At 38.6% G+C, this 72,089-nt stretch overlaps 1 protein-coding gene across 1 annotated transcript; it reads left to right on the top strand.

Annotated features, from left to right (window-relative positions):
• Positions 1-20,991: 20,991 nt before the first annotated feature.
• Positions 20,992-67,899, top strand: RESF1 (retroelement silencing factor 1). Its single transcript, XM_053719023.1, has 4 exons — positions 20,992-21,091; positions 61,478-66,806; positions 66,885-66,962; positions 67,235-67,899. Exons 2-4 carry the CDS (start codon positions 61,517-61,519, stop codon positions 67,387-67,389), a joined length of 5,523 nt encoding a protein of 1,840 aa, XP_053574998.1. The 5' UTR covers positions 20,992-21,091; positions 61,478-61,516; the 3' UTR covers positions 67,390-67,899.
• Positions 67,900-72,089: the final 4,190 nt, after the last annotated feature.

Genomic DNA, 72,089 nt, shown 5'->3' with positions numbered 1-72,089 from the left:
AGCACAAATAATAGCAGGGACAGTGGGCATCCCTGTCTTGTCCCATTGCGTATCTCAAAGGCATCCGACAGCAGACCGTTGACCCTAAATTGAGCTGTTGGGTTAGAGTATAGGGCTAGAATTTGAGAAATAAATTTAGGAGGAAAGCCAAATTTGATTAATGTAGAGTGCAGGAAAGTCCAATCTAGTCTGTCGAATGCCTTCTCCGCATCTGTTGAGAGAAAGACAGCTGGGGTTTTAGTAACTTTAATGTGGTCCACTAGGGTAATAACCTTACCTACATTATCCCGAGCCTCTCTATTTTTTAAAAATCCTACCTGATCTTCATCCAGCAATGTAGGTAGCAAAGCGTTTATCCTAGAAGCTAAAATGTTTGCATATAATTTAATATCTGTATTGAGCAGAGAAATAGGTCTATAGTTAGCTGGTGTCGTGGATGGTTTGCTAGGCTTTGGAATAACCTAAATATGTGCTTGCAACATAGTGTCTGGGAACCTACCCGTATCAGAGATGGAGTTAAATAACAATGCTAAATGTGAACTGAGCTGAGACTTAAAAGTTTTATAGTAAAGGGCAGTGAAACCGTCTGGTCCTGGTGCTTTATTCGGTTTCATATCCGAAATTTCCTCTACACTTATGGGCAATTCTAATGTCTGCGCTTCCTCGGGTGATATTTTGGGAAGGTCTATATCCTTTAAGTGTGTATCAGAGGGCCTGTCCGGGTGAATGTTGTAAAGGTTGTGATAATACTTCTGGAATATCTTGGCAATAGCTATCGTGTCTTCTACCTCAGAACCTGATCCTGCGTGAGGGAATAAATATACAATTTATTCTGTTGTTTCTTGAGGGCCCTGGCTAGGTATTTACCTGTTTTATTGCTTTCTCCATAAAACCTCTGCTGCAAGAACAGGAGTTTTCTTTGGGATTCAAATTGTAAGTGGTCATTTAATAGGTCCCGTTTCTTAGTGAGAGATTGTCGTATAGTATCATCCCTAGGGTTGATTTTAGCTAAGTAGTCCAATTCTGAAACCTCCCCTGCCAAAGATAAATATATTTTCCTATTCTCCCTTTGTTTGGTAGCTTTAGTCTTAATGAATTCCCCTCTCATGTACGCCTTATGCGCTTCCCATATTATATCTAGTTTAGTTTCTGGGATGCTATTTATAGAGAAATAGGTATCTGTTTGGTGTATTTTTCCACTGCTTGTGGATCTAAGAGTAGAGAATCGTCTAACCTCCAACAGAACAGACGGGTCGGCATTGAAGGCCATTGTAAAAAACATTCCACTAAAGAGTGGTCAGACCACGTGGTATGTTTTATATCACATTGTTTAATCTATGAAAGAGCTATGTGGTCCGTTAAAATATAATCTAAGCGAGAGTAACTCTTGTGTGGATGTGAGAAGAAAGTGTAATCTTTCTTAAAAGGATGTATATAACGCCAGGTATCATGTAAAGTAAGTGCTTTGATAGATTGCCATATGGATTTGGAGACTTTGTGTGGAATATAATTAGACAAACTGGAGCTATCTATTGTAGGAACTAATGGTACATTAAAGGACCAGTCAACACAGTAGATTTGCATAATCAACAAATGCAAGATAACAAGACAATGCAATAGCACTTAGTCTGAACTTCAAATGAGTAGTAGATTTTTTTCTGACAATTTTAAAAGTTATGTCTTTTTCCACTCCCCCTATACCATGTGACAGCCATCAGCCAATTACAAATGCATACACGTACCATGTGACAGACATCAGCCATTCACAAATGCATACACACTTATTCTTGCACATGCTCAGTAGGAACTGGTGACTCAAAAAGTTTAAATATAAAAAGACTGTGCACATTTAGTTAATGGAAGTAAATTGGAAAGTTGTTTAAAATGGCATGCTCTATCTGAATATTGAAAGTTTAATTTTTATTGAGTGTCCCTTTAAGATCTCCCCCAACAATCAAAAGGTCCCTTAGATATATCTAGGATTTTCCAGGTAACCTGTTTAAAGAAAATGTCTTGATGTTGATTTGGGGCATATAGGTTAACTAGTGTTACTGGTTTGCCATATAGCAAACCTACTATACATAAAAACCTACCCTCTCTATCTTTATCAGTTTTCAAAACCCTGAATGGAACAGATCTATGGATTAGGATACTCACTCCATTAATCTTTTTATGTTGGTTAACATTGTGAAAGTGTTGAGTATATTGTGTTGTCAAATATTTTGGTGTGCTATTTAATTTAAAATGGGTTTCCTGTAATAAAAGGATCTTACCACCTCTCTTACATAGATCCTGAAGGGCCATTGCTCTTTTATTTGGAACATTAAACCCTTTAACATTTTGGGTAATTATGTGTAGATGCTGAGCTTTACATTGTGTGATCATCAGGAAATTATTTTCGACTCCTTGCTCTTGGTCGACTGAACTAACCTGGCTGTATCGTTGCCATATGCAATCCCTGGGCTTAACAACAATATTAGAAGAACAAGTAGGGGGAAATTGCCCACTGGGGCCAAGCCCGCATAAAAATGAAAGTATTATTAAGCAAAACACAGCTGAACATTCAAACATACATTCGCCCAATATAACTCTATTTGCACCCATACCAACACATTCAAACACACACTATCCAGTTATAATCGAAGAACCCAGAAGATTGATCTTATGCATAATATATAAATTCCCAAGTGATCCCATGAAAAGTTGTTTTACCAACACCCCTTCAGCCATAAAGACCGGGGTTAAGCTGCAACGGGTGGCCCTGTATCATGCTAAGTAACAACTATGTAATTTTCTATCACCAAATGCCCCATTTCTGAATATAGCCAAACAAAACCCAGACTTCTCAGAGACAGTAGAAACCTGACAATAATATACTTATGCATGCTTTAGGTATTCTCTTGTCCTGTGGTTCCAGCATTATTTTGCTTAGCGGCAAGCTTGTCACTTCTCCGACTTGACACTTTCTGCCATTCCATCCTCTGAGGGAGTGGAATCTCTTTACTGGAACGGTTGTCTGAAGGCGCCTTTAAATTTTCAGTCAATTTAGGGGGATCCAATCTAAGTTCTTTACAAGCTGAAGGAACATCCTCTGGTGATTGGCAAAAGATTCTTCTACCCTTCCATTGAATCTGCAGATTAAATGGATGTCCCCATCTATATGGTATGTTTTGTTGACGTAGCTTAGTTGTAAAAGGTCTAAGGTCTCTTCTTATTTGCAGGGTCCTGGATGACAAATCTTCAAATAACTGGAAATTCATGCCTTTAAATTTTATTGGGTGTTTTTGTCTCGCCTTTTTCATTAGCATTTCTTTAATGGGATAGCTGGTTACCTTGACAATTACATCCCTAGGGGGTTGGCCTTCCAAAGGCTTGGATCTCAAAGCTCTATGGGTTCTATCGAGAGCAAAAGTGGAATCATCTCCTTCTTCTGTCAGATAGGCAAACAAACTTTGAACATAAGTCTCCAAATCTTGTGAGGACACTTCCTCTGGAATACCCCTTATCCTTATATTGTGACGCTTGATCCTATTCTCCGTCGTCAACTTTGTTTTCTAGTTGCAGAATTGTCAATTCTTGTTGGGATATTCTGCCGGAAAGGCTATTTAATGTCGTTTGCTGCTGAATGGGGGAGGTTTTTAATTACTTCTAATAGTTCTTCTTGCGAGATCAATTTGTTGAGAGACCTTTGTTGATCTAGGGGAACCAATGGGAGGGCTATATTTGAGAGGTATTTCTTTATCAGGTTGGTTTTTTTAGTATGGGTTGTTTGTGAGTTGTTGTGGGGTGTATTTGTATTAAGTTCTTTACCTTGGTTGTTTTTTAATGTCAAGATGTAACCCTTATGTAGTCTTCTCTTTAATTTTCTAGCTAAGAGAGGGCCGCTTTTGTTGCCACCTTCATAGTGCTTTTGCCTCAGTTTGGGGGCATTCTTTTTACATTCTTTGCCTATTAAGTGATTAATTTGTGTCTTGTAGTCTGCGACTTGTTGTGCTAATTGAATGTTGTCTGGTTGCAATTTAAGCTGGTCTTCTAGTTTAGGGAGATTCACTAAGGTTTCATTAAGTAAGCTGTTTGCCTGTTTTATCTTGTGTGCCTTAATACTAATTAGATCTCCTTCTATGACAGATTTATGGGCCTCCCACAGTGTTCTAGAATAATTTACGGAAGATTCGTTGAAGGTAAAATATTCACCCAACGTTTTTTCCAGGCATTGAAAGTATAAGGGATCAGCTAATAAGGCATCGTCCATTCTCCATGTATAGTGAGGAAAGGGTCTATGCGGCCATCTAAAATAACATTGTACCATACGCCTAGATTTAGAGTTTGGCGTTAGCCGTCAAAAGCAGCATTAAGGGCTCCTAACGCTGCTTTTGGCCGCCCGCTGGTATTTAGAGTCAGCCAGGAAAGGGTCTAATGCTCACTTCCAAGCCGCGACTTTTCCATACCACAGATCCCCTTACGCCAATTGCATATCCTATCTTTTCAATGGGACCTTCCGAACGCCGGTATTTAGAGTCTTGGCTGAAGTGAGCGGTAGAGCCTCTACCGACGAGACTTCATCCGCAGAAAAAAGTCAGTAGTTAAGAGCTTTCTGGGCTAACGCCGGTTTATAAAGCTCTTAACTACTGTACTCTAAAGTACACTAACACCCATAAACTACCTATGGACCCCTAAACCGAGGCCCCCCCACATCGCCGCCACTCTAATAATTTTTTTTAACCCCTAATCTGCCGACCGCACATCGCCGCCACCTACATTATCCCTATGAACCCCTAATATGCTGCCCCTAACATCGCCGACACCTACATATTTATTAACCCCTATTCTGCCCCCCCCCCCCCCCCAACGTCGCCGCTACCTACACTTATTAACCCCTAATCTGCCGACCGGAGCTCGCCGCTACTCTAATAAATGTATTAACCCCTAAAGCTAAGTCTAACCCTAACCCTAACACCCCCTAAGTTAAATATAATTTTAATCTAACAAAATAAATTAAATTTTATTAACTAAAGTATTCCTATTTAAAACTAAATACTTACCTGTAAAATAAACCCTAATATAGCTACAATATAATGAATAAATTACATTGTAGCTATTTTAGGATTTATATTTATTTTACAGGCAACTTTGTATTTATTTTAACTAGGTACAATAGCTATTAAATAGTTATTTACTATAAAATAGCTACCTAGTTAAAATAATTACCAAATTACCTGTAAAATAAATCCTAACCTAAGTTACAATTAAACCTAACACTGCACTATCAATAAATAAATTAAATAAATTAACTACAAGTACCTACAATTAAATAAACTAAACTAAGTTACAAAAAAACCAAACACTAAATTACAAAAAATAAAAAAAGATTACAATAATTTTAAGCTAATTACACCTACTCTAAGCCCCCTAATAAAATAACAAAGCCCCCCAAAATAAAAAAAATTCCCTACCCTAATCTAAATTAAAAAAGTTAACAGCTCTATTACCTTACCAGCCCTTAAAAGGGCTTTTTGCGGGGCATGCCCCAAAGAAATCAGCTCTTTTGCCTGTAAAAAAAAAAAACACAATACCACCCCCCAACATTTCAACCCACCACCCACATACCCCTACTCTAACCCAAACCCCTCTTAAATAAACCTAACACTAACCCCCTGAAGATCTCCCTACCTTGAGTCGTCTTCACCCAACCGGGACGAAGTCTTCCTCCGATGGACCAGAAGAGGACATCCAGACCGGCAGAAGTCTTCATCCTATCCGGGCAGAAGAGGACATCCGGACCGGCAGACATCTTCATCCAAGCGGCATCTTCTATCTTCATCCATCCGACGAGGAGCAGCTCCATCTTCAAGACCTCCGGCGCGGAACATCCTTCCTGCACGACGACTAGACGACGAATGAAGGTTCCTTTAAGTGATGTCATCCAAGATGGCGTCCCTCGAATTCCAATTGGCTGATAGGATTCTATCAGCCAATCGGAATTAAGGTAGGAAAAATCTGATTGGCTGATTGAATCAGCCAATCAGATTGAGCTCACATTCTATTGGCTGATCGGAACAGCCAATAAAATGCAAGCTCAATCTGATTGGATCAGCCAATCGGATTGAACTTGAATCTGATTGGCTGATTCAATCAGCCAATCAGATTTTTCCTACCTTAGCTAGAACGCATCCTGGTAAATACAGATTTGCGTGAGCTGAGAGGGGAAACACCACTTGATGTCTATCATAAATTACTTAAGCTACAGAAAAGAGAGGTAGATCACCATCTACATACTGTATATTTGTCAAACTATCACCGTAACAAGAATATACCACATGGGTTTCGTATAAAAAATATACCCACAATTGGCAGGTCAAACCCGGACTTCTGTAAAAAATGGTGTTCTATACTTAATAAATGCTCATATGATTTGATTTTGTTAGTAATTGAAGAGTCTAACAGACTATTACAGCTAATCAGGGTAGAGATAAATGACACCAAACAGATGAGCTATCAGGTTTTACTTGATGATACAGGAGAAGACTGGGTTAAGAAACTGCAGGGTCAGGTGAATAAGTACAGGAATGATCTACTAACATTTAAAAACAGCAAATTAACCACTGTAGAAACTGACTACAGGGAGAGAAGGGTCTATAGATGGCTCTATGGTAAAGAAGACAATAGACCTCACTATACACGTAGGAGACGATTTAACAACAAAAATATTGCAGATACTGTGGATAGCAGTGGGGGTGAGACATCAGAAGGGGACATTGAGGCAGTAAATACTGAAGGCAATACTGGACACCCTTTAGGCGGGGTGAGTACCAGGTCTTCAAAAAAAAAAAAACCTCCCAGGAAAGCAAAGCGACCGAGACCACACACAAGGAGGGGAGGATACAAAGAAAAAAATCAACAAAAAAGAGGTAGATATTATCTACAACCTGAGTGATAGACCTCTTAGTTTGGATGAAAAAAAATTTGCTGAATAGGGGTTTGTCCTTTGTACCTACACCAACATTGGATAAATTTCAGATGTGTGTAGATACCTACAAACTACAGAGACAACTAAAAATTAAAGATTTTTTTAAAAATAAGGAACAACCCATATTCAGCAATTTTAAAATCAAGAGTAAGTTTGACCCGGTTAACAACAATCCCTCTATTCGCAGCTTTTCACGCATGATTAGTGACACGTGTGAGCAAGCCAAAGTGGAAAAAATATTTCCTAATCTCTCTAAAGGTGAGAGAATGGCTCTTAAAAATCTAAAGGATGATCACACAATCATCATACATGCAGCTGACAAGGGGGGATCAATTGTTGTACAGAATTACTCTGACTATAGAGAGGAGGCTTACAGACAATTGACTGACAGTAGGGTATATTGCAAACTAAGGGGTAATCCGATGAATAGCTTCAAGAAAGAATAGGATTATATACTGAAATGTGGGATTGAATCAGGTATGATCGATGAAAATGAGCTTGAGTTTATGACTACACCATTTCCAGTAACTCCGGTGTTATATCTGTTGCCTAAAGTGCACAAAACACTAACAAAACCTCCTGGCAGACCAATTGTGTCTGCCCGGGACTCTTTGCGCTCTAATGTTGCTATTTTCATAGATCATCACCTGCAACCAGTTGTGAAGGTATCATATTCCTTCATATTAGACTCTCCCTCACTTATCAGGAAGCTACTAGGCTGGAAAACCTTAAGTCCTGGTGACCTATTGGTCACAATGGATGTTGACAGCCTGTACACCGCCATCCCGCATGGTGGCGAGGTACAGGCTGTTAGATCAATATTGAGCAGTTTGTTGGCATATGCGGGACCACCCATTGAATTCCTATTAGAACTTCTCACCTTTTGTTTAGAAAATAATTTTTTCAAATTTGAGAAGGATTATTTCTTACAAGTGTCAGGAACTGCAATGGGTTCTAATATGGCTCCCGCATATGCCAATCTATATATGGCTTGGTATGAGACCATGATTATGCAAATTCTTACGATAGATTGTATTAAGCTATACGTAAGATATATTGATGATGTGCTTCTAATATGGCGAGGAACAGAGGAATCTTTGAAAAAATGGGTTGATACTCTTAACAATATTGAGTCCACTATTCGTTTCAAGTATTCTTGTGATAGTAACAGTATACCCTTCTTGGACTTAAATATCACAATTTATACTGATGATGAGGGTTGTAAATTCTCTACCTCGCTATATTCAAAACCAACTGACAAAAACTCCTTACTGCTGTCTACAAGTTACCACCCGGAACATCAAAAAAGAGGAGTTGTCTCCTCTCAGCTCACGCGAGTGGCACGCAACAATACACTGTTGGAGACGAGGAGTATCCAAGAGGAAGAAATGGTTAGTAAACTGGAACAACGAGGTTATGGAAAAAAACTGATAAAAAAGGTACATACTAAATTGGCACAACAAGACCAAATGTCACTGCTTCTGCCACAGGATGTGAAGAAGGGTGTGGAAGGTGTAGGTGACAACATTAATTTTGTAACAATGTTCAACCCCATATCCAAGATCCTTGCAGAGTCGGTGAAAAAGAACTGGGAAATTGTGAGCTCATACAAGACGTTACCCTTTACACGTATGAAGGCCCCGCGGATGGTATATAAAAGAGCACCCAACTTGAAAGATATTTTGGTCCACAATGACCCTACAAGATGTTATGAAAAAGGGACGTGGCTGGATGCTAAAAGGAAACTGGGATGCTACAGATGTGGGGACTGCACTACGTGCAACAGTATGCTGACTGGGATGTATTTCCACCACCCTCATACTGGGAGAAAGTATAAGATCCTACATAGGCTGTCTTGCCTTAGTACTCACGTGATCTACATATTGATGTGTCCATGTTCCCTGATGTATGTGGGGAAAACATCTACCACCTTTCGTGAGAGGATGGCCAATCATCGCCATGCAATTAGGCTAGCGATTGAGAAACGAGAGTTGGATCAACCAGTGGCTCTGCACTTCCTCCAGACAGGACATACAGCTGCAAGTCTAAGGACAATACTTATAGATCATGTGCCCCCTCTACGGAGAGGGGGAGACAGAAATACCAAACTCCTCCAGGTGGAAACCTCTTGGATTTACCGGCAGGATACAGTGGTCCCGAAAGGATTGAATGTACAATTGGACTTTAACGTTTTCCTTTGAGGTGATGTCTAGAATTGTTTGATCTAGGTAATCTCTGGTTCAAAGGATTAAGTCATCTATTTGTATATACTAGATGGGATAAGGATATTCCAAATCGATGAAACTCCAGGATACAGTTTATTGATGCGGCCCTATAAATGTTTCTAATCTACTCCAATAGGTATGAATGTTACTATGATAGCTTCCCCATTAAACAATAACTCCATTTTTACATTACTATCTATAGAATAATTGTTATGCTAATATAGAACTTTGGGGGAAGGTAGAGTATAAATATGATGTATAAGTATATACCCCCTTAGATGAGCGTGACTAATATATAATAGATTTAGTATGAGGTCAATTGTGTAAACAGGATATATTAAGGGTCTTGCATAGTGTTATTTAACACTTTTTATTAATAAATATATTTGTGATTTTAGGGCACATGTTTTATCAGTTAGTCCGGTGCTATCGGACTTGCTAACTCCCGACATGCGCGTTGCCTAAGAGTGCTGCGGATGACGTGTGTGTATACGTCATCACGCAGGCGGAGTTATAGTAATTAGCCATGTGGCTGAGAATGAGCTGTGACGAGCGCATGCGGGAGCGGCCTCCGTGGCACCGGAAGTGACGATAGTACATACGGGGATTTATAGGTAAGCGGTTGGGGAATAGTTTTAGGAGCTTTTCTTGGGACAAAGAATTTTGGCAAACACCCATTGAAAAAGACACCAATTGGTGTCGAAACATTTGGGAATGCTGTGATACATTTTGTGAGAATTAAAAATTAATACAAAAAGACCGGAGAGTGAAGCGTCTGTTTCTTCCTTACTTGGGGTTGATCGTAATACTACATACCTTCCACGCAGCTACCTGGCAGATATCTTAAGGAACAGTGAGTGCACTATAACTGATACTGCTTATTTTTATATATATATATATATATATATATATTTATATTAACTAGAGATGTGCAGGCCAGAAAATGTTGTTTCGGGTAAAATTTTCTTTTCGGATATTTTAGGAAATTTGTTTCCCCGAATAATCGTTGGCTGCACTAATTGATTTTCATTTTGTTCAAAATGAAATGAAAATTGAATTTTCGTTAAACGAATGTAAATGCTTTCAGCTGTCACTACAAAAACTTCCTTTAACGCTCTCTGGAGAGAGCGCTAACCCGGTCCTCTTTTTGCCAGAGACCCGGACGCACTAACATCTGCCTTAACGCTCTCAGTTCCCAGCACCTGTAATAAAGTTAGTGCAGGTCCTGGGAGCCGAGTGCATTAAGCATCCTGATCGCAGGGCCATGAATCTAGCAAGAAGAGGGTCAGGTTGGAACCCTCTCCAGTGTATTAAAGTAAGTATTTAACCCTTAAAAAAATGTAAAGGAAACAAATTAATACCGATGAATTTTGTCAGCATTTTTCGTTTCCTTGAATTTCTGTTGGTGCATTCATTTGAATTTTCGTTTTAGTTTCTGAAAATGAAAAGCCCATTTCCGTGACAAATGTGCATTCATCTGAAATCGAATGCACATCTCGAATAGTTACCACTAAACCGTGTAATCACAAATAAAAATAATACAGAGTGAATAAACAATGTGATAAAGTAACACTGTGCGAACAGGAGAAGTGGACCGAGCGCTACACCCAGGGCCTTAAGCTTACTAACTATATAGCCTCCTAGTAGGCTAACAATACAAAAGTTAAAATGGGGAGAGAGTAAGCGCTAAAAAGCTTAAAAGGCTAGTAAAAGGTATATTTTAATACATATAAAAATTTACAAATGGCAATCAGACGCATGGATCCATGTCTGACTTAACAAAAAAATATATAATAAACAAATCTAAAAATATCCAATGGAGTATAGCATGTGACGCTGACTTAGTGAGCCAGTGATGAGGAGTTAGGACACGTACATTCAATAATATAAACAACCTAAGTGAGTGATTGAGTGCACACAATAGCTTTCAACAAAGAAAAATAGCATTCACAAAAAAGAAAAATAGCATTCACAAAAAATACATCTGATCAACTCTTTGATCCTATGTTTCTCGTTTCTCTGATGTGATGAGAAAGTATCCGTTTTACGTCCGTTCTTACAAGCTTTACAGCTTGCACATGGGTAGAAGCCTTTAATGCTTTTTCCTTGGTGATTGGTCGTGTCGTTATTATTTCCTTTCCTAGGTATACTAGGAGCTATCATCGTTTTCAGGTTCCTAGTTCTCCTATAAATGAATCTCGGATGTGGATTCAGCCTTTCCCCAATCACGTCATCACCTTTGAGTATCGCCCAATGTTTCTTAATAATTTTTTCCAGGATGGATCTGTTCTCACAGTACTCGGATATCATAGGTACGTTGATTGTTTCATCATCCCAGGTTTTTCTTGGTTTGTTTTTATAACTCAGGAGGTTCTCTCTCTTGATCTTACTGACTTCTTCGATTTTATCATCCAACGACTTATTGTCATACCCTCTTTCCAAGAAACGTTGTTTCAGTATGTCAGCCTGTGCAGTCCATTGTTCTATAGTAGAACAATTTTTCTTGACCCTCAAGAATTGGCCCTTGGGTATATTTGACTTCCAGGTGGGATGATGGCAGCTTGTGTTATGGATATAGTTGTTACAGTCAACCTCCTTGAAGAAGGTTGACGTCTCGAGCTTCCCATCTTTCACTTCAATTCTCAGATCCAGAAAGTCCAGTTTTTCTTGGCTGTATTGGTATGTAAACTTAAGATTCTTTTCGTTGTGGTTCATTACATTGATAGTATGTAGCAGATCTTCCAATGTTCCACTCCAAATCAAAAAGATGTCATCTATATATCTTGAACATAGGACCAGGTCCGCGCCAGCTGGACATGAGTCCCAGAAGATGTTTTCCCATAGGCCCATGTAGAGATTGGCGTAGCTTGGCGCGAACCTGGTCCCCATTGCTGTGCCGCACAATTGCCTGTAAAACTGATTATTGTTACAGAAATAGTTGTGATTCAAGATATATTTAATACAGTCCAAAATGAATATCCTCTGTTCTTCTGGTATTTCCTCATCCTTTAGTAGGAATGAGTTTACTGCTTCAATCCCTAGGTCATGTGGGATACTTGTATAAAGTGACGTAACGTCACATGTGGCCATTATATAGTTGTTCTTCCAGGTCATTGAATTTAGCAGTGACAGAATTTGTGTGGAGTCTCTGAGATGTGATGGTAATGATATTACATATTTCTGTAACATCTTATCCACGTATTCAGATAAGTTGCTTGTCAAAGATCAAATGTTTAGAACTGGACATCATTCCTAAAGGCTTGATTATTAGAAAAGAGTGTTCATTTCAGTTAGCTGATCCAGATTTTGCAGAAAAATGGATGAATATCCTATTGGAAACTTCAAGACAACTAATGAGACTCATCGAATTTAAATCATCCCTAATCTTAAAACTAGATGATGAGATTAAAGATGATGAGGTACTACTAACTAATCTGGACAGCACAGAACCAGAATCTAAAGAAATAACCGAAAGAAGAGAAACTCTAATAAAACGAGTCATGAAAACGAGAGAGGACGTAATCCAGAAAAAGATGAAGAAACTAAATAGAGAATTGGATGCCAAAAAAAAAAAAAATCGGTAGATATGGACAACACACGAGAGACCGACCCACCGTATGAGGAAAGGGGGAACTGTCCACAAGACACAACAGAACAAGACAGTGAAGAGAGAACGGAAGATGTAAGAGACAACTGGACAGAGGTGAACTATAGAAAAAAGAAAAAACAGGGATACCATTCCAAAACAGGGAATGAGAGTTATGGAAGACGAAGACCGTACTTCCGGTCCCCTGTCAGGCCAAACAACAGCTACTATTCTCACACAAGAGATTCTCCATACAACAGAAGCTATGTGTATAATGCACACCGGGAGGATCAACAATACCCGAGAGATTATAACAACTACAACTACCCCGAAAGGAGACCACGCTATGACAACAGAAGAAACCAGGACCAAACAAATTGGGAACATGAACCCAGGTTTGGAAATACCAGGCCATACTATGGCCACTTCCGTCCACAAACTCATTATCACAGACGGCAGCACCATTATCGTGATGATAGAAGATCACCGTTTCCACTAGGGGACAACTATGGAAAGAGTCCATTCTTCATGGACCAAAGGAAAAATCATTTGAAGTTTGATGAGAGACCTTATGCCCATACAGGCCATAGAGAACACAATGATTACATGTATAACGGACACAGAAAACAAAGTTGGAAAGACGACCCTCCCTACAACCAAAATATATCCAAAGAATCACAATGGAGGAACAACCAGCAATACTCCAATGAGAAGGTGGGCCAACAAAAACACACCCCACAACAACATAGGAGTGTTACAATACAAGAAAAAGGCCAAGAAACAGGCGAGGTTTTTTTTAGGGGAAAGCCCCCTTCCACCAAGGGAAAAAGAGAAAAACAAATCAACATTAAAGAGAAAGAACCTGGACATGGAAGAACAATCCTCTTCCGTAAACAAAAAAAGACCTCTAGAGGGTCCAGAGGGGGCAGCAGGTCAAGGAAACAGAAGCCTGAACAGATCATAACACGAAGCCCAAAGAGTAGCGACCCCAGAAGTGTTGATACTGTCAAAACGACGAAAGGACTGTTTAACTTAAGCTCCACAGTTCTGACAGAAAAAGAGAAAGAGGTACTCTCATATGGACTGAGCTTTGCTCCATCTAAGAAAATGGACAAGTTTCAAACTTTCATAAGCGCAAAGGAGCTGGTAAGGAAATTAACCCTAAAAAGGCATTTCCTAAAATCTCCCATTGATACTTATCAAACACCTCTAAGTAGCAATATAGATAACAGATTTACGCATACTGATCTGAAGGCGAAGTCTTCATTTTACCCTATAACCAGCAAAGGGAGTCACATCGAGACATTCGAAATGAATATCTGTCAAGACATCAGGAACCTGAATTTATCCAAATGTAATAAAATCAGGCATAATCTGACAAGATCACAATTGGAGACAATTAAAAGCCTAGAAAAGAATCATAAACTGACTATAAAACCAGCCGACAAAGGAGGTGGAATTGTTATTATGGACAAGGTAAAGTATGAGGACGAATGTCTGAGGATTCTAAATGACACCAATACCTACCAAAAGCTCTGCAGCAACCCAGTAGTTAGGTTCAAGAAAGAGCTAGATGCCCTCCTCGGAACAGCTAAAACCGAAGGGATACTCAGTGAAAGGGAATATAATTACATAAGAATACCATACCCAAACACACCCGTATTTTATCAACTACCGAAAGTCCATAAATCCTTAAACGATCCACCAGGAAGGCCCATTATATCTGGGATAGGATCTTTGACAAGCAACTTATCTGAATACGTGGATAAGATGTTACAGAAATACTGTATGTAATATCATTACCATCACATCTCAGAGACTCCACACAAATTCTGTCACTGCTAAATTCAATGACCTGGAAGAACAACTATATAATGGCCACATGTGACGTTACGTCACTTTATACAAGTATCCCACATGACCTAGGGATTGAAGCAGTAAACTCATTCCTACTAAAGGATGAGGAAATACCAGAAGAACAGAGGATATTCATTTTGGACTGTATTAAATATATCTTGAATCACAACTATTTCTGTAACAATAATCAGTTTTACAGGCAATTGTGCGGCACAGCAATGGGGACCAGGTTCGCGCCAAGCTACGCCAATCTCTACATGGGCCTAAGGGAAAACATCTTCTGGGACTCATGTCCAGCTGGCGCGGACCTGGTCCTATATTCAAGATATATAGATGACATCTTTTTGATTTGGAGTTGAACATTGGAAGAGTCTCTACATACTATCAATGTAATGAACCACAACGAAAAGAATCTTAAGTTTACATACCAATACAGCCAAGAAAAACTGGACTTTCTGGATCTGAGAATTGAAGTGAAAGATGGGAAGCTCGAGACGTCAACCTTCTTCAAGGAGGTTGACTGTAACAACTATATCCATAACACAAACTGCCATCATCCCACCTGGAAGTCAAATATACCCAAGGGCCAATTCTTGAGGGTCAAGAAAAATTGTTCTACTATAGAACAATGGACTGCACAGGCTGACATACTGAAACAACGTTTCTTGGAAAGAGGGTATGACAATAAGTCGTTGGATGATAAAATCGAAGAAGTCAGTAAGATCAAGAGAGAGAACCTCCTGAGTTATAAAAACAAACCAAGAAAAACCTTGGATGATGAAACAATCAACGTACCTATGATATCCGAGTACTGTGAGAACAGATCCATCCTGGAAAAAATTATTAAGAAACATTGGGCGATACTCAAAGATGATGACGTGATTGGGGAAAGGCTGAATCCACATCCGAGATTCATTTATAGGAGAACTAGGAACCTGAAAACGATGATAGCTCCTAGTATACCTAGGAAAGGAAATAATAACGACACGACCAATCACCAAGGAAAAAGCATTAAAGGCTTCTACCCATGTCCAAGCTGTAAAGCTTGTAAGAACGGACGTAAAACGGATACTTTCTCATCACATCAGAGAAACGAGAAACATAGGATCAAAGAGTTGATCAGATGTAGCGACAAAAATGTGATCTATCTAGTTTCCTGCTCCTGCGGATTACAATATATAGGGCAGACATCAAGGGCCCTCAAAGATAGGATCAGGGAACACATCCTATGCATAGAGAAAGGCAGAATAGATACCCCACTCTACAAGCATTTTGCAACTACCCACAAGGGGAATCTGAAAGATTTTAGTTATTTTGGGATACAGAAGGTCAAAAAAGACTGGAGAGGAGGAAACCATGAGCAAAAACTACTATTCAATGAGTCAAGATGGATATTTATGATGGACTGTCTGTACCCTAGAGGTTTAAATCAGAAAGAAGACCTTGCACACCTGATCTCCATTAAATGACATCTATTAAATAACAACCACCATCCATCTCCGAGTGCTCAAATATGATATGACCTAAGTTAGAGAGATAGGATCCCAACATGCGACCGCTAAGTTGGTTACCCCACACAGTATCCCAACTAAATATTTACCTCCGCATTCATCACTATTTTCTATGTACCTATAAAGGGAGATCGAATACATGAAAGCTATAAACTAGAGTGGAAGTGAAAATCGAAAATACTAACCCTCTCCGTTTCCTATAAAAACCAAGGGAAATGTAAAAATTTAGAGTGGGCATAATACTTGTTCTGTATTACAAAATGTTAGTCGCTCATTAAAGAACAAAATCATATCAGAGAGAGAAACATAACATCAGGCATAGGACAATTTGGTCACAAAGATACATCAGCACCAATGAGTAAATATACAAGCATAAGTACATTTGTCAAGTAATTAACACCTGGCAACAGATCCATACACGGGAATAATAGACCTAAAGAATTGCGACAATGTCGTATTGAATACACCCAGCTTTGTCAAACTGAACACATTCAGTATGACAACTTTAAAATTGTCATATTGAACTAAAAAAGTATCATAGAAAAGAAAAAACCCTGTATTCATACACTGGTCTATACATAACAATCCAATGTAGGACTACTTAATGTGTGAAATGAAATATCATAATTTGAAGATTTTGTATATTGTATCCTCTACCCCACGTCTGCCCCAAAGTCAAACAGAAGCCATCACTTTGAGTGTATCTATGTCTGATCTTACACCAGCTGATTTATGGTTAATGGTCACCTAAAGTCCTTTATATACACATACAAATGTAATGAAACCCTCCCAATTAGATTTGAGCTTACACCTTCACTGTGAACAGATAGGAAGATCCTTGATCCCTCTTGAGACATTACAGTTTGTCATCCCACCATCGGCGGTGAGATACAGCATTAGGATGCAATAAACGTCTCACAATGTTAAGTTAGATAAACATTGCAGGTCTATACTTTATCAAGGTCATATATGACTCAATGGCTCCTTGAGAATACCCATAGGCTTTATTTTCAAAAGAACTAGAAGGAAGCAGTGAAACGGCTATCCATTACGAAAGTATGAACAAATAAAAGTAAATTGTAAAGCTATTCAATATTAGGATCCAAGAATGTGCCTAGAATTAAGAAAGTGAGTTTTATTAGGATCCAAGAATGTGCTTAGAATTAATATAGCGAGTTTTATTAGAAGCAGTTTTACTATAAGCAGTGACAGATCAGCATCGTAAGAAATTACATACATTATTCAAAGAATTGACTATTCCCAGTAACCGATTCTATTACATATTGGCACATTGACTCTGACATTATATGTTATAGACACATAGAGACAATGAGCCATAGTAAGATCGGGTAATACCGAATATCTGAGAAAGATCTGTAGTCCTAATAAGTGAGGGAACTACATATCCCATAAGTCAATGGGGAATACGATGCTGCACCTTCCGGTCATATGATGCAGACCGGTGGACCAAAGAACTTCCGGTCACATGATAGAGACCGGTGAATCAAATAAACTATGTCTCCCAAAAGCTAAAACGGAAGTTGATGCCGCGATACCAGGCCACTTCCGGTCATAGCAATTTTCAAAATAAGATCGCATTGGAAATTAAGTTTTTGACATCAACAGGGGCAATTCATAAATGAGAACCAGTCCATGTAAATAAATAAGCAATTTGAGCCCAAAGAAAGGGGAAACCCGCCCAGAAACTAACTGAGTTAACACAGAATATAATAATAATAACAACAACAACAACATTGACAAAACGCTACTATTACCTAATAATGAAAATAAAAAACAAATAAATAGGAAAATCTAGATTTATACTAGAATTTGTGGCAATAATAGGAACCAATTAACCTTTAAGATGGGAAAACATAAACATAACATAGGAAATATCCCAGAGATGCAATGGGTGAAACATGAAACATAACATAGGAAATATCCCAGAGATGCAATGGGTGAAACAGGAAACATAACATAGGAAATATCCCAGAGATTCAATGGGTGAAACAGGAAACATAACATAGGAAATATCCCAGAGATGCAATGGGTGAAACAGGAAAGGGAGGTGCCTCTAAAAATGGCGCCAAAACAGCACCAATCATTTCAACACTGACCCTACTTAAAGCTCCCAGATTTTCTGATACAGTATAGTCTTGAGAAAGGCCTAGTCTAGGCCGAAACGCGTTGGCATACTGGTGAACTTGGTTTTAATTACCTATATTATATATCATATACAGTGTTGCACTATTTGTTTCTCTTTTGTTCCCTTTCAGGTATTTTATCGATGTATTTGTTTGTTATGGATCTTACCAAGGATTTTTAACATCTGAATTAAGGATTTGTTTTCACTAGATCTTTAGTGCTTTTTAATATTATCACTGATTTTCTATTTTTGTCTTTTGATATTTTTGTCTTTTGATTTTTGTTTATCATTTGAATTCAAGTTTTCCACGTGGATTTTTTCACAAGTTATTTTTATTTTTATACACCTCACGGATTTACAATTTTTTAATTTAGCAGCTGAACCACAATAATTTGACCCACTCAACGTTTACATTCTACTATTATTGACTTCACGTTATATTTCTACACGTCACTTTGGAGGAAACACTACTGGATTCACTTACATATTACCGGTTGAACATTTGAACATTTTTTATGTACGCCAATTTTTGTGAACACTATTTTTGTGAATGCTATTTTTCTTTTTTGTGAATGCTATTGTGTGCACTCAATCACTCACTTAGGTTGTTTATATTATTGAATGTACATGTCCTTCTAACTCCTCATCACTGGCTCACTAAGTCAGCGTCACATGCTATACTCCATTGGATATTTTTAGATATGTTTATTATATATTTTTTTGTTAAGTCAGACATGGATCCATGCGTCTGATTGCCATTTGTAAATTTTTATATGTATTAAAATGTACCTTTTACTAGCCTTTTAAGCTTTTTAGCGCTTACTCTCTCCCCATTTTAAAGTAACACTGTGCACTCAGTAACAAAAAATATAGTCCTTATTATATCTCCAGAGACTTGCATGAAGAAAACCGCAGAGAAGAGAGATAATCATATAGTAAAGTTCCATACAGATTCAAACAACATATGATAGGAACCTTACTCACGTAGTTTAGAGCTAGAACTGCACTCTTAGCAAATAAGCTGCCCATTCTATCAACTGAAAATTGTTTTACACTTGAAGGGACGTGATGCTCACATTTTTATTTCACGATTCAGACAGAGCATATCATTTTATTTCATGATTGAGACAGAGCATATCATTTTACTCCGATGTACCCAAATGTGCTTCATGCTCTTGGTATCCTGTGCTGAAGAAGCAGCAATACACTACTGGGAGCTAGCTGAATACATCAGTAAGCCAATGGGAAGCGGCATATATGTGCAGCCACTGGAATGAGCTGCTGCTTAAAGGGACATTAAACACTTTGAGATGGTAATATAAAATGATAAACTGTATATAATAAAACAACGCTGCAATATACTTTCATTATTTATTTTGCCCTCTTTGCCTGTAATTCCATTCTGAAATTGTGAGCTTTTCAGTTCCTGTTAGAAATGGAAGTGCAGAACACTGTTAAATCCAGCACAACCATTGGCTGCACACTCTAGTGACCTATTTATAACTGTCTCTAATTGGCCACAGCAGAGAAGGTAACACAAGTTACAACATGGCAGCTCCCAGTGTTTTATAGACACTAAAATTTTACACTTATTTTGTCACTTATTAAACAACTAATGAAACTTTAAAAAATACATCTACATGTTAGTCATGGACTAATCTTTTCTTTGAATGCATCATTCTATCTAGCGTGTATTTAGTGTTTAATGTCCCTTTAATTATCGACTACTCGCTATAGCCTACTTCCTGTAATAGCCATGTTGTCTTGCTAACACGTTCTTATACTAAAGTGTCTTTGTTTCTTTCTCACATCCTGTTATGTATCTGTCTGTAGTTTTTGCCTAGTAGTACAAACCGCGTACTTAGTTTTGTCTTTGCTTTGAAAATATTTGGTAAACACATGAAAGTCAAGGCCTTCCTGTCAAGTATAAGCTAAACAACCCAAAAAGTACACAAGAACATCTTACTCGCTTAGCAAAACAACAGCTATTAGTTAGCAGCCACAAGACAAATATTAGCCAATTAGCTCTTTTGCTTTAGGATGACTTATGTACATAATAAGAGGGTATATAAAGGATGGGGCGTGTGGCTTTCGAGCCTGCAGATTTTGCTGCAAGTCCCTATTGCAATAATGTAATACAGCCTATCTGCTTTTAAACAGAGGATACCAAGAGAAATAAGCAATTAGATAATAGGGGTAAATTGGAAAATTATTTAATATTGCATGCTCTATCTGAATCATGAAGGGAAAATGCTGGGTTCTGTGTGCCCTTAAAAATACACAGAGCACTACATATAACAAAACAATTTCTTTGGTTAAAAATGTATTCCAAAAAAAGGACACAAATATCTCTCGCATACTACACTAGTCCTATGTAAGACCATTACTGCACTCTAGCGGCTTATATCTTCCTGTAATAATTCTTTCCATACATCTAAATAATGTATAGAGAACCCTCATTACCACAACGCTCCTCACAGTAGAACGCCGGAAACGTGCAAAGTAACGAATCAAAGCTCGTGTTATCACCTGGTCACGCCCCTTCTTAACATCAACAATCCCACCTTTCTAAATAAGACACGTCCAGCCCTTATCACGTGTTATCCACCCATCTCTTTTTTCAATTGGACAACCGCATCAAGGCCACGCCTCTCGTGTTCTATTGGTTCCAAATTCTACTGCCCCACCTTCAGTAAGAACGCGCATCGGATTGTTTCAGTTTGTAACAATGTCGGCATTGGATTAAGACGGTGTGGTCTTGGGAACTTGTGGCTTTCTGTCTAATGGTTCGGTTTACGTGTAAGTGTCTCCCGGATACTCTTTTACTTGTCGCTGGCGTCTTGAACGCCTCCCCGGGCTGTATATGGTTTGATGTGCTGCGCTGAGTGGGACTTTATTCCTATACCTTGTTGGTTCTTCTTTTCCGTCCGTTATCCAGGAGCTCCCGCTAGCCGTGCAGGATACACGTGGGTAACTTGTGAATCTCCAGCTTTTATTCAGTTTGTGCTACAGATCTGTTTATATAGTGATTTTATCACTGAGCTCAATGCTTTTTATGTACAGAAGCCAAAATAGCCAGAGTATTGCGTCAAACAGAGATACGTTGTTATTATAAAGTTATCTCATCCTCAGCTGATGCAGAAAACTATCCTTGTCAACATATATATATATATATATATTCTGCAACTTTAACAATTTATATTTACTGTCTTTTTTTCATTTTGTGGTGTATGTGAATCCCTGAAGAGTATAAGATATATATATATGAGAGAGAGAGAGATGGATGGGTGTGTGTATATATATATATATATATATAGAGAGAGAGAGAGATGGATGTGTGTGTATATATATATATATATAGAGAGAGAGATGGATGTGTGTGTGTATATATATATATAGAGAGAGAGAGAGATGGATGTGTGTGTATATATATATATATAGAGAGAGAGATGGATGTGTGTGTGTGTATATATATATATATACAGAGAGAGAGAGAGATGGATGTGTGTATATATATATATATATAGAGAGAGAGAGAGATGGATGTGTGTGTATATATATATATATACAGAGAGAGAGAGAGATGGATGTGTGTATATATATATATATAGAGAGAGAGATGGATGTGTGTGTATATATATATATATATATATATATATATATATATATATATATATATATATATATATATATATATATATACAGAGAGAGAGAGATGGATGTGTGTATATATATATATATATAGAGAGAGAGATGGATGTGTGTGTGTGTATATATACAGAGAGAGAGAGAGAGATGGATGTGTGTATATATATATATAGAGAGAGAGATGGATGTGTGTGTGTATATATATATATATATATATATATATATATATATATACAGAGAGAGAGAGAGATGGATGTGTGTATATATATATATATATATATATAGAGAGAGAGATGGATGTGTGTGTGTATATATATATATATATATATATATATATATATATATATATATATATATATGTGTGTGTGTAACATATAATCTTTGCATATTATACTGTGGAGTCCTAGACACTATCATGTAAGAAACGTTGTTACTTTTCTTGTTATTGTAGATGTTTCCTATGTATATTTTATAAGTCTGCTGCGTGCTCTCCGTCTGCACTTTATAGGAATATCTGGCTATTGGGGCCACCAAGTGGTTATGTTGGGTATTCATTTGGTTTTGTTGTGACCATAAATCGGATCTTTTACCCTCTCACTTCCTTAGTTTCGTGCAGTGGCCTGTGCTTAGATTTGTCACTCATTAGGTTATTAGATGGGGTTTTCCTGTGCATAAACTCATGGTTTAACAAACATCACATTGGATTTAAGACATTTGACCTTTGCATATTTCTGACATTGCCTTTGGGTTTTGTCTGTTAATATTACTTAAAATAAAGTTAGGTAAGGGGAATAACTGTGTTGGTTGTGTATGTACAACATGGTTTGGGTTACTTAAAGCTGTTATCCACTATTTCTTTAGTGTATTGCTTTAAAAAAAAAAAATAAGTAAACGCTTAATCTAACTTTTTAAATAAAGTAGTTTAGGGCAATTGATACATTACAGTTTATATTCTATATATTGGATGCTTTTGCATTTTTTCTTTCTTTCTTGAGATGCTGTAATTCTTCCATCACATTTCACTGACCTGCAACACTGTCCAGAGTGGTTAGATAAGTACAAGCTAATTTGCATGTGGCCCAAAGTGGCCTCGGCAAACATAAGGAACTTGGTTTCTGAAACACTTTTTCAATTTGTGTTAAAAAAAAACGTGCTTGTGTCTCGCTTTCTAGAGAAGCCAAAAGCAAATTCCGTAACCTAGGTAAAATGCTAGGCCATCTGTTTGATTTTCCGCATGATTTACTTTTTAGTCTATTTAGTGAGTGTGGGTCAAGCATAGTTTTGTACGCTTTTTTTTTTTTTTTTTTTATTTAAATACCATTTCTTTAATTTATGTGTTGTGAATTTAAAGGGGCAGTGTACTAGTGTAATAGTTTTTATAATTCATCTGTGTAAGATCTGAGATTACTACTAAATCGGTTTACTTTTGTATATCAAATAGCTGTTTTGTTTGTGGGGGGGTTTTTTGTGGGTTTTTTTTTTTTTTAAACCACATCCGATTTAAAATTAGTTGAGCTTGCAGGGAGATCGTTTTATCACTTTCTGTACACACACACGTAACTTTATATTATCTGTCTGTATGGCTAGGGCACAGATTGGAGAACAGTTCAAACGGTTAGCTCACCAAAAAAATAGTTTTAAAGTGGGAGGCCGGAGCGCGGGGTATCTGAATTTCGTCACTACATTAAAAAGTAATTTTAAAGTATCTTCATTATCGCTTATAAATAACTTGATTTTAAAGATTGGTTTTTTTTTTACCATCATTTTAAGTACAGAACCTTTCAATAGTTATGTAGGGATGCCATAGGCTAAGCAGCTATTTCAGTTACTGATGTAAAGTTGTTATCTAAACCATTTAATACACAAGCAGGTAAAATGTATCATTGTGAATAAATGTGAGAAATTACGGTTGGCTGTCCGTTCAATGTCCCTTTTATAAACTGCTAATTTTTGATTGCTGAGGATGATCCATATAGTTCAAGTAGGTTTTGTTTGATCAATATAACACTCTTCTTCAGTAGCTGATTTTGGTCATCCCCATTTGTTTGTCTTGTGTAAATTGGGTAGTGTAGGGGGAGATAAGGTGGATGACTTCAATTTGCAGTCATTATGTTCACAGCTTCATATCTGCTGTAAACATCTGTTTGATCTGCTACATCCTCACTTTGCTGAGACACCTTATAAACATAGCCCTGAGCACTCGTCTGCAAATGTGTTCGTTTTCTCTGCACTTAGTACTCCTACCACTTTTTTGAAAGGACCAGTACATACAGTAGATTTGCATGATAAAGACAAAGCAATATAGCACATAGTCTGAACCTCAAACCAGTAATTTTTTTTCCCTTTAACTGTATCATGTGACAGCCATCAACCAATCACAAATGCATATATTCTGTTTTTTTATCATGTTCAATAGGAGCTGGTGACTCATAGTTTAAATATAAAGACTGTTGCACATTTTGTAAGTGGAAGTAAATTGGAAAGTTGTTTAAAATGTTTTGCTCTGTTTGTTTGAATCATGAAAGTGTAATTTGACTCGAGTGTCCCTTGACTACACTTAATTGTGAGATCTGTAATAAAAATTATTGGGTATCAATTTATTTCTCTTAACCCCTTAGTGACCACAGCACTTCAAATTTCCTACCATTAGGGACCAGGGCTATTTTTACATTTCTGCAGTGTTTGTGCCTTTGGGTTTTTTTCTGTTAATATTACTTAAAATAAAGTTAGGTAAGGGGAATAACTGTGTTGGTCGTGTATGTACAACATGATTTGGGTTACTTAAAGCTGTTATCCACTATATTTCTTTCATGTAATTAGCAAGAGTCCATGAGCTAGTGACGTATGGGATATACATTCCTACCAGGAGGGGCAAAGTTTCCCAAACCTTAAAATGCCTATAAATACACCCCTCACCACACCCACAATTCAGTTTTACAAACTTTGCCTCCGATGGAGGTGGTGAAGTAAGTTTGTGCTAGATTCTACGTTGATATGCGCTCCGCAGCAAGTTGGAGCCCGGTTTTCCTCTCAGCGTGCAGTGAATGTCAGAGGGATGTGAGGAGAGTATTGCCTATTTTGAATGCAGTGATCTCCTTCTACGGGGTCTATTTCATAGGTTCTCTGTTATCGGTCGTAGAGATTCATCTCTTACCTCCCTTTTCAGATCGACGATATACTCTTATATATACCATTACCTCTGCTGATTCTCGTTTCAGTACTGGTTTGGCTATCTACTATATGTAGATGAGTGTCATGGGGTAAGTAAATCTTATTTTCTGTGACACTCTAAAGCTATGGTTGGGCACTTTGTTTATAAAGTTCTAAATATATGTATTCAAACATTTATTTGCCTTGACTCAGAATGTTCAACTTTCCTTATTTTTCAGACAGTCAGTTTCATATTTGGGATAATGCATTTGAATTAATCATTTTTTTCTTACCTTCAAAAACCTATAGTCAGCTCCTAAGTACACATGAAGGTGCGGCCCTTTTTTCCAGTTCAGCTGGTATGGGGCAGGTTATGTTTTATTCAATGGAGTTTGGATCAATTCCGTTCTCAAACTCTGGTTTCAGAACATTGTTTCAGAAAGGTACAGAATTGGCTTCAGTTAAGGCCTCCTGCTAAGAGATTTTTTTCTTCCCGTGTCCCAGTTAACACAGCAAGGCTCAGCATTTCTGAAATGTGTTTCAGATCTAGAGTTGGCTGGAGTAATTATGCCAGTTCCAGTTCTGGAACAGGGGCTAGGGTTTTATTTTATCTCTTCATTGTACCAAAGAAGGTCAATTCCTTCAGACCAGTTCCGGATCTATCAATATTGAATCGTTATGTATACCAACATTCAAGATGGTTACTGTAGGACTATTCTGCCTTTTGTTTAGCAAGGGCATTTTATGTCTACAATAGTTTTGCAGGATGTGTATCTGCATATTCCGATTCATTCAGATCACTTTTAGTGTTTGAGATTCTCTTTTTAGACAAGCATTACCAGTTGTGTGGCTCTACTGTTTGGCCTAGCCTCAGGTCCAAGAATTTTTTTCAAAGATTCTTGGTGCCCTTCTTTCTGTATTCAGAGAACAGGGTTTTTGTATTTCCTTATTTGGACGATTATCTTGGTATTTGCTCAGTCTTCTCATTCAAAGAATCTCATGCGATTCGACTTGTGTTGTTTCTTCAAGATCATGGTTGGAGGATCAATTTACCAAAAAGTTCATTGATTCCTCAGTCAAGGGTAATCTTTCTGGGTTTCCAGATAGTTTCAGTGTCCATGACTCTGTCTTTAACAGACAAGAGACGTCTAAATTGTTTCCAGTTTGTCGAAACCTTCAGTCACAATCATTCCCTTCGGTAACCTTATGCATGGAAATTCTAGGTCTTATGACTGCTGCATTGGACGCAATCCCCTTTGCTTGTTTTTCACATGCGACCTCTTCAGCTCTGTATGCTGAATCAATGGTGCAAGGATTACACAAAGATATTTCAATTTATATCTTTAAAACCGATTGTTCGACACTCTCTAACGTGGTGGACAGATCACCATCGTTTAATTCAGGGGGCTTCTTTTGTGCTTCCGACCTGGACTGTAATTTCAACAGATACAAGTCTCACAGGTTGGGGAGCTGTGTGGGGATCTCTGTCCAAACAAGGAGTTTGGGAATCTCAGGAGGTGAGATTACCGATAAATATTTTGGAAACTCCGTGCAATTTTCAGAGCTCTTCAGTTTTGGCCTCTTCTGTAGAGAGAATCGTTCATTTGTTTTCAGACAGACAATGTCACAACTGTGGCATACATCATCAAGGAGCGACTCACAGTCCTCTGGCTATGAAAGAAGTATCTCGAATTTTTTTGGTTTGGGCGGATTCCAGCTCCTGTCTAATCTCTGCGGTTCATTTCCCAGGTGTAGACAATTGGGAAGCGGTTTATCTAAGTCGCCAAACGTTGCATCCGGGCGAATGGTTTCTTCACCCAGAGGTATTTCTTCAGGTTGTTCAAATGTGGGAATTTCCAGAAATAGATCTGATGGCGTCTCATCTAATCAAGAAACTTCCCAGATATCTGTCCAGATCCCGGGATCCTTAGGCGGAGGCAGTGGATGCATTATCACTTCCTTGGAAGTATCATCCTGTCTATATCTTTCCGCCTCTAGTTCTTCTTCCAAGAGTAATCTCCAAGATTCTGAAGGAATGCTCGTTTGTTCTGCTGGTAGCTCCGGCATGGCCTTATAGGTTTGGTATGCGGATCTTGTCCGGATGGCCTCTTGACAGCCGTGGACTCTTCCGTTAAGACCAGACCTTCTGTCGCAAGGTCCTTTTTTTCCATCAGGATCTCAAATCCTTAAATTTTAAGGTATGGAGATTGAACGCTTGATTCTTGGTCAAAGAGGTTTCTCTGACTCTGTGATTAATACTATGTTACAGGCTCGTAAATCTGTATCTAGAGAGATATATTATAGAGTCTGGAAGACTTATATTTTTTGGTGTCTTTCTCATCTTTTTTCTTGACATTCTTTTAGAATACCGAGAATTTTACAGTTTCTTCAGGATGGTTTAGATAAGGGTTTGTCTGCAAGTTCCTTGAAAGGACAAATCTCTGCTCTTTCTGTTCTTTTTACAGAAAGATTGCTATTCTTCCTGATATTTATTGTTTTATACAAGCTTTGGTTCGTTTAAAACCTGTCATTAAGTCAATTTCTCCTCCTTGGAGTTTGAATTTGGTTCTGGGAGCTCTTCAAGCTCCTCCCTTTGAACCTATGCATTCATTGGTCATTAAATTACTTTCTTGGAAAGTTTTGTTCCTTTTGGCCATCTCTTCTGCCAGAAGAGTTTCTGATTTATCTGCTCTTTCTTGTGAGTCTCCTTTTCTGATTTTTCATCAGGATGAGGTGGTGTTGCGAACTTCTTTTGAATTTTTACCTAAAGTTGTGAATTCCAACAACATTAGTAGAGAAATTGTGGTTCCTTCATTATGTCCTAATCCTAAGAATTCTAAGGAGAAATCATTGCATTCTTTGGATGTTAGAGCTTTGAAATATTATGTTCAAGCTACTAAGTCTTTCCGAAAGACTTCTAGTCTATTTGTTATCTTTTCCGGTTCTAGAAAGGCCAGAAAGCTTCTGCCATTTATTTGGCATCTTGGTTGAAATCTTTAATTCATCTTGCCTATGTTGAGTCGGGTAAAACTCTGCCTCAGAGGATTACAGCTCATTCTACCAGGTCAGTTTCTACTTCCTGGGCGTTTAGGAATGAAGCTTCGGTTGATCACATTTGCATAGTTGCAACTTGGTCCTCTTTGCATATTTTTACAAAATTCTTCAATTTTGATGTATTTTCTTCTTCTGAAGCAGTTTTTGGTAGAAAAGTATTTCAGGCAGCAGTTTCAGTCTGAATCTTCTGCTTATGTTTTTTATTAAACTTTATTTTGGGTGTGGATTATTTTTCAGCAGGAATTGGCTGTCTTTATTTTATCCCTCCCTCTCTAGTGACTCTTGTGTGGAAAGATCCACATCTTGGGTAGTCATTATCCCATACGTCACTAGCTCATGGACTCTTGCTAATTACATGAAAGAAAACATAATTTATGTAAGAACTTACCTGATAAATTCATTTCTTTCATATTAGCAAGAGTCCATGAGGCCCACCCTTTTTTGTGGTGGTTATGATTTTTTTGTATAAAGCACAATTATTCCAATTCCTTATTTTATATGCTTTCGCACTTTTTTATCACCCCACTTCTTGGCTATTCGTTAAACTGAATTGTGGGTGTGGTGAGGGGTGTATTTATAGGCATTTTAAGGTTTGGGAAACTTTGCCCCTCCTGGTAGGAATGTATATCCCATACGTCACTAGCTCATGGACTCTTGCTAATATGAAAGAAATGAATTTATCAGGTAAGTTCTTACATAAATTATGTTATTTCTTTAGTGTATTGCTTTAAAAAAATAAGTAAACACTTAATCTACCTTTTTAAATAAAGTAGTTTAGGGCAATTGACACATTACAGTTTATATTCTATATATTGGATACTTTTGCTTTGCATTTTTTCTTTCTTTCTTGAGATGCTGTAATTCTTCCATCACATTTCACTTACCCCGCAACACTGTCCAGAGTGGTTAGATAAGTACAAGCTAATTTGCATGTGGCCCAAAGTGGCCTCAGCAAACATAAGGAACCGTTAGGGACCAAGGCTATTTTTACATTTCTGCAGTGTTTGTGTTTAGCTGTAATTTTTCTAGTACTAATTTACTGTACCCACACATATTATATACAGTTTTTCACGCCATTAAATGGACTTTCTAAAAATACCATTATTTTCATCATATCATAATTTACTATCATTTATTTTTATAAAATATGACAAATTCACACTTTTTCTAACTTTGACCCCCAAAATCGGTTACACATCTACAACCATTAAAAAACATCCTTTCTAAATTTTGTCCTGAGTTTAGAAATACCCAATGTTTACATGTTCTTTGCTTTTTTTTTTTTTTGGTGGTGTTGTTGCAAGTTATAGGGCAATAAGTACAAGTAGCACTTTGCTATTTCCAAACCAATTAGCGATAGTTACATTGTAACACTATCTGTCAGGAATCCCTGAATCACCGTATGTATCCATTCATCCACCCAAAGTATTGATCTAGGTCCATTTTGGTATATTTCATGCCACTTACAAACTTTTTCACAAACTTTAGGCTTCTCACTGAAATTATTTACAAACATCTTATGCAATTATGGCACAAATTGTTGTAAATGCTTCTCTGTGATCCCCTTTGTTCAGAAATAGCAGACATATATGGCTTTGGCTTTACTTTTTGGTAATTAGAAGACTGCTAAATGCTGCTGCGCACCACACTTGTATTATGCCCATATTTGACTTATTGATCAGGGGAGATGCTTCTACGATTTGCTTATGCAGCAGTTCTGGCATCAATCCAAAGATTGAGACACTCCATGTAGGTTGGAATGACTGACTTATGGTTGTCCAGACCCTGTAGCTGTTATCAGGGGTGTTCAGGCCTTTTCCCTGACATCCATCGTAGGTTTATCGCCTACGCCTTTGTGTGCATGTTCTTTCTAGTTTCTTATCACTGATACACATCTGCTGTTTACCAGTTGTGCATGACATGGTGCTTTTAAATAGTTATTTCTACAGTTTGTCTTGTTAAAGGCAAAGTGTTACATGAACAATATATGATAGTAGTTTTCCATACACCCATATGCTAGTGTCTTCATGTGGAGTGGGGATGGGTGTGCTTTTCCTGCTTTCTCAGCCCCTTTCCGTGTGTGGCCCAGCCTAACCTCATCAACAGCGCTAAACTAGGAGCTTCTGAGTACTTTAAGTTTTTCTTTATACTGGATTTTTTTGAACAGTACATGTTCATATTTTTTTTTTATAGTAGTGCCTGTTACATGCAGTTATATGAAATTGTGTATACTGTCCTTTTAACCCTGTTGATGACAGACCGATGGGCAGAGGTGGGCATGGCAACCCATTTTTTTTTTTATTTTTTTTTTAGTAGACAACCCAAGTAGGGTTCTTCTACGCCCCCCCCCCCCCCAGCTCTCTAAACCGACCACCTCTCGCTTTTAGCCGCCATCTTCGGTACTGGCAGCTGTCTGCCAGTACCCAGTTTGCTATAATTTTATTTGGTGTAGCTACCCCCCTCTCAGATCACTTTCCCACCCTCTCCCCCACTTTCCACAATAGTAACTCCCCTCTCCCTGCTTCCCCCTCCTCCTTCCCACTCACTGTCGCTCTACACTTTTTTTTTTTTTTTTTTTTTTTTTCTTTTTCTTGTAGTGGTCCCACTTGTGGGGCATGCAGAAATAGTACAATCTCGCTAGAGAAGCCCAGGACTGCAACGTCGTACAGGGTACGATGCTGGTTGTTAAGGGGTTAATTAGGAATCTTAAAGGGACATGAACCTTTTTTTTTTTTTTTTTTTTTTCATGATTCAGATAAAGAATACAATTTTGAACCACTTTCTAATTTACTTCGGTTAGCTTATTTATTTCATTCTCTTGGTATCATTTGTTGAGCAGCAATGCACTAATGGTTTCTAACTGAACACATGGGTGAGCCAATCGCAATAGAGGATATATATTTGTGTGTATGTGCAGCCACCAATCAACAGCTAGAATCTAGGTTCTCTGCTGCTCCTGAGCTTGCCAAGATAAACCTTTCAGCAAAGGATAAGAGAAGGAAGCAAATTAAATAGAAGTAAATTGAAAAGTTGTTTAAAATTGATAATTTTGGGTTTCATGTCCCTTTTTAAGTTTCTTTTTAAGATGCATTATAATCAAAAGGTTATTCATCCTGAAATAGATTTGTTTTTAATTATAGAAACCTAGATATTGACGGCAGATAAGAGCCATAGGCCCAGCAAGTCTGCCCGATATTACCTAACAGTATAAACGTATCTAGTTTGTAGGATAGCCTTATGCGTGTCCCAGGCATTTTTAAAGTCCCCCACAGTGTTTGTCGTTACTACCTCTTGAGGAAGTTTATTCCATAAATCATTCACTCTTTCTGTAAAGTAGTGCTTCCTCAAATTACTCCTGAATCTACTACCCTTCAGCTTGAGATCATGACCTCTTGTTCTTGAATTTTCTATTCTATGTAAAATACCCACAGCCTCAGTTTTACTAAGCCCTTTAACGTACTTGAAAGTTGCCATCATATCACCTCTTTCCCTTGTCTCCTCCTAAGCTATATGTATTTAGTTCATTGAGCCTATCCTGGTAAGTTTCTTTTGTTTTGTTTTTTTTGTGTGTTTTGTTTTGTTTTTTTTGACCATGTACCATTTTGCTAGCCCTCCTTAGCACAGATTCAAGTGTAATATCCTTCTGAAGATATGGCCTCCAGAACTGCGCACAATACTTAAGATGAGGCCTAACTAATGATCTATAAAGTGTCATAAGAACCTTACTATTTCTGCTGCAAATACCTCTACCAATAGCATTCTGCTGGCCTTACTCACTGCATTACTACATTGTTTGCTGTGTTAAACTTTAGATCCCAGTCGTTTGTCCAATCCTCCAATTGTTGTATATCACTTCTCATTTTGTCTGTTTACTCGTACAAAATATTAAGATATATTTTGACAAATAATTTAACTTTTTAGATAGGGTGTTTGTTTTTTGTTAGTGACATTCCAACCAAAATTGGAATTCACATGGTTGCATTTAAGATTTGAATAGAAGCATTTTTTGCAATATACATGTTTTAGCTATAGCCTTTATTTGAAGCATTTTTGTTTTTTTCCAAAGTAAAATTCTGGTGCACGGGCATACTTAAATACAAATGCATCACTTACTCAGGGAGTGTAAGGTGTTTGTTCCATCTGGTAATGACTCTACACTAAACCCAATTTTTATTCTATTATGATTCAGGTACATAATACAATTTTAAATAAAAATTCCAATTTACTTCTATTTTATTTGCTTAATTCTTTAGATATCCTTTGTTGAAGAAATAACAATGCACATTGGTGAGCCAATCACATGAGGCATCTGTGTGCATCCACCAATTAGCAGCTACTGGACCTATCTAGATATGCTTTTCAGCAAAGGATATCACGAGAATGAAGCAAATTAGATAATAGAAGTAAACTAGAAAGTTGTTAATTGCATGCTCTTTCTAAATCATGAAGAAAAAAAAATTGGGTTTAATGTCCCTTCAATTTAATTGCTGATATGATAAAAGCTCCACTGATGTTCTGAGCAGCTGCAGTATTTAAAATGCTGTGGCGCAGAGAATATCTAGCTATGCGTCCCATGCACTTGCAGAGAAAATTGCCGTCACTAAAACTGAGAAATTTTACTAGAAGCATTTTGGTCAATACACGTACAGTATATTGCAAATCTGTTTCTGTTCAAATGTGTAATTCATCTATGCATTTAAATTTAGACTGAAATGTCACTTTAATAGGTGATAAGATACTAAAAATGTTCAATTACAGATATTGCGTAGAAGGAAGATCAAATCTAAAAAGAGAATATAAACAAAACGGTTCAGCAAATGATTGACTCACATTTTAAGTCTTGAACTGAGTGTGATATCTACAGTCACTTTGTTAGATGTACAATAGGAAAAATTGAACGCTGTTTACACAATAATTTGTGCCTACAGAGCCTGACACTGTAAGGAATGGCTCATGTAGCTCTTGCTTTACATATTAGTATTATAGTTGCTAATATGCTGAGTGAACTGGTAAACAGATGCGTCTGGAAGATATGAAACTGAGAGAATATCTTGACTAGTGACGTTGGGGATAGATCCTGAACGCCCCTGATAACTGGCAAAGCCGCTGAGTCTGGCCCACCCTGTAGGCTTGAGTCCAACTTGAAGGGAGTGTCTCAGGAGCCTGTGAATTGGTGCCAGTATTGTTGCATAAGCAATATAAGGGCGCACCTCTGAGCATTCAGGTTAGGAGACTTCTACCTGCTGGTGGACGCATGCATCGACAATGTTCCCAAAACCACCTCTCCTGCCCGATTTTGCTCCTCCAGTCGCCACAGCAGGATGATGAACCACAGTGGAACGGTGATGTATTAAGCTAGCTAGAAGAGTATTAAACTTGGATTGCTACCAGTAGTTGCAAAGCCAACAGAGTTGTTACTATGTTATCAACTTATGGAATAAAACCATTATCAGTATTACAAAGACCTGTGTGTCGATCTCATTACTTTGTTCTGATGATTATTGCCCGAATCCTGAAAGTAATCGCATAACAGGCAGTATGATGGCTAATTGAAGGGACGCAATGCTGGCTACTATACTTGGGTATAAGGGTGCTGTGTTTTTTTATTTTTTATTTTAATAAAATGTTTAAATCTCTAGTTCTCTGGTTATTGCACTAGCGATGGAGGATTCTTTTACTTTAGAGGGCACTCCCTCTATTCCTCATGAGTAATTTCTGTTTATATGGTGACGATTTGGTTCCGTCCTCTCAATTATGTTCCAAATGCATTGATGTGATAATATCAAACATGTTTGATACCACAGAGCCATCCACCTCTGAGGAGTTGTCGTCGTCCAGTGAGGTGCGTACCCTACATTCTTATCTCTACACATGCAGTTTTCCATAGCATTGCTGATCCTCCATCTGGAGGGGGCCTTTTTTCACCAGACGTTACTGCGCAGTTCAGACGGCGGTGTCTGCGGCCTTTAATGCTTTACCTCACTCTGCTAAGCGCAATGAAAGGTTACATATTGCACTCCTTCCCAGTGTACATCATATCATTTATTGGATTTAACTGAGGGTTATCAGAGGATGAAGTTCTTTCTGAGACTTCAGAGTATGAACATTCTGAGTTGGGAGTCTGCTGCCTCTAAACCTCCGGCTGCGGAGGAACCAGACTTTAGTTTAGGAATTTTCACTTTCTTCTAAAGGAAGTATATTGGCGAATTCAGAGGTCCCAGAGGCCAAATTGCCTGATGAACCTTTAATTCCTAAATTGGATATAGTTTGAGGACAGGGTGGTACCTTATCCTTCCCTGCTCCTGTTAAATGGCAAACATTATTAAGAAAGAATGGGATAGGATTGGATTCCTTTTCCACCTCTTCTCCCTTTAAAAAATTGTCCCCAGTCCTGGACTCTCAATGGAGTTGTGAGGTTCTGTCCCTAAATGGGATGGCATTATCTTCACCCTTGCTAAACGTACTACTATCCCGCTTGAGGATAGTTCTTTGAAGAGCTCATGGATAAAAGATGGAAACTCTGTTAAAGATATTTCAAACGGCAGCGGCTGTTACTTAGAAAAGATTTACGGACTTGACGGTTAATTCTTTTATCTGTGCTGCTATTAGGCAGTTTATTCGCTTGAGCTTTAGCTTTTTCTGTTCAGGCCTGTCGGGCTCTGGCTGAAGTCATGGTCTGCGGATATGACTTCTAAGTCTAGACTTCTTCCCTCCCTTTTAAGGGAATGATTTTGTCTGGTCCAGGCCTGGACTCTATCTCCACAGTCACAGGGGGCAAGGGTGCCCTCCTACCGCAATATACCGTCTTGTATAGGGCAATCTAGCCAGCAATATACAGTCTTGTATAGGGCAATCTAGCCAGCAATTGAAAAATTAATTTGTGCTAACACCTGATATTTCTCCTGTTAAGTGTGATCAGTCCACGGGTCATCATTACTTCTGGGATATTAACTCCTCCCCAACAGGAAGTGCAAGAGGATCACCCAGCAGAGCTGCTATATAGCTCCTCCCCTCTACGTCACACCCAGTCATTCTCTTGCACCCAACTAATAGATAGGATGTGTGAGAGGACTGTGGTGATTTTACTTAGTTTTTATAACTTCAATCAAAAGTTTGTTATTTTAAAACAGCACCGGAGTGTGTTGTTCCTTCTAGTGACGTTGGGGATAGATCCTGAACGCCCCTGATAACTGGCAAAGCCGCTGAGTCTGGCCCACCCTGTAGGCTTGAGTCCAACTTGAAGGGAGTGTCTCAGGAGCCTGTGAATTGGTGCCAGTATTGTTGCATAAGCAATATAAGGGCGCACCTCTGAGCATTCAGGTTAGGAGACTTCTACCTGCTGGTGGACGCATGCATCGACAATGTTCCCAAAACCACCTCTCCTGCCCGATTTTGCTCCTCCAGTCGCCACAGCAGGATGATGAACCACAGTGGAACGGTGATGTATTAAGCTAGCTAGAAGAGTATTAAACTTGGATTGCTACCAGTAGTTGCAAAGCCAACAGAGTTGTTACTATGTTATCAACTTATGGAATAAAACCATTATCAGTATTACAAAGACCTGTGTGTCGATCTCATTACTTTGTTCTGATGATTATTGCCCGAATCCTGAAAGTAATCGCATAACAGGCAGTATGATGGCTAATTGAAGGGACGCAATGCTGGCTACTATACTTGGGTATAAGGGTGCTGTGTTTTTTTATTTTTTATTTTAATAAAATGTTTAAATCTCTAGTTCTCTGGTTATTGCACTAGCGATGGAGGATTCTTTTACTTTAGAGGGCACTCCCTCTATTCCTCATGAGTAATTTCTGTTTATATGGTGACGATTTGGTTCCGTCCTCTCAATTATGTTCCAAATGCATTGATGTGATAATATCAAACATGTTTGATACCACAGAGCCATCCACCTCTGAGGAGTTGTCGTCGTCCAGTGAGGTGCGTACCCTACATTCTTATCTCTACACATGCAGTTTTCCATAGCATTGCTGATCCTCCATCTGGAGGGGGCCTTTTTTCACCAGACGTTACTGCGCAGTTCAGACGGCGGTGTCTGCGGCCTTTAATGCTTTACCTCACTCTGCTAAGCGCAATGAAAGGTTACATATTGCACTCCTTCCCAGTGTACATCATATCATTTATTGGATTTAACTGAGGGTTATCAGAGGATGAAGTTCTTTCTGAGACTTCAGAGTATGAACATTCTGAGTTGGGAGTCTGCTGCCTCTAAACCTCCGGCTGCGGAGGAACCAGACTTTAGTTTAGGAATTTTCACTTTCTTCTAAAGGAAGTATATTGGCGAATTCAGAGGTCCCAGAGGCCAAATTGCCTGATGAACCTTTAATTCCTAAATTGGATATAGTTTGAGGACAGGGTGGTACCTTATCCTTCCCTGCTCCTGTTAAATGGCAAACATTATTAAGAAAGAATGGGATAGGATTGGATTCCTTTTCCACCTCTTCTCCCTTTAAAAAATTGTCCCCAGTCCTGGACTCTCAATGGAGTTGTGAGGTTCTGTCCCTAAATGGGATGGCATTATCTTCACCCTTGCTAAACGTACTACTATCCCGCTTGAGGATAGTTCTTTGAAGAGCTCATGGATAAAAGATGGAAACTCTGTTAAAGATATTTCAAACGGCAGCGGCTGTTACTTAGAAAAGATTTACGGACTTGACGGTTAATTCTTTTATCTGTGCTGCTATTAGGCAGTTTATTCGCTTGAGCTTTAGCTTTTTCTGTTCAGGCCTGTCGGGCTCTGGCTGAAGTCATGGTCTGCGGATATGACTTCTAAGTCTAGACTTCTTCCCTCCCTTTTAAGGGAATGATTTTGTCTGGTCCAGGCCTGGACTCTATCTCCACAGTCACAGGGGGCAAGGGTGCCCTCCTACCGCAATATACCGTCTTGTATAGGGCAATCTAGCCAGCAATATACAGTCTTGTATAGGGCAATCTAGCCAGCAATTGAAAAATTAATTTGTGCTAACACCTGATATTTCTCCTGTTAAGTGTGATCAGTCCACGGGTCATCATTACTTCTGGGATATTAACTCCTCCCCAACAGGAAGTGCAAGAGGATCACCCAGCAGAGCTGCTATATAGCTCCTCCCCTCTACGTCACACCCAGTCATTCTCTTGCACCCAACTAATAGATAGGATGTGTGAGAGGACTGTGGTGATTTTACTTAGTTTTTATAACTTCAATCAAAAGTTTGTTATTTTAAAACAGCACCGGAGTGTGTTGTTCCTTCTCAGGGAGAATTTGAAGAAGAATCTACCTGAGTTTCTGTATGATTTTAACCGGAGTAGTTAAGATCATGTTGCTGTTCTCGGCCATCTGAGGGGTGAGGTATACTTCAGATCAGGGGACAGCGGGCAGTTTCACCTGCAAAGAGGTATGTAGCAGCTTATTATTTTCTGAGAATGGAATTGATTAGAAAATTCTGCAGATACCTATATAAAGTAAGTTCAGCCTTAAATGCAGTAGTAGTAACTGGTATCAGGCTGTCATGTATGTATATTTTCACTTCAGTATTCTGGGGAATGGCACTTCACTGGAATGATACTGTATGAATAAAACCTTAGCCTATATTGCAGTGAGAACGGCTAGCAGTAGGTTCCTGTGACAATTTATTTATTGAGGTTAAACGTTTTGCTGGCATGTTAAATCGTTTAATTTTCTGAGGTACTGGGTGAAAAATTGTGTTGGGCACTAATTATCCACTTGGCGGGCATTTTATTTAATTTTTGACAGTTTACTGATCTCCCTCACTGTTGTGTGTGAGGGGGAGGGGCTGAATTTGGCGCTTTTACTACGCATCAGGAATTCAGTGACAAGTCTGTTTTTCTTCCCTGCATGATCCGGTTCGTCTCTACAGAGCTCAAGGGTCTTCAAAAGTAATTTTGAGGGAGGTAATCACTCACAGCAGACCTGTGAGATAGTGCTTGACTGTGATATAAAACGTTATATTCTGTACTTTTTTTTCTGCCATTTAAGGTCTAGTTATCCATTGCTAATGGGGGCAATCCTTTGCTAAAATTATATTTTTACCGGAAATAATTTGATTTTATAGTTTTATTGTTTCTCAACTGTCATAACTTCTGTGCTTCTTAAAGGCACAGTACGTTTTTTTCATACTATTGAAAAGTATTTCCAAGCTGCTGGGTTAATTGCTAGTGTGTTTAACATGTCTGACTCAGAGGAATATCTCTGTGCTATATGTGCTAAAGCCAAAGTGGAGCCCAATAGAAATTTATGTACTAATTGCATTGATGCTACTTTAAATAAAAGTCAGTCTGTACAAATTGAACAGCATTCACCAAACAACGAGGGGAAAGTTATGCCGACTAACTTGCCTCACGTGTCAGTACCTGAATCTCCCGCTCGGGAGGTGCGTGATATGGTAACGCCGAGTACTTCAGGGCGGCCATTACAAATCACATTGCAGGACATGGCTAATGTTATGACTGAAGTTTTGTCTAAATTACCCGAACTTAGAGGGAAGCGTGACCACTCTGGGGTGAGAACAGAGTGCGCTGATAATACTAGGGCCATGTCAGATACTGCGTCACAGTATGCGGAACATGAGGACGGAGAGCTTCAATCTGCAGGTGACGGTTCTGATCCCAATAGAGTGGATTCAGACATTTCTAATTTTAAGTTTAAGCTTGAAAACCTCCGCGTACTGCTAGGGGAGGTATTAGCGGCTCTGAATGATTGTAACACCGTTGCAATCCCAGAGAAATTATGTAGGCTGGATAGATACTATGCGGTACCGGCGAGTACTGACGTATTTCCTATACCTAAGAGGCTTACAGAGATAATTACTAAGGAGTGGGATAGGCCCGGTGTACCCTTTTCCCCCCCTCCTGTATTTAGAAAAATGTTCCCAATAGACGCCACCACACGGGACTTATGGCAGACGATCCCTAAGGTGGAGGGAGCGGTTTCTACTCTGGCTAAGCGTACCACTATCCCGGTGGAGGATAGCTGTGCCTTTTCAGATCCAATGGATAAGAAATTAGAGGGTTACCTTAAGAAAATGTTTGTTCAACAAGGTTTTATACTACAACCCCTTGCATGTATTGCGTCTGTCACGGCCGCGGCCGCTTTTTGGTCCGAGTCCCTGGAAGAGACTCTTGACTCAATTACTATCGAAGAAATTTCAAACAGGCTTAAAACACTTAAGCTAGCTAATTCATTTGTTTCAGATGCCGTAGTACATTTAACTAAACTTACGGCTAAGAATTCCGGTTTCGCCATTCAGGCACGCAGAGCACTGTGGCTAAAATCGTGGTCAGCTGACGTTACTTCTAAATCTAAGTTACTTAACATACCTTTCAAAGGGCAGACCTTATTCGGGCCCGGTTTGAAAGAAATTATCGCTGACATTACAGGAGGTAAAGGCCATGCCCTGCCTCAAGACAGAGCCAAGCCTAGGGCTAGACAGTCTAATTTTCGCTCCTTTCGTAATTTCAAGGCAGGAGCAGCATCAACTTCATCTGCTCCAAAACAGGAAGGAGCTGTTGCTCGTTACAGACAAGGTTGGAGACCTAACCAGTCCTGGAACAAGGGCAAGCAGGCCAGAAAACCTGCTGCTGCCCCTAAGACAGCATGAATTGAGGGAACGGATCTAGTGGGGGGCAGACTTTCTCTCTTCGCCCAGGCTTGGGCAAGAGATGTCCAGGATCCCTGGGCACTAGAGATCATATCTCAGGGATATCTTCTGGACTTCAAATCCTCTCCCCCAAAGGGGAGATTCCATCTGTCAAGGTTGTCAACAAACCAAATAAAGAAGGAGGCGTTTCTACGCTGCGTACAAGATCTGTTACTAATGGGAGTGATCCATCCGGTTCCGCGGTCGGAACACGGACAGGGATTTTACTCAAATCTGTTTGTGGTTCCCAAGAAAGAAGGAACCTTCAGACCAATCTTGGATTTAAAGATCCTAAACAAATTCCTAGAGTTCCATCATTCAAAATGGAAACTATTCGGACAATTCTACCCATGATCCAAAGGGGTCAGTACATGACCACAGTGGATTTAAAGGATGCTTACCTTCACATACCGATTCACAGAGATCATCACCGGTACCTAAGGTTTGCTTTCCTAGACAAGCATTACCAGTTTGTAGCTCTTCCATTCGGATTGGCTACGGCTCCAAGAATCTTCACAAAGGTTCTGGGGGCTCTTCTGGCGGTGCTAAGACCGCGAGGAATTTCTGTAGCTCCTTACCTAGACGACATTCTGATACAAGCTTCAAGCTTTCAAACTGCCAAGTCTCATACAGAGTTAGTACTGGCATTTCTAAGGTTGCATGGGTGGAAGGTAAACGAAAAGAAGAGTTCTCTTTTTCCACTCACAAGAGTTCCCTTCTTGGGGACTCTTATAGACTCTGTAGAAATGAAGATCTACCTGACAGAAGACAGGTTAACAAAGCTTCAAAACGCTTGCCGTGTCCTTCATTCCATTCTACACCCGTCAGTGGCTCAATGCATGGAGGTGATCGGCTTAATGGTAGCGGCAATGGACATAGTACCTTTTGCACGTCTACACCTCAGACCGCTGCAATTGTGCATGCTAAGTCAGTGGAATGGGGATTACTCTGATTTGTCCCCTACTCTGAATCTGGATCAAGAGACCAGAAATTCTCTTCTATGGTGGCTTTCTCGACCACATCTGTCCAGGGGGATGCCATTCAGCAGGCCAGATTGGACGATTGTAACAACAGACGCCAGCCTGCTAGGTTGGGGCGCTGTCTGGAATTCCCTGAAGGCTCAGGGATCTTGGACTCGGGAGGAGAGTCTCCTGCCAATAAACATTCTGGAATTGAGAGCAGTTCTCAATGCCCTTCTGGCTTGGCCCCAGTTAACAACGCGGGGGTTCATCAGGTTCCAGTCGGACAACATCACGACTGTAGCTTACATCAACCATCAAGGAGGGACAAGAAGCTCCCTAGCGATGATGGAAGTATCAAAGATAATTCGCTGGGCAGAGTCTCACTCTTGCCACCTATCAGCAATCCACATTCCGGGAGTGGAGAACTGGGAGGCGGATTTCCTAAGTCGTCAGACTTTTCATCCGGGGGAGTGGGAACTTCATCCGGAAGTCTTTGCCCAAATACTTCGACGTTGGGGCAAACCAGAAATAGATCTCATGCCGTCTCGACAGAACGCCAAGCTTCCTTGTTTACGGGTCCAGATCCAGGGATCCGGGAGCGGCCCTGGTGGATGCTTTGACGGCACCTTGGACCTTCGGGAAGGCTTATGTGTTCCCACCCTTCCCGATGCTTCCTCGATTGATTGCCAGGATCAAACAGGAGAAAGCATCTGTGATTCTAATAGCGCCTGCGTGGCCACGCAGGACCTGGTATGCAGATCTAGTGGACATGTCCTCCTGTCCACCTTGGTCTCTGCCTCTGAGACAGGACCTTCTGGTTCAGGGTCCCTTCAAACATCAAAATCTAATTTCTCTGAAGCTGACTGCCTGGAAATTGAACGCTTGATTTTATCAAAACGTGGATTTTCTGAGTCAGTAATTGATACCTTAGTACAGGCTAGAAAGCCTGTTACCAGAAAGATTTACCATAAAATATGGCGTAAATACCTATATTGGTGCGAATCCAAAGGTTACTCTTGGAGTAAGGTTAGGATTCCTAGGATATTGTCTTTTCTACAAGAAGGTTTAGAAAAGGGTTTGTCCGCCAGTTCCTTAAAAGGACAGATCTCAGCTCTGTCCATTCTGTTACACAAACGTCTGTCAGAAGTTCCAGACGTTCAGGCTTTTTGTCAGGCTTTGGCCAGGATTAAGCCTGTGTTTAAAACTGTTGCTCCGCCATGGAGTTTAAACCTAGTTCTTAACGTTTTACAGGGTGTTCCGTTTGAACCCCTTCATTCCATTGATATAAAGTTGTTATCTTGGAAAGTTCTGTTCTTAATGGCTATTTCCTCGGCTCGTAGAGTCTCTGAGTTATCAGCCTTACATTGTGATTCTCCTTATCTGATTTTTCACTCGGATAAGGTAGTTCTGCGTACTAAACCTGGGTTCTTGCCTAAGGTAGTCTCTAACAGGAATATCAATCAAGAGATTGTTGTTCCATCCTTGTGTCCAAATCCTTCTTCAAAGAAGGAACGTCTTCTGCACAATCTGGATGTAGTTCGTGCCCTAAAATTCTACTTACAGGCAACTAAGGACTTTCGACAAACGTCTTCCCTGTTTGTCGTTTATTCTGGTCAGAGGAGAGGTCAAAAAGCTTCTGCTACCTCTCTCTCTTTTTGGCTTCGTAGCATAATACGTTTAGCCTATGAGACTGCTGGACAGCAGCCTCCTGAAAGAATTACAGCTCATTCCACTAGAGCTGTGGTTTCCACTTGGGCCTTTAAGAATGAGGCCTCTGTTGAACAGATTTGCAAGGCTGCATCTTGGTCTTCGCTTCATACTTTTTCCAAATTTTACAAATTTGACACTTTTGCTTCTTCGGAGGCTATTTTTGGGAGAAAGGTTCTTCAGGCAGTGGTTCCTTCTGTATAAAGATCCTGCCTGTCCCTCCCGTCATCCGTGTACTTTTGCTTTGGTATTGGTATCCCAGAAGTAATGATGACCCGTGGACTGATCACACTTAACAGGAGAAAACATAATTTATGCTTACCTGATAAATTCCTTTCTCCTGTAGTGTGATCAGTCCACGGCCCGCCCTGTTTTTTATGGCAGGTCTAAATTTTTAAATTATACTCCAGTCACCACTGCACCCTTTAGCTTCTCCTTTCTCGTTGGTTCTTGGTCGAATGACTGGGTGTGACGTAGAGGGGAGGAGCTATATAGCAGCTCTGCTGGGTGATCCTCTTGCACTTCCTGTTGGGGAGGAGTTAATATCCCAGAAGTAATGATGACCCGTGGACTGATCACACTACAGGAGAAAGGAATTTATCAGGTAAGCATAAATTATGTTTTCCTGTCAAAATCATGATTAGCCAAATTTTGAGCACATAAGATCCCTGAAACCAGGCCTAGGACATCCTTTATCTGATAACATGATTTTAGCAGTTTGTTGGGAGATGTAAAATTCTAAACAGCTTGAGAAAATGCAAAAAAAAATAAGTTTTAACTCCTTCTCTACTGTATTAAAGGGACAGTATGCACCAATTTTCATATAACTGCATGTAATAGACACTAATATAAAGAATATGCACAGATACTGATCTAAAAATCCAGTATAAGACCTTTTTTTTTTTTTTTTTTTTTTTTTTAAACTTACTTAGGAGCTCCGTTTAGCACTGTTGATGAAGTTAGGCTGGGACACCCAGTGAAAGGGGTTTGGAAAGGCAGACTCTGTCCACCCCACCCTCTTCCCTGCATATGAAAAGACAGATAAGTCAGACAGGAGTTGGATATGTTTGTTTAGACTGGACTTAGGAGTCTGAAGATCTGCACAATGTTAAAGTAAAAATATACACATTTACATGGTTACAAACACACTCGCAGATGGGCTATATAAATGGATCAACTACAAAGCATTTATGCAGAGAAAGTCTAGTCTACATCAACGTTTGACTGTATCAAAGAGCCAGACAATTAGTTTGGTTTGATGTACCGACCCTTTGCATATCCTACCTGCATTGCTAAAAGCAAATGATCTTTTATAGACCCTACGGCAATGTAAGGCATTCTGTTTGCCAGGAAGTGTCAACAAGCTGAGTTTTCCTGTGTGATAAACATCAAAGTGAAACACTTTCTATTATTCTGAATCATAGGGATATGAACAGTGCTCTTTTTTTTAGTATAAAAGTGTTAAACCTAAAAGAAAACGATTGTGTTTAAACGGCAAACAACTGGTTGTCTTTAAAATGCGAAGATAATTAAACAAATTGGATAATAGAAGTAAACTGGAAAGTTGTTTAAATTGTATGTTCTACCTAAATCATGAGAAAATAATTTGAGTGGAACAAAGGGTCAATTTTACAATTGCATGATTTTTTTTTTAGGGTAAAAATGGCTAAATTGGGATTTGATGATGTACTGGTTTGGCATCTCACTTAAAGGGACAGTATACACTCATTTTCATATAACTGCATGTAATACACTACTATAAAGAATAAGATGCACAGATACTGATATAAAAATCCAATATAAAATGGTTTAAAAACTTACTTAGAAGCTGTCAGTTTAGCTCTGTTGAAAAGCTAGCTGGAAAGCCCACTGCAAGTGGGAAATAAGACACTCCCCCCTCCCCCTTCTTTTGCATATGAAAAGACCCTTTACACAAACAGGAGCAAGCTGGAGAAGGTAGCTGACGGTATTCAAATAAAACTTTGGGGCTTGGTTAGGAGTCTGAAAATCAGAGCAATGTTATTTAAAAATAAGCAAAATTATACATTTATTTAAAACAAACTTTATGGGCTTTATTAATAGATCATCTACAAAACATTTATGCAAAGAAAAAGAGTGTATAATGTCCCTTTAAGTGAATTGGTAACACAAACTTTTACTAAATCTAGTTATACTAAGCTGTCTTGACAGTCCAACATGGTTCTCATCACTCATAGCTTGTATCCAGATTCTCAGAGGTTAGCTTTGGTTGTGCAAACTGCAACTGGAATTAAAGGGATATGAAATCAAAATATTTTTTCTTTTATGATTCAGAGCATTTAACTTTTCTAATTTACTTCTATTCATTTGTCTTTGTTCTATTGGTATCTTTATTCGAAAAAGCAGGAATGTAAGCTTAAGAGCCAGCCCATTTTATTATATTTTTTTATTATTTTTTTTGTTCCAATTATTATATGACTGAGGATCATAAACAGTGTTTCTGATTTTTTATTTTTTTTCCTCGTATAAATGGCTTGCCCACTGATATCAGGTTACAAGCTAGTGATGCTGCCACATAGAATTCTGCTCAAAGTACAATGCAAGATTTGATAACCCTGGGAGATACTAAACAGTCTGCTAAAGACTTAGTCGTTGCCTTAGTTAGCGCTGCAGAATCTTGTGCTCTACAAATTATTATACTTTATGAAGCGCCAACATATTCTGCAGTACTGTCCATGGATACAATTCATTTAAATAAAACAATACAATACTACAAGGGGGTGGGGGGGGTAAAGCGCATCCTTCCTATGTGGCACGCAGAAAATTGGAAAAGGGATAATGACCAAAGGGGTCCAGAATTTGGGTGAGAGTCCTCTTGCTCTCTCCATTAATCCTAATTCCATTCTCCCTTCCCTTGTGTACATCAAACTTTTTTTTTTTTTTTTTTCTTTTTTTTTTTTTTTGCTGCAATTCCCATAACACTATCTGAACCTCCACCTGAAACAGTAGGACCTTATGAAGAATGTATTAAGGCAGTAAAGGATCTCGCTCAGTTATGCATGAAGGTGTGATCCCCCATAGGACAAGATGAAGCTGAAATTCAAGCCATACATACTGATTTAATAAAATGTAAAAATCTTGCTCCCTTACAAATTCTGCCGTATGGTAGAATGGCAGTTAAAGGGACACTGTACCCAAAAATTTAATTCCATGATTCAGATTGAGCATGAAATTTAAATAAAATTTCGAATTTACTCCTATTATCAAATTATCTTCATTCTCTTGGTATCTTTATTTGAAATGTAAGTTTAGATGCCGGCCCATTTTTGTTGAACAACCTGGGTTGTCCTTGCTGATTGGTGGATAAATTCATCCACCAATAAAAGTGCTGTCCAGAGTACTGAAACCAAAATAAAGCTTAGATGCCTTCTTTTTCAAGAAAAGATAGCAAGAGAACGAAGATAAATTGATACTAGGAGTAAATTAGAAAGTTGATTAAAATTGCATGCTCTTTCAGAATTACAAATGAACAAATTCGGGTTCAGTGTCCCTTTAATTTGGTCCTAGAGGGTGAAGTAAACTACCTTATAAAATATTTAGTAGATACAGGGGCTTCAGTATCTTTGATGCCTTCTGTTGAGGAATAGGATATTCCTTTAATCAGAGGTTGTTGTTTAATTTGTTTGCATTTAATGGATCAGAAAGCGCTAGTCAAACAAAAATCCCATACACACAGGAAAAGAACACTATTCAAGGTTCCCTATATATAGATGTTCCTTGACTCATGAATTTGTGGGTATATTGGGCATGGACTCCCCTGTCCGTGACAGACACTAAAGTAAAAACTATACTATCTATGATTTAGAGCAGTATTTTTAAGAGGCTTACCATGCGCACTTAGGCACCAGCTACTGAAAATGTGCACAAGTGTATATGTAGTTTAGTCTGACAGCTGGCTGTCGCATGATACAGGGGCTAGCAAATTAGGTGGGGGTATACATGTTGTCAGAATAACTACTGCTTAAGGGAAATTAGGAAGTTATTGCACTTGTATATAATGTAAATCTACTGTACTTAAAGGGACAGTCTACTTGAAACATTTTGTTTTAAAAAGAGAAACCCTTTATTATACATTCCCCAGTTTTGCATTACCAACAGTTATATTAATATACTTTTTAACTTTGATTACCTTGTATCTAAGCCTCTGCATACTGCCCCCTTATCTCAGTGCTTTTGACAGACTTGTGTTTTAGCCAATCAGTGCTGACTCATAAATAACTCCATGGGAGTAAGCACAATGTTACCTATACGCCACATATGATCTGGCACTGTTGAACTGAAAAACTGTGGCGGCCTTAAACGGTTTAGAAATCAGTTTGAGCCTATTTCAGTTTTTCTTTCAGAAAGAATACCTAGAGAACAAAGAAAATGTGATGATATAAGTCAGGGGTGTCCAAGTAAATTAGACATCTGTTTAAATTGTTTGCCCTATCTGAATCGGTTTAATTTTGACTTGACTGTCCCTTTTTTTTAATGGTCTGTTAACCAAGAACACGGCTCTGTGTAAGTGACCAAATCCATAAATCAGAATAAAAATGAGTTGGGTGCAAAAGAGGAGGAACTCGGTTCTAAGGGCGATGAGGCACAGTGATATTGCTGAATGGGAAACTGGGGCTAAGCAAAAATGAAGGTTTGCATTGTGTTTAGACAAGCCTGAACGATAGCATTTTTTTTTTTTTTAAATCAAAGTTTTTTTATTGAGGTAATTAGTAAGATAATAAACAAACATAAGCATAGACATATGTTACTTCTAGACAATCACATCTGATATCATAATTAAATCATAACAAACAATCATATGGTAAACATAGCAAACTACCAAGTTAAACTTCCTCAAACATATATATGATATAGGTTACATAGGTACCTCATATTAGTGAAATGAGAGGCAAACATAAGCTGAGACATATGTTACTTCTAGACAAACACATCTGATATCATAGGCAAATCACGACAATCATTCTTATAGTAACATAGGGAACTACATAGCTAGACTGCATCATATATATAGATGATGTAAGTTGCATTGATACCTCATAGTTTTATATTTTGCCATAGTACCTCTTTATCAAAATCTGCAGCCTATTAGTATGAAACTTTAATCTGGGATATGCAGAATATTGCTCCAGTTAAAAAAAAAAGAAAAAAAAAGGGGGAACTGTTTTCCCTGGGAGGTACTATATAGCATATTAATTGGAACCTTAACTCTTATGGAATATAGATGAAATACAACTAATATCAGGAGCGGATTAATACCGCTAAAAACTGTATAAGTACAGTTGTGGAATAAGGACGACATTCAAGTGAACATTATCAAATACAAAAAGTGAGATAGGAGCATATAAATTAGAGCATAACAAATATAATGATACGTCTGCTATAAAAGGTAAATATCTCTCAACTAAGGCCCATGTACCCACTGTAACTAAGCTAAGATGCTATTATGTCTAAGTAAGGCTCCTCATCTAAATTTACATACCATTTAATGCCTAGGATTATACAACAAGACCCCTCCACTCTTGCCGGCTGAGAGAAGAAGGTTGTGGATTTTTATGAACTTATGAGCCATATGTAAGAGGACCAGATCTCTGTCTGCATTATCTATATTAAGTGATTGTGGGTAACATGGGATTGACCTGTGGCTTAAATGTGGCATGCAAGTATGATAAAACAATAATAAAATATATATAGCAGACATAAAAGAACATTCCTATGACACATGAAATATGCTACCAAGTGTTAAACATTATAGCATATGCAATGAACTTACAGAATAATATCATATAATTAGGTGTGTAAATGAAGGCTCAGAACGAGCTCAGCAGAACCATACATACATCACCATTACAACAAACATGAAAACTTCTATGATATTAGACAAATGGGGGCATCGACACTTTAGTGATTGAAGCCATTGTGGACTTTAAAATGGACTATACTTATTTGTCCGTGACTATTGGGGATTAGAGTTTACATCTGGCATAAGAGTACATACAGAGCGGGAAGACGGCATGGAGCAAAACTGACTGTGTAATGAAACATACAAGTCTAAATATTGGTGCGTTGAAACTACTTTCAAAGTCACTGTTCCCAGTATAGAAGTGTAGCAAACTGTCTACAGATATACATCAGGTAACCAACCATAGCTCACCCTATGCCCATTCTGAGGAATGATTCCGATAAGCGTCCTCTATGTATGGAGTCACTACAACTGAGCATATTTACCCGCAACCAGTATGTGGCAGCGGAGACACGCAGCACAGTCTCAGAAGCAAATAGAGCTTCAAAATGTGTCTTCCCTGGACCGCGGAAGTCGGCCGCACCTTCCCGGTCTCTGGACAAAGCCGAGGCATGCGTCACTGTATTTCTCCAGAAAAGCAAGCCATAGATAGGTGAGTGGAAATACTCCATAACCGGAGTTTGTACGAGCGTATCATAGGGGTTCTGGACACTGCTATATCTCAAGGGTTGGCTGGCAGTATAGCGCAATACCTCAGGGACATCCAGATCTTTGCAAATGGTCGAGGTGACCCGGTAGGCAATCTCGGAGCAAGATCTCGTATGCTGTAGGGGCTGCGCCTTCTTCATAGGTTTCTCCCGCCTTGTGCCTCTTACGATTGCAGAAAGATCCTCCATATAGTCGTCCACTTTAGCTTCCAATCGTGACAGTAAGAGCTGCAGGAGTTCACACTTCTCCCCCATGCTGAATGTTGAGGTGTAGGTATTCTGTAGCAGCAAGTAGCTTAATAAGCGTCGTGTTATCCCACTTCCACAAGGGAGAGGTGGAGGGCCTGAATTCTCGGCACTAGGCCGCTTCCTGAGATTATGATAGTCCGGACCTGTGCTATATGTACATAAAGATCCCAATAAGGGTATCAAACTGATCAGGATAACTTCCCCTTACAAATGATCCAATGTATTGCTTTCCAAGATCATTAGGGAACAAAATATAGAGTAAAAAAGCAAGAGCCTTTTAGGAGCTTCAAAGAAAATGATCTAGCATGGCTGCCGTCCGGACACGCCCCAAACGATAGCATTTTAATACAAGAACATATTGTAAAGCTTTTTGTTGCTAAAAACCAAAGTATCAACCATGATTCTGGTCTGCTCTGTCACAGTTTTTTATGGTAGTTAAAATCAAAAGTATTGGCACATACACTGGTACACTTTGCTGCCTAGATACTTCATACTTTATGTGCAGATAGGCATGCATAAACGCTGGAGTTGACCTGCTGCTGTGTCCGCTCTTTCCAAAACAAAACCAATAGTAATCTTATGGCTGCAGCAAATGCAGGATTATCAACAGTAAAATGTATACAAAGTAGCTGCATTGTGTGTCTTAAAAAAAAAAACTAAACTTTGCATCTTGTTGAAAATTGTATAAACAAAATCTTATCTTCTGTGCCATGCCTTGGTGGTATGTTATCTACACTGTAAAGTGATTAGTTGTTTACAGTTGAGAGGCTGCATAGAGACTGTGTATGAACATTGGCTCAGCTATCGGGAGCTTGCAATGAGAGGGATGGCACCACTCTATACATCACAACCCTAAAGAATAGAAACTGGGAGAGGGAGTAGGGGCATTGTCATATAATGAAATGTATATAAACATAGCAGTTTATATTAACATTGTAGTTTCTTTTTTTTTTTTTTTTTTTTTATCTTTATTTAAAGCCAACAATGGGTATACAGTACAGAAAGTAAATTTAGCACCACACAGGGCAAAAGACATAAAGAAGTACAAACAATATACAGGTGGACCATATACACACCCCGGTGTGTATCTATATTCTTGAATTCACATTGTTGGAGTTTTTTATATTTTAAGATTAACATAAATAAGGATACCACATAAACGCATAAACATACTGATGAGTCTATATAATACCCCTTTCTTTTCCTTTTTTTTTTTTTTTTTCTTCTCTTTCCTTCCCCTTCTTTTTAAGCTTTTTTCCTTTTTATTGAGAATTTTTAAGGAGAAAAAAAGTAAAAATATAAAATACAAAAATCTATTACCAAACTCGGGCAATAAAAAAAAAAAAAAGATAGCAAAGACCTTGGGATTAGCACATCAAGCCCAACAATAGAGGTTACAATTACCTTGAATTTTACCGGTTAACAAACCAAAATTTTTCTTAGCGTACATAAATACCAACATTGCAAACCCCTGTTGAGGCCCCACAAATACCTTCTAATAGACTCAGATATGATTAATGATAGAAAACAAGACAAGACAAAACAATAAAACCCCGAAGACAAAAAAATACAAGACAAGCGAGAATAAATAATAAAAAAAAAAAACTTTTATCCCCTCACCCGTCGTCTCCCCCACCCCCACCTTCCCTAAGCGAGAGCTGTGTCAATAACATATTTCCCTTGCATTAGACACCCATAGCGAGGGAACATCCCATGTACCACTAGATCAGCAAAGGTCTGTGAGCTTAAAAACGGAAACAAGATGCTTTTCTGCACTGGCAAAGGATAGGATGTAATAATTGGCAGCCATCTATAGATAAATTTACTTATGTTTTTCAGTCGAGAGCTGAGTATGAAAAGCTTCAAACTGTATCTGGGACTGAATCTCTTTAAGAACCAAATAAAATGGGGGGCCTTATGCGAACGCCAGTTCTTGAATAAGAGGAACCTAGCTATAAGAATAATGGCTCTAAAGGCATCTAAAAAAGCATTTTTTTTATTTGGTCCTCTATTCTAAGAAAAAATACCAGCTCAGGGGTAAAATGGCAGTCTACATTAAAGGATCGATTAACCCAGTACTGTATTTTTAGCCAGTATTGCTTCGTCTTGGGACATGACCATAGCATATGTATTAGGTTGGCCTTGCTGTGGGAACACCTTGGACACAAAAAAGGTTGAGAAGGGTAATACTGTGCCATTCTAAACGGAGGTAAATAATATTTATTAACTAGTTTCAGGTGTGACTCTTTTACAGGGATGGGAAGACTACATTTATATACTACTACAAAACTTTGAACAACCACTTCCGGATTTAGGTTAGAGAAAGTATTCTCCCAATTTTTGCATATTTTCTCCACTCCTATTGCGCCGTTTGGCCAACATTATATCATTTATAAGCGAGATTGCAGTTTTGCCAGTGAAAATCTATCAATACATGTATCAATCTTGACCCACTCAGACCGCCAATCCTCCCCGAGCTGTAATTTCTGCACAAAATGTCTAATTTGAAAATACGCAAATAGATTGTTCCTGGATAGATTGAATTGTTGGAAAAGAATACCTGCTGGATACAATTGCCATGAATCCGCTAAAACCTGAGAAACCCTTGACAGCCCATTTTTTAAAGATCCCATGTTGTATTCCAGGCACAAACTCAGGATTACCTCTTATAGGGAGATATTTAGAAAAATGCGGATCTATTCCCAATTCCTTGCAAAATTTATGCCAGGCTATAATTATATTTTTAATAGAAGAAAACTTCGCAATCCTAGGAGATAGCTGTTTGATTCTATTATGTAGGATAGCTTTTAATGAGAAAGGAAAAATGCATTGAGTTTCTAGTTCAATAGTAGCAAAAGTGTTGGAATTGGAAATCCAATCAAGGGCAAATTTGACTAACGTGGCAATATTGTATAATTTTAAGCTAGGAAGAGCTAAGCCCGCAAACTTTTTTTTTTTGTGTCAGCTTCACCAAAGATATACGTGGTTTCTTATTATCCCAGATAAATTTAGATACATATTGCCCAAATTTTCTAAGATCCGCTTTTAAGAGGAACAATGGAAGATTTTGTAGTGGATACAAAATTTGTGGAAACACAATCATTTTTATTATATTAACACGTGCTGTTATAGATAGGGGAAAAGAGGCCCACATCTCCAGGTTAGTTTTTATTTTGTTAAATAGGGATACAAAATTCAGGTCATACCATTTTTGGGGGTTTCTATGTAGGCCCAGATATTTAAAATGATCAACGACTTTTGTAGTTTCAAAAGATTTCATGAGTGTTCGTCTCAGGTGGAGAAATAAGAGGCGCAGACCAGAAATTCATCAATCGAAGGCTAACACCAGGAGAGGTGATCTTTATAGCAGCGTTCCAGCAAAAATCATCAACGTACAACTTACACATTCATATACATGCATTTTTATACCCTTACAGTTTCCTACAAAGCAGAGAGTTAATTGGCTAATCTCACGTGATTACGTGGTTGCTAACAAACAGGTGCTTTATGCTAAAACTAAAAAGATATGCATTCTTGGGGTCTGGCCAGAGGCTAATTGGGTTAAAAGCTAATGCTGAACTGGAAGGCCTTGAGTGTCGCCATTAAAGGGACACTGAACCCAAATGTTTTCTTTCGCGATTCAGAGAGCATGCAATTTTAATCAACTTTATAATTTACTCCAATTATCAAATTATCTTCATTCTCTTGTTATCTTTATTTGAAATGCAAGAATGTAAGTTTAGATGCTGGGTTGTTCTTGCTGATTGGTGGATAAATTCATCCACCAATGAACAAGTGCTTTCCAGGGTCTGAACCAGGCAAATAGCTTAGATGCCTTCTTTTTCAAATAAGGATAGCAAGAGAACCAAAAAAAATTGATAATAGGAGTAAATTAGAAAGTTGCTTAAAATTGCATGCTCTATCTGAATCACGAAAGAAAAAAAATGGGTTCAGTGTCCCTTTAAGCAACTTTCTAATCTACCCCTATTATACATTTTTCTCTTTGTTCTCTTGCTATCCTTATTTGAAAAAGAAGGCATCTAAGTTTTTTTGGGGGGGGTTCAGAACTATGGAAAGCACTTTTTTTTTTTTTATTGGTAGATGGATTTATCCACCAATCAGCAAGGACAACCCAGGTTGTTTACCAAAAATGGGCCAGCATCTAAACTTTCTTGCATTTCAAATAACGATACCAAGAGAATGAAGAAAATTTTATAATAGGAGTAAATTAGAAAGTTGCTTAAAATTTTCATGCTCTATCTGAATCACGAAAGGAAAAAAATTGGGTTCAGTGTCCCTTTAAGTTATGTATTTGTATATCTTAGTTTTGGCTTTACATTGTTTTCTAAACATCTTAAACTCATTAGGCTAGAAGTAAATTATTGGAAAAATACAGAACAGGATGTAAGTAAGGGAAATAATACACCTGCAGTATCAGAGAAAAGTTCAGTAAGAATACAACATAAAGGAAAAAGACGTTTGGTTTAAAAGAAAATATAGAACATTTGAGAAGTGAATAAAATAAACGGCTCATTACAGGTAGGTTGTAAATGTCCTTTACAATCCCTTTAAAAGACCAGTAAATACATTAGATGTGCATAACCAATACATGCTTGATAATGACAATTGTTTAATTGCTGCTGTATCTGAATCATAAGTTTCCCTTTTAATGTTAATGGCTAATGCAAACTATTGTCACTGGCCTGGATGTGACGCAGCTGTCTATGGAGGTCTTGGATTTCTAATAGCACTGCTGTGGAAGTGGTCACATAAGTAGGGTTAGTGAGCACTACATACCTTGGCAGGAGCTATTTTTGTAGGAATGTTACAGAGAGGGAAACAGCTGTTATGTTCCACAAAAAAATACTTATTTAGAAAAGCCTTTAAACTGCTGACGGCTATAGAACGCCTTTGTACAGTGGATATAAAAAGTCTACACACCCCTGTTAAAACATCAGGTTTCTGTAATGTAAAAAAAATGAGACAAAGCTAAATCATTTCAGAACCTTTTCACCTTTTAATGTGACCTATAAACTGTACAACTCAATTGAAAAACAAACTAAATCTTTTAGGTGGAGGGAAGAAAACAAAAAAACTAAAATAATGTGGTTGCATAAGTGTGCACACCCTCTTATAACTGGGGATGTAGCTGTGTTCAGAATTAAGCAATCACATTCAAAATTATGTTAAATAGGAGTCAGCATACACCTGACATTATTTAAAGTGCCTCTGATTAACTCCAAATAAAGTTCAGCTGCTCTAGTTGGTCTTTTCTGAAAGTTTTAGTCGCACCCCACAGCAAAAGCCATGGTCCACAGAGAGTTCCAAAGCATCAGAGGGATCTCATTGTTAAAAGGTATCAGTCAGGAGAAGGGTACAAAAGAATTTCCAAGGCATTAGATATAACATGGAACACAGTGAAGACAGTCATCATCAAGTGAAGAAAATATGGCACAACAGTGACATTACCAAGAACTGGACGTCCCTCCGAAATTGATAAGACGAGAAGAAAACTGGTCTGGGAGGCAACCAAGAGGCCTACAGCAACATTAAAGGAGCTGCAGGAATATCTGGCAAGTACTGGCTGTGTGGTACATGTGACAACAATCTCCCGTATTCTTTATATGTCTGGGCTTTGGGGTAGACTGCATGACGAAAGCCTTTTCTTACGAAGAAAAAAATCCAAGCCAGGCTACATTTTGCAAAAACACATCTGAAATCTCCCAAAAGTATGTGGGGGAAAAGGTGTTCTGGTCTGATGAAACAAAGGTTGAACTTTTTGGCCATAATTCCAAAAGATATGTTTGGCGCAAAAACAACACTGCACATCACCAAAAGAACACCATACCCACAGTGAAGCATGGTGGTGTCAGCATCATGCTTTGGGGCTGTTTTTCTTCAGCTGGAACTGGGGCCTTAGTTAAGGTAGAGGGAATTATGAACAGCTCCAAATGCCAGACAATATTGGCACAAAACCTTCAGGCTTCTGCTAGAAAGCTGAACATGAAGAGGAACTTCATCTTTCAGCATGACAACGACCCAAAGCATACATCCAAATCAACAAAGGAATGGCTTCACCAGAAGAAGATTAAAGTTTTTGGAATGGCCCAGCGAGAGCTCAGACCTGAATCAGATTGAAAATCTGTGGGGTGATCTGAAGAGGGCTGCGTACAGGAGATGCCCTCGCAATCTGACAGATTTAGAGTATTTTTGCAAAGAAGAGTAGGCAAATCTTGCCAAGTCAAAATGTACCATGCTGATAGACTCATACCCAAAAAGACTGAGTGCTGTAATAAAATCAAAAGGTGCTTCAACAAAGTATTAGTTTAAGGGTGTGCACACTTATGCAACCATATTTATTTTATTTTTATATTTTTTCTTCCCTTCTACCTAAAACATTTCAGTTTTGTTTTTCAATTGAGTTGTATAGTTTATAGGTCACATTAAAGGTGGAAATGATTTATCTTTGTCTCATTTTTTTACACCCCAGAAACCTGACATTTTAACAGGGGTGTGTAGACTTTTTATATCCATTGTATATACTGGAAGGTGTTTCATGACCTGTCAAACTCGAATTGTATTGGAAATCTCATAGCAATAATGCCTTTAGGGATATTAAACAGTTTAAGTTGGAATAAAAAAGCACTAAGCAGTGGCTTATACTTGAAGAATGATCTATTTAAAGGGACAGTCCAGTCATAATAAAACTTTAATGATTCAGATAGGGCATTTATAACTTTCCAATTTACTTTTATTATCAAATTTGCTTTGTTCTCTTGGTGTTAGTCGAAAGCTAAACCTAGGTTGGTTCATGTAATGTCTAAGCCCTTGAAGGCTACATCTCTCTGCACTTCAACAGGTTTTTTTGGGGGGGGGGTTTCACAGCTAGACTGCGCTAGTTCATGTGTTCCTGTGGAGTTATTTGAGTAAGAACGGATTGGCTAAAATTCAAATCTGTCAAAAGAACTTAAATAACGGGGTAGTCTGCAGAGGCTTAGATACAAGGTAACCACAAATTTAATATAAAAGGTTTAGTATGAGTAGTAAATCAACTTTGCAATATATTATATATTTTGCCCCCTTTCATGTAATTTTACCTTGTCAGCTGCAGACCTAAGCTCAGGTTCTCTATAGAAGCTAGCATTACAGCTTCTGATAAACTGTATCAGGAGATGCACTGATTGATTTAGGTTAAGTGTTGGTGTGTGGTTTTTTTTTTTTTTTTTTTTTTTTTTTTTTTTTTTTTTTTTTTTAGGGCCAGTCTTGCACCCCTGTAAGCTATAAATCAGAGTACAAATGTCTCATAGCATTGTGTCCCATTTTACAGCAAGTTTTCCAATCTTCAAAACATAAACAGGAGGAGCTATGAATTGAATGAAAAACAAATTATACTTGGCTTTTGCTCCCTAAAGAGTTCAGTAAAGTTGCATGTAATATGATCCTCTACAGCCTGAGCCCAGAATGCCGAAATACTACTGTGGTCCCACAGCTAACCTGACAATACCCAGCAGTGTAAAGGAAATGTGTGCTTCTGGGTTTAAAATCAGCCAATAAATGAGTACAGAGAATCTGTATAGATGCTGTTTCTCATGGTCTTAGAAGTGAATTTAAAATTGCATGCACATATTTGACTTTCCTATCCCTTAGTTTTAAAATTGGCTTCCTTTAAAAACTAATTTCCTGCACTAATACAAGGCAGAAGGCAAAATTAATTCACTTTGAATTTCAAATTAGATTTTTTTTTTTTTTTGTCTAACAAATTTCAGACTAAATGCTATTGTCTTTTTGTTATGCACCAGTTGATGAACATGTTTGTATTAATGTAATATTAATTTATTTAACTATTTTAGCTGATTGTGGGGGTTAAACTTTATATACAAGCAAGTTTACAGGAAAAGCACCAACCTAATATAGAGGTTGGTAAAGTAAGGCATGACCTATATTGGTTTCCAGCACTGAGAAATCTCTATTGGTGCTCTACAAATAAAACTGACCCCTGGTCCTGCCCCCATTGGTAAATAGGTGAGCGTTTCCATGCTTAATCCTCCCTCTAACCCCCACTAGTTTTCAAACTTGCCCTCAGGCCTCCCCAACAGGCCAGATTTTCAGTATTGCCTTGAGTCATAGCAGGGGAAATAGCCATGTTTACTAATCGGCTGAATATTTCACATGTGCTCAAGTTCAGATATCCTCAAAATCTGGCCCGTTTGGGAGGCCTGAGGACCGGTTTGAAAACCAGTGCTCTAACCCAAGCATGAGATAGTAAAGGGTCAAATCTTTGCTGTGTACTTTGAGGCGTTTGAATAAGTGTTGCACAGCAGTGATTTTTTTTTTTTTTTTTTTTTTTTTTTTTTTTTTTTTATGGATTTACATGTCCCTTTAAATTCCAAAATGTCACCACATATGACAGAGAAAAAAAACATTGTTTAGTTACATGGTTTAAAAAATTGTATTGAAACAGCTTATTTATGGGCGAGTGAATCCCAACAGCTCACTGGTTACAAATGAATATTCACACCCTCTTGACACAGCCTATAAGCAGAATGTGTACATGCATGTAATATATGTATATTACTAACCAACTGTATATAAACTCAGTATGCAAATTCCTTTTTTTTCGGGCAGGGGGTTAATAGTTCAGTGGACTTTAAAAAAAATTAAAAAATTCCCCCTTTAGTTTTTGTTCCCACACTGTCTTTAAAGTACCAAAATAAAGGTAAATTAGTTATTTGTAGAGTTGCTTTTGCCTGTTGTCATCTCGTGTATACTAAAAAATTTCAGTACTTCAAGTGGGCGGTAGGAAATATAGAGAACTGAAAATTAACATTGTATTGCTTAACGTGACAGTCTTGTCACAATTAAACTTTCATGAATCAGTGCATGTCATTTTAAACAACTTTCCAATTTACTTTTATCGTCAAATTTGCATTCTCTTAATTCTTTTTTGAAAGCTAAACCTAGGCAGGCTCATAAGCTAATTTCTAAGCTCTTGAGTTTCTCATTAGTTCCATCTTATCAGCCCAGAGGCAGAAGTTTTCTTCACTTTCTGCGATGAGATTTTTTTAGTGAAAACATTTTCTGCAGGTCATTTTTAAATAAAATTCAATTTTAAATTAGACAGTTACACTAAGGCACCAGTTCAATTGCAATATGTTGGTTAACTGAAGAATAAAGCAATTTTTAAAGTTTTATAATATAGTGCAGTAGTTGAAAATTCCATTGCAAATTAGCTGCATTCAAAAAAAGAAAAAATTAAATTGTCTCTTGAATAAATCTGTTTCCTTTTCTCTTGGTCTAACATAGAAATGTAATTATAAAAAAGATGCATTGCTTATACTAACGTCTTACACTCAGAGTAAACAGCTTTGCAGACTGGGAAAGGCTAGGATGCGGGTTTGAAAAATAATTCTCTGAGAGCAAGTCAACATGCAATGCGCTGCTGCTTTGTATTTGACTGCTCACTTCAAACAGCACTTTGCTCTGGATGCACTGTGCTAAGGAAAACTTTCATAGTGCAGCCAGAGCACAGCTCTGTTTGAAGAGAACTGTCTAATGTGGAGCAGCACTACAAAGTTAAAGCGCTAACAGTTCCTGCATGTCTTCTGTTTCTGCAGACATGCTGCATTTTCTGCGATGACATCTGAGATCACTGTATGTTCTGCCTTGGGGCTTATCAGTATTCACAGTAGTTTTATAGTAGCTCACACGTCACAAGAGGCCACAGGAAATGGAGGAATGCAGTTAGAAGAAGTAACAGAAAATGTCTATATAAGTATTTATGAGAAACATATGTAAAGGAAGTTGTGGAATGCTGCTTGTTTCTGTAATAGAGAATCATATGAGTTTCAGTTTCAAGTCACCCACTAACATAATATACCCATCAGAATGCCGCTTCTTATGTTATGCATTTTGAAAACCATTTCCACAGCTAGACGGCGCTAGTTCATGTCATATTATTGGGCTCACTCCCATGGAATTATTTATGAGTTGGCACTAAATGGCTAAAATGCAAGTGTCCAAAAGAACTGAAATAAGGGGGTGGTCTGCAGAGGCTTAGATAAAAGGTAAGCACTGAGATAGTGTATTTAATATTACTTGGTTATGTAAAAACTGGGGAATCGAATAAAGGGATTATCTGTTGGAAAAAAAAAATCTGCAGTACACTGTCCCCTTTTAAGTATTGGGTTTTGGTACACAGTCAAGATAAGGAAGCATGTGTGTTTATAGAAATTGAGAAGGTCTGATTTCACTGCAAGATCTTCCCATTTAAATGGGTTGTGTCAAAGAGCAAAATCTGCAATTTCATATCCAAAAATCGTAAAGGAGCAATTTGTCATACATTTTGTACTCTGCTGGTATAAGTCATTAGTGATGGAAGTTACTAACAAATTGTCTTGTATTGTCTGCGTGCATGTTTGCGTGTATAACTGTGTTAAAGGGACATTAAACCCAAATTTATTTTTATTCAGATAGTGAATACAATTTTTAGAGTTTCTAATTGACTTCCTTATGATATTCTTTGGTGAAGAGATACCTAGGTAGGTAGCGTGCACGTGCCTGAAGCACTAAATGACAGGAATTAGGAATTAGTGCTATGTAACATTGCTGCCATATTGTGCTGCAGGCGTGCACACTTCTGAGCTAACATCCTTGCTTTTCAACAAAGGATAACAAGAAAACTAAGAATTTGGTAAATTATAAGTTCTGGGATTTATGTCCCTTTAAGGGTTTACCTGTATATGACTGTGCCCTACAGGAGTCCAGTTTCCAGATGGAAATTACATTTTTTATTTGAGGGTCTAGAATCTTGGCTGGGAGGTTTACTGTGTATATTTTAATTCTATATGTGGGAATAAAACTGATTATGCATTCCTTAAAGGACCTCCGAGCACGCTGAAAACTGAGACACAGGGTACAGTGTAACACTGCTCTGTTCAATGTATTTGTCTATGGCAGGGCTCGACAAACCCAGGAGCCAGAGAGCCACTGGCTCCTAGAATTTTACCCTGGCTCCTAACTTTTTGGATTGTTCTCCATATAGGTCTATACAAATACCACTGTCTGGCTCCTTAAAGGGACAGTCTAGTATTAATTAAACTTTCATTGTTCAGATAGGACTTAATTTTAATCAACTTTCCAATTTACTTTTATCATCAAATTTGCTTTTTTCTCTTGGTATTCTTAGTTTAAACTAAACATAGGTAGGCTCATATGCTAATTTCTAAGCCTTTGAGGGCTGCCTCTTATCACATGCTTTTTAAATCTCTTTTCAACACAAAGAGACAGAAAGTGCACGTGGGCCATATAGATAACACTGTTCAGGCACAGGGGGTTATTTAAGATCTAGCACAAAACAATGCTAAATTTAAGACAATAGATAATAAACAGTCAGTCATGTGATCAGGGGGCTGGAAGAAGGTTCCTAGATACAAGGTAATCAGAGGTAAAAAGTTAATTAATATAACTTTGTGCAAAACTGGGGAATGGGTAATAAAGGGATTATCTATCTTTTAAAACAATAACAATTCTATGGTAGACTGTCCCTTTAATATTCTTACTGGCTCCTAAATTTTAAACAAATTTGTCAGTCCCTGGTCTATGGTATATAAACTCCCTGTGTATTACAGTAAACAATGTAAATGGTAACCTAATGCCAGATTTATCCTGTAAGTTATAAATCAATAAGTTCATTGGTCATCGGTTTAAAAGCAAACTTCTCACTAGATAGAAAGGACGGGGTGGAAGTTTCATTGTAAAGGCTAGAAATAGCCTATGGATGAGTACTGAAAACTCCTAGCTTTATTTCTACTTCCTATCACACAATGTTGTAAAAATAATAGTTTACTCCTTTTTATAACAATATATAACCAAATACAATTAAACGCAATTGACCAGTAAAGCAGTGGTTGACAAATCTGTTACAAATTTAGGAGCCAGACAGTGGTATTTGTTCATAGATATATGGAGAATAACCCAGAAAGTTAGGAGCCAGTGACTCATAGGCTCCTAGGTTTGAGCCTGGCAGTAAATATAAAAATATAATTGCACAAGTAAAAGCAATCAGCCACAGCGTTGCTACCGTCATTGCAAACACTGTTCTTTTTTTTTAATTAAAAGCCAAACATTGAACATGTGTTTGGTAATACAAAGAAATCCTTTTTGATGGGGTTTGATTATTTTTTATTTTTTTTAATATGGACTAAAAATATATACTTTGCTCTCTCTGTCCTTGTAATGTTGGAAGGTTTTTTTATTTCTACTTCTTTTTCCTGCAGGACTAATAAACTAAGGAAAGCGTGAAAGTAACTTACAAAATGGATTGGAACCAAGGAAGAAACTGCAATTTATCTCATCTTAGCCCTGAACAGCAGCAGTATTTGTTACGGGTCAGCAGTGCTGCAGGCAATTCTGTTCAAACTCAAGCAGTATACTCACAAAATTCTTACAACCACAGAAGTGGGGATCAGTTTGTTGTCAAATCACAGGTCAAAGATCAAATAATAAAAAAGTTATTAACTGCATCAACTACTGAAGACTTTTTCCGGGTACAACAATCATTAATGGCAAGTGGAGTGCACAGACAATCCAATCAAAATCAAGTAAATGTTCCTGGAGTAAAAGTGCCATATAATTCTCCCACTTTTCCTGAGACAATAAAAACTGCTGCTCCTGCAGTCGATTATCGAAACACCCAAAATGTTCAAGTGGCAACTCCTAACTATAGGAGACAAAGTCAATCTAATGTAGCTCCAATGTCTCAGCAGTCCTCTTCTGTTGGAGGTGGATCTCCGTATGGAGGGAGCAGTTGTGGCGCAAGAGAAGTGCAGTTTTCTGCAAAAAACTATCAAGGAGCTGGCAGTTTTGTGAATTCTCAACCTAGGATGCAACAGCATGTTCAAAATGGTGAACTACCTTATTATACTGCCCAAAGGCCAAATCTACAGCCTGCCCAAAGGCCAAATCTACAGCCTGCCCAAAGGCCAAATTTACAGCCTGCCCAGATGCCAAATTTACAGCCTGCCCAGATGCCAAATTTACAGCCTGCCCAGATGCCAAATTTACAGCCTGCCCAGATGCCAAATTTACAGCCTGCCCAGATGCCAAATTTACAGCCTGCCCAGATGCCAAATTTACAGCCTGCCCAGATGCCAAATTTACAGCCTGCCCAGATGCCAAATCTACAGCCGGCCCAGATGCCAAATCTACAGCCGGCCCAGATGCCAAATCTACAGCCTGCCCAGATGCCAAATCTACAGCCGGCCCAGATACAGTATCTCCCTCGATTGCCAAACATGAACTCTCCTAATCAATCTGCATCAGATTTACAGAAGGGAACCTCTCATCAACAAAAATGGAATACAACAGTTGACCCCTGTATTGCAACTCGAAATACAAGTGAATGTGCTCAAAGCCAGCAATCGAATGCGATGCAAAATTTTCCAAATGCATCATTAACAAACTCTAGCTGGCCTCAGAAATCCTCAGAAAGTGTTCCTGCAAATATGAATACCTCTGCTAAGCAATGCATATATAGTCAAGCTGGAAATTCAGCAGCAAATTTTAATAGTATGCAACAAGTTCCACAGTACCAAAACCAAGTTGGGATGCAGCAGGCTATGACACCTATGCAACAATCTACGGAGAGCCTGAATCCAGGTTTGTTGCAGTCACAGAATTACAGTGCAGATACATCTGTGGAGCAAGAATTAAAAAAAAAACAGGAGTATATTATGCTTTACAATCTTTATCTGAGCGTGAAGTCAAACTTATTGAGGATTGTTAATGAAAGGAAGCTTCAAAAGCAAAGTCTCCAAGGCTCTGAATATGCATCACAAGAAACTTCGAGAAGTGTGAATGTGGTTTCTGGTACACAAACCTATGCAGCGGGGCAGCAGAATCAGACCGTGCCAATGCTTAACTGTGATGCAGGTCAGCAAAAAGGGCTACAAGCCAAAACTTTCCAGATGAATAGTGATCATGCTTTTCCACCGCAAGATGTATATGCAGGCAGAGAACAGAACATCACTATGGCAAACAACTTGGACACACCTAACAACTTTCCCCCCAATGCAAGGAATATATCTGGTCAGAACTACTCTTTATTTGATGGTGGTCAGAATAGTTCAATGCATTTAAAATATGCTATGCAGATGGTAAATGCAAAATCACCTAAGGAAAAAGTAAATCGAGAAAATACATCCGTACCAGTGCATCCTAGTACAGTAAGTCCAGTGCAATGTAGCCTACCGAACACTAATTCCAGTTCAAAAGTAGAGGATATGAATAGTCATTTTAATGAAAAGCCCAATCGTGCAAATGGTCCAATAGGTTTTTTGCAAAGGGACTCCTATTCAGACCCTCAAAACGTCAATGCATCTTACCAGACGTGTGGAAGTACAAATATATTGCAAAGCAGTGGTCCAGTCAATGTATCTTATGGAAACATCAATGCAAGCACTCATCACAGAGCCAATAGCACATTGAATGCTACTAAAGAAGACACTGTTGCTAGTTCCTTAGAAGCTTTAGAAACCTGCCTTGCTCTATGGAAATCCAGTTCAAAAAATGAAAATGCTAACAGCCAACCTGCCCTTGCAGAACAAAAGTCTGTTAAAGTGATGGCTGAGAAGAATGGCTCAAAACATACTACCATAGCTCCCATTTTATCTTCCTGCGAAGCCTTATTGACCTCCGGACAGAAGCAAGATACAGCAACTCATACTGCACCTAAAGGTACAGAACCTCAAATTGCTATTGTTTCTCCGTTAATAAAAGCAAAAACAAACTCTGCACAACACTCCACTTCCACAACTAAAGTACAATGTCCTGTTATTGAAGAAGGTAGTGTGTGTAGTTTAAGTCATATAAAAGAGAAAATTGAGGTTTTTATCACCCGTATAACTGCTGAAAAAATAAATGACGTTGATGTCAAATCTCCATTAGCCATAGAAAAAGGTCAGTCTGAAACTATGTTGCAATCTGACTCTCTAAATGTGTCTCCAAAATGTAAATCTAGCTCATCACAAGCCTTTGACTCTCAAGTTGAATTTAATATGGACAGATCTGATGAAGAAATTAATGATACATTACAGATAGCAAGCATTTGCTCTCTTGCAGAAGGGAACTCTTTCTATGATTCTTCAATTGCCATGATATTTGACGATGCTTTGCAGCCAGATGGGCAATCTGTGTTGATAAAACAAGATACTGTGTTAGATGTTGAGCAAAAAATGCAAGGTACCAAGGCAACAGACATTCTAGGATCTGTAACTTATAACCCATCAAAAGAAGTTGACTCTAGCATTAATGAAAACCTAGAAACAGATTTTAGTCAGTTAAAAGCTATAGACTATCTACAAGTAATGGACAGTAAGGTTGATGGTACAGAGGATAATGATGGAGAACATAGCAAATTAACTGTAGACATGCCAGATTCTAATTCTGTAACAGACCAGTTAACGGAACTTTTAACAGAGTTTCCCTTTGGAATTAAAAATTACATGTCTGAAAATAGCTATGCAGGTGCCAGGGAGTCCTTAACAAAAGAAAAGTCTGAGGAGAAGATTGTTAGTATACCTGTTGGGCAAAACAGATTTGATTGTCTTGAAAATAGTGTAAGCAGTCCTAGTAATATACAGCTGACTATTTTAACTCAAGAAGAAATAGCTAAACATTTCCCTGATGTGGCAGATACTCTTTCACAAACCCATGAAGAACCAAGAGCTGACTGTTGTCAAAGTGAAGTTGGTTTTGTAGAATCTCAAGAGATGGATCTAAATGTGAGGTTGGATTTGGTAGAGGGACCCCAAATTGAACAAACAGTGGACACCTGTCAAAACACAACTCCTATTGTAGAATCTCAAGAATTTTGTGTGAGTTTTAGCACAAACCAGAAAATAGAGACAGACTTGAAAAATAGTGACGGAAACACCGATGCTCATGAGAATCTAAACACTGAAGTGGAGGTAACTCCAGAAAATGTCACTTTTAACGAAGACCTTTCTGATAAAAATGTAAACCAGGAAACTGATACAAATCCAAAAAATAGTGTTGTAAATATATTTCCTGATGAGGATATGAACAAGGAAATAGAGACAAAATCAAATAATCCAGTAAACAAAGTTCCTGATAAGAACCTAAATGAAACTGAGCCAAAAGAAAAAAATAGTTCAGTAAATAAAGTTCCTGATAAGAATCTATTTTGTTGTTTGTTTAGTTGGTTAACACATGCATATGGTAGCGCACCTAAATGTGCATGCAAGGTACCTGATGGCAAAAATCTTAGGCCGACAGTTATGGGTAATAAAGATATTGCTGTGCAATCAGTGGTAAAGCCCAGCATTAAAATTAGTTCATCTAATTCCGCTGAATCTTACAAACAAGAAAACATCCAGAAACCCCTTTATGAAGATGTAGTGTCAAGTAATGAGAGAAATTTGGAGGGATCACAAGACTTAAATTGTGATAAATATACTGAAGACGAATTTAAATCAGTGGATAAAAAATGTGAACCACCCCTGGAGAAAAAGAGATTAAACTCTATTGATGAAAGGAACTTTACATTAAATATTAAACCAGAAAGAGAAGATTCAGCAACTAAACTCATTATTAAAACAGACTTTCTGAAGACTAAGCATTTTGGAAAAGAAAAACTAAAGAGAAAGGAGGGCCATAAAAAGCAGAAAGGTCCGTCTAAAAAGGTCAATGACTCATCAGTTGGTTTCTCAAAACATTTAGACAGAGCTTTACAACAGCCACAGTCAAGCACTGATTCAAACGCTGGCAAAGAAACCTGTTCTTCCCCTGAAAGGAATCAATGCAAATTAATAAACATTAGTTTAAAGTCTTTCAGGCCACCTATTGAGGCAAATTTGTCAAATTCCGTTCATAAAGAAAAAAATGTATATACTAAAAGCAAAGAGAGCACACATTTTGCACAAACTAAAAAAGTTTTAACTATACAAGAGTATCTACAAAGAAAAAGAGAACGAGATGGTAGCAAAAAGCATGAAACTGGTACAATGGAATGTCATGAAAAGGAGAAAAATCAGTCATTGGGAGAGAAAGATAAGCTTCAGCATATCAGTGGACAATCAAATTATTTAAAAAGGAAGTCCTCTGCAGGCATTAAATCCCCATTCAAGCAAAAAGATCAGCCCAGGCTTTCTAAAACCTATAGTCCCTTAAAAAAAAATAAAGTTAAAGAGAGTATTTCACAAGGTGGTAAAAAAAGCAAACAAAGGTCCTCTGACAAGAAGCAGCATAAAGGGAATGGTCCAGAACACTTGAAGACATTCGGCTCAAGCAAAGATAAAATTTACTTAAGTCCTTGTGTAAGCATTAAACGTACTTCCCATGAAAGTATAAGTTTAACAAAACTAGAATTCAGACCTTCACCGGAGCAGCCTATTCACAAAAGCAGACGGAAATCTTGTGAACCAACTTTAAGAGCAACTTCTTCAAACCCTACAGTAAAAAAGCAGAGCGAATCTCCTAAAATGTTGGAGTTTAAACTGTTTCCAGAATTGCTGCAAAGAAGACACTCTCTACAAGATAGGCCGAGAGACCCAAAGACTGATACAAAAGACAAATGTGCAGTTGAAGGTACTATTTTATTTATTTTTATTTTACTTGTATTCTTTCTGAGGGGTTTTAGTTTTCAACATTTTTTTTTTCTCAAAGGGATTAAGAGCAAAAAGGAAGCATGGTTTAAAGATATTCCATTCAAGAAGCGAAAGCTAGAGTGCTTGGGAGAACAAGGTATGCCAACATCAAGTTACCTAAATAGTTCCCTTAAATCGGGTTTCACTTTACTTACATTTTATTATTGAATTCTTTTTAAGGAGTCACAAAAGTGACTTGTAAATAGATGACCTTTATCCTAGAATTTCTACAATTGTCTCTTTTATATAAGTGGTTCTCTGGATTTGTAAAGCCCTGATAAATATGTAGAATGTGGTTGTGTGTTTTTTTTCTTTTTTTTTTTTTTAGTTTATTTTTCTCATTGGCTTTCTGATCTCCTTTTTAAACAGGCAAAACTCCATCTACCTCAACAGGATTGAATTCCACATCAGCGGAGAGAGATGCTGTTCGCCAAAACCAAGATTCAAAAAACACTTTCAACACTTACAAAAAAATGTACCTAGAAAAGAGATGCAGAAGTCTTGATGTTAATCTGGCAAACTAGCGTACATCTTCAATAATATTCCAGTATTAAATGCCAAGGAATCCTCCTGAAGACACTTTCCTTGTGAACAAATACTGCCTAAATGGTTTACTACAAGTGCAGATCCTGAACATCAAGTGCCAGTATGGTTCATCCTGTGGTGAAAAACATCCTTGGATTTCAGTATTCCCAATTTAGTTAGGCCCTTATTTTAAATCAAATATGGCTATGCAACTTACATACAGAACATAAATATTGGTCCTTATTTTTAGGTCTGCAGTATGCTGCTAATTTTGAGGTTTATCCTCAACAGTTTAAAGCTTTAAAAAAGGGTCTTAGAGGAAAAACACTTTTTTTTTTTTTTTTTGTACAGTTTTTGTTTTGTTTTTTATATTTGTTCATAAACTTATTTTCTTATTTTGCCTATGTTGGCTGCTATATTAATATTGCACTGTTAATATTGTTTTTGTTACAAATTTGAGATTTATTTTTGGACTTTTCCAAAGAAATAAACATTTTTTTTTTGTAAAACAGTTTTTGTGAAGTATTTTTCACTTAAGTGATTTTAAATCAAGAAAATTACCTTTTCTCCAACATAGGTGTGTCCGGTCCACGGCGTCATCCTTACTTGTGGGATATTCTCTTCCCCAACAGGAAATGGCAAAGAGCCCAGCAAAGCTGGTCACATGATCCCTCCTAGGCTCCGCCTACCCCAGTCATTCTCTTTGCCGTTGTACAGGCAACATCTCCACGGAGATGGCTTAGAGTTTTTTAGTGTTTAACTGTAGTTTTTATTATTCAATCAAGAGTTTGTTATTTTGAAATAGTGCTGGTATGTACTATTTACTCAGAAACAGAAAAGAGATGAAGATTTCTGTTTGTATGAGGAAAATGATTTTAGCAACCGTAACTAAAATCCATGGCTGTTCCACACAGGACTGTTGAGAGCAATTAACTTCAGTTGGGGGAACAGTGTGCAGTCTCTTGCTGCTTGAGGTATGACACATTCTAACAAGACGATGTAATGCTGGAAGCTGTCATTTTCCCTATGGGATCCGGTAAGCCATGTTTATTACGATCATAAATAAGGGCTTCACAAGGGCTTATTAAGACTGTAGACTGTTTCTGGGCTAAATCGATTCATTATTAACACATATTTAGCCTTGAGGAATCATTTTATCTGGGTATTTTGATATAATAATATCGGCAGGCACTGTATTAAACACCTTATTCCTTAGGGGCTTTCCCAAAGCTTAAGCAGAGCCTCATTTTCGCGCCGGTGTGGCGCACTTGTTTTTGAGAGGCATGGCATGCAGTCGCATGTGAGAGGAGCTCTGATACTTAGAAAAGACTTTCTGAAGGCGTCATTTGGTATCGTATTCCCCTTTGGGCTTGGTTGGGTCTCAGCAAAGCAGATACCAGGGACTGTAAAGGGGTTAAAGCTTAAAACGGCTCCGGTTCCGTTATTTTAAGGGTTAAAGCTTCCAAATTTGGTGTGCAATACTTTTAAGGCTTTAAGACACTGTGGTGAAAATTTGGTGAATTTTGAACAATTCCTTCATGTTTTTTCGCAATTGCAGTAATAAAGTGTGTTCAGTTTAAAATTTAAAGTGACAGTAACGGTTTTATTTTAAAACGTTTTTTGTACTTTGTTATCAAGTTTATGCCTGTTTAACATGTCTGAACTACCAGATAGACTGTGTTCTGAATGTGGGGAAGCCAGGATTCCTATTCATTTAAATAAATGTGATTTATGTGATAATGACAATGATGCCCAAGATGATTCCTCAAGTGAGGGGAGTAAGCATGGTACTGCATCATTCCCTCCTTCGTCTACACGAGTCTTGCCCACTCAGGAGGCCCCTAGTACATCTAGCGCGCCAATACTCCTTACTATGCAACAATTAACGGCTGTAATGGATAATTCTGTCAAAAACATTTTAGCCAAAATGAACCCTTGTCAGCGTAAGCGTGGCTGCTCTGTTTTAGATACTGAAGAGCATGACGATGCTGATATTAATATCTCTGAAGGGCCCCTAACCCAGTCTGATGGGGCCAGGGAGGTTTTGTCTGAGGGAGAAATTACTGATTCAGGGAACATTTCTCAACAGGCTGAACCTGATGTGATTGCATTTAAATTTAAGTTGGAACATCTCCGCATTCTGCTTAAGGAGGTATTATCCACTCTGGATGATTGTGAAAAGTTGGTCATCCCAGAGAAACTATGTAAAATGGACAAGTTCCTAGAGGTGCCGGGGCTCCCAGAAGCTTTTCCTATACCCAAGCGGGTGGCGGACATTGTTAATAAAGAATGGGAAAGGCCCGGTATTCCTTTCGTCCCTCCCCCCATATTTAAAAAATTGTTTCCTATGGTCGACCCCAGAAAGGACTTATGGCAGACAGTCCCCAAGGTCGAGGGAGCGGTTTCCACTTTAAACAAACGCACCACTATACCCATAGAGGATAGTTGTGCTTTCAAAGATCCTATGGATAAAAAATTAGAAGGTTTGCTTAAAAAGATGTTTGTTCAGCAGGGTTACCTTCTACAACCAATTTCATGCATTGTCCCTGTCGCTACAGCCGCATGTTTCTGGTTCGATGAGCTGACAAGGACGCTCGATAGTGATTCTCCTCCTTATGAGGAGATTATGGACAGAATCAATGATCTCAAATTGGCTAATTCTTTCACCCTAGACGCCACTTTGCAATTGGCTAGGTTAGCGGCTAAGAATTCTGGGTTTGCTATTGTGGCGCGCAGAGCGCTTTGGTTGAAATCTTGGTCGGCTGATGCGTCTTCCAAGAACAAGCTACTAAACATTCCTTTCAAGGGGAAAACGCTGTTTGGCCCTGACTTGAAAGAGATTATCTCTGATATCACTGGGGGTAAGGGCCACGCCCTTCCTCAGGATCGGCCTTTCAAGGCAAAAAATAGACCTAATTTTCGTCCCTTTCGTAAAAACGGACCAGCCCAAAGTGCTACGTCCTCTAAGCAAGAGGGTAATACTTCTCAAGCCAAGCCAGCTTGGAGACCAATGCAAGGCTGGAACAAGGGAAAGCAGGCCAAGAAACCTGCCACTGCTACCAAGACAGCATGAAATGTTGGCCCCCGATCCGGGACCGGATCTGGTGGGGGGCAGACTCTCTCTCTTCGCTCAGGCTTGGGCAAGAGATGTTCTGGATCCTTGGGCGCTAGAAATAGTCTCCCAAGGTTATCTTCTGGAATTCAAGGGACTTCCCCCAAGGGGGAGGTTCCACAGGTCTCAGTTGTCTTCAGACCACATAAAAAGACAGGCGTTCTTACATTGTGTAGAAGACCTGTTAAAAATGGGAGTGATTCATCCTGTTCCATTAAGAGAACAAGGGATGGGGTTCTACTCCAATCTGTTCATAGTTCCCAAAAAAGAGGGAACGTTCAGACCAATCTTAGATCTCAAGATCCTAAACAAGTTTCTCAAGGTTCCATCGTTCAAGATGGAAACCATTCGAACTATTCTTCCTTCCATCCAGGAAGGTCAATTCATGACCACGGTGGATTTAAAGGATGCGTATCTACATATTCCTATCCACAAGGAACATCATCGGTTCCTAAGGTTCGCATTCCTGGACAAACATTACCAGTTCGTGGCGCTTCCTTTCGGATTAGCCACTGCTCCAAGGATTTTCACAAAGGTACTAGGGTCCCTTCTAGCTGTGCTACGACCAAGGGGCGTTGCGGTAGTACCTTACTTGGACGACATTCTGATTCAAGCGTCGTCCCTTCCTCAAGCAAAGGCTCACACGGACATCGTCCTGGCCTTTCTCAGATCTCACGGATGGAAAGTGAACGTGGAAAAGAGTTCTCTATCCCCGTCAACAAGGGTTCCCTTCTTGGGAACAATTATAGACTCCTTAGAAATGAGGATTTTTTCTGACAGAGGTCAGAAAAACAAAACTTCTAGACTCTTGTCGGATACTTCATTCCGTTCCTCTTCCTTCCATAGCTCAGTGCATGGAAGTGATCGGGTTGATGGTAGCGGCAATGGACATAGTTCCTTTTGCGCGCATTCATCTAAGACCATTACAACTGTGCATGCTCAGTCAGTGGAATGGGGACTATACAGACTTGTCTCCGAAGATACAAGTAAATCAGAGGACCAGAGACTCACTCCGTTGGTGGCTGTCCCTGGACAACCTGTCACAAGGGATGACATTCCGCAGACCAGAGTGGGTCATTGTCACGACCGACGCCAGTCTGATGGGCTGGGGCGCGGTCTGGGGATCCCTGAAAGCTCAGGGTCTTTGGTCTCGGGAAGAATCTCTTCTACCGATAAATATTCTGGAACTGAGAGCGATATTCAATGCTCTCAAGGCTTGGCCTCAGCTAGCGAGGACCAAGTTCATACGGTTTCAATCAGACAACATGACAACTGTTGCGTACATCAACCATCAGGGGGGAACAAGGAGTTCCCTAGCGATGGAAGAAGTGACCAAAATCATTCTATGGGCGGAGTCTCACTCCTGCCACCTGTCTGCTATCCACATCCCAGGAGTGGAAAATTGGGAAGCGGATTTTCTGAGTCGTCAGACATTGCATCCGGGGGAGTGGGAACTCCATCCGGAAATCTTTGCCCAAGTCACTCACCTGTGGGGCATTCCAGACATGGATCTGATGGCCTCTCGTCAGAACTTCAAAGTTCCTTGCTACGGGGCCAGATCCAGGGATCCCAAGGCGGCTCTAGTGG

Source organism: Bombina bombina, chromosome 6, assembly GCF_027579735.1.
Source record: "Bombina bombina isolate aBomBom1 chromosome 6, aBomBom1.pri, whole genome shotgun sequence".
In the NCBI taxonomy this organism is placed as follows: Eukaryota; Metazoa; Chordata; class Amphibia; order Anura; family Bombinatoridae; genus Bombina; species Bombina bombina.
The sequence above is the reverse complement of the archived record's forward strand: the minus strand, read 5'-3'. Positions and strand labels throughout refer to the sequence as shown.

Excerpts from the sequence above, each read along its gene's own strand:
- RESF1 (XM_053719023.1), top strand. The coding sequence starts at position 61,517 with ATGGATTGGAACCAAGGAAGAAACTGCAATTTATCTCATCTTAGCCCT. Across the intron at positions 66,807-66,884 it reads AGACAAATGTGCAGTTGAAG|GGATTAAGAGCAAAAAGGAA; the intron begins GTACTATTTTAT and ends TTTTTCTCAAAG. Across the intron at positions 66,963-67,234 it reads AGAGTGCTTGGGAGAACAAG|GCAAAACTCCATCTACCTCA; the intron begins GTATGCCAACAT and ends CTTTTTAAACAG.